The sequence below is a fragment of the Myodes glareolus genome, chromosome 12, assembly GCF_982192425.1.
Source record: "Myodes glareolus chromosome 12, mMyoGla1.1, whole genome shotgun sequence".
NCBI lineage: Eukaryota > Metazoa > Chordata > Mammalia > Rodentia > Cricetidae > Myodes > Myodes glareolus.
Genome location: NC_142037.1, coordinates 34,223,765 through 34,295,853, shown reverse-complemented (window position 1 = coordinate 34,295,853; position 72,089 = coordinate 34,223,765). Strand labels below are relative to the sequence as shown.

Below are 72,089 nucleotides of genomic sequence, written 5' to 3'. Positions count from 1 at the left end.
TATTCAAAAAAGAAAATTTTAAGTCATCTTAAGGCTAGAGACAGCTCAGCATTAAAGATGACTTGTTGGATATGCAGAGGACCTGGGTTCGGTCCCGACCACAGCATAGTAGCTCACAATTATGTAACTCCGGTTCTAGATGATCTGATACCCTAATCTGACTTTAGTTGGCACCAGGCATTAATGTGGTACACAGACATACATGCAGACAGAACACTCATACACATGAAAGAAATACATTTAAAAAAAGATCCTGAAAAACTTGAAAACTTGATTTAAAATGGTTTTATCTGGCTGTATTGATGTCCAGAGAGAATCGTAAGATAAAGATGTTAGATAAAGTGTTTAAAGTTATATGGTCACTGTCCTGAAGCAGAACCCCATCATCTTCAAGTCAGAATTTGACCCCATTTTTTTTTCTTCCCCTCTTTCTGTATAGAGCAACCTGGGTTTTGAAAATGACTAAAGAGCTGCAATTGAGAAGGAGGACATTCTAGGAAATGGGTGAAATGATCCGAGAGCAGTCCCCCGGCCTAGCAAATCTCCTGACAGGAACAGAGTGGGAGTCTCCTTGGAAGGCAGCCCTCACTCTGTCCTGCCTGGCTGGCTAGCAGGGGGAGGGTATTAATCACAGGCCAGTTTCAGTAGCCTCCTGTGTTATGGCTTGCTGTTGATACCAGAGTCAGCGTGTTCCAAAACACCGACTTTTTAAAAAGATTTAATTTTATTATTTTAATTATGTATACGTGTGTATGTATGGGGTGGGGAGATGTGTGCACATGAATGCAAACACCCACAGAGGTCAGATCTGGAACTGGGGTTATAGGCAGTTGAGAGCCACCTGATGTAGGTGTTGAGAGTTGAACTCCGGTCCTCAGGAAGAGCAGTATGTGCTCTTATCCACTAATCTATCACCAGCCCCCGGAATGCTGATTTTGAGATGGGTCCACAGATGGCCTTCAGGGACACAGCACTCCCCACGTGGAAATCTATGAAGCAGCCTGCTATTTTTTAGGTTTGCATTTATATGGGGATAAAGTCCACAGCACTCCTCTCATTTTCTAAGTGTTCTATGAACCAAAAGAGACCTCACGGTTACCCAGACCTCAAGGGAAACTGAGCCCTTTGTAGAACTGAAGTTCAAACTTTCATCTTATGGTTTCTGGTCTCTTGATACTATTTTATCTGGGTCAATGATGCTCTTTTTCTTAACCCCATTCAATTTTGAATTCTCGTTATTATCATAGTTTGCCAACATCCTCCTCAGAGCTCATCTGGAGGAGAAAGAAAAGCCAGTTAAAATTCTGCATTCCCAGCTGAGATAGAGGTGCTCTCCTCCCTAGGTACCCTTCCCTGCAGAGATAAGCAGGAGATCAGCGGCAAACCAACTGCTTCCCACTTGGGTAAAATGTCCTCCATGTCCTTTGTCTCTTTGCCTCTTCTTCTTGAGAACCACGTTAAGCACTGCAAACAGGGTGTGGTCTCTTCCAGTATCTATGCCTCAATCTTATATACAATTGTGAGACAAGAAAGAAGTCTGCTGCTTGTTTTGCACATGTAAAAACATACCTACAAATAAGTCTGTTAAAGTTCTAGGGGAAGAAACAACAGATGGCACTTGGGAATGAGAAGAGTTTAACAAGGCTTCCCTTGTTAAAGCAGAAAGCACAGACAGAGATTAAAGTGACTAAAGTCTCGGCATGAGTTTGATAAAAGTAGGAAAACTTTATGTTTAATAAACTCAATGAGGAAGGAGAAGAGTTCTTTGCAGGAATCCACAGAGAAGGGCGGTGAGAAGTCTCCCATAGAGGTGGAGTCCTCAGTCAAGGAAGCAGTCAGCTTATAGACCTAGCTTGGAAGGTGCAGTGGAAAATCCCCTGGCCACACCCTTGCACCATCTTCCTATCCCTATCAGTGCCTCCCTTGGTCAACCCCTTGAGCCAGGAACAAAGGTCATCGTTTTGGGCCACATGGATCAACTTAGTAGGCAACACAGCAGAATGGAGCAGGTTATTCAGTGGATCTGAGCAAACGGGGTCCTCTGTCTAGGGAGCGTTGTGATTTTAGAGAGATAATCTCAGGTACTGAAAGGAAACACCAGAGGCTTCAAGAGTAGGGAAAACATTGAAGAAGTTAGCAAGTATAGTATTAGCAGGAACTGAGAAAGCAAGGCTAGGATCTCAGCCCCAGGGGAGCAGGGGGAGGGGTAGAACACAGGAAGAGAACTTCCAGTTTCAGAGAAACGTTCCTGATGGAGGGAGGTACTGTGATAAGCAGGGAATCCAACCCTTACCCAGCAGCAGCAGTGATGAGGGGTCCTCCCACTGGACAAGACCCCCTATCAGGAGTGGGGGGTGACACCAGGGGACTCATCACTCTTCAGACCTATCAACTCCGCTCAGAAGCCAACATTCTTTTTCACAGTTCTTCCTAAGGAAGACCAGTTTCTTCCAAACTGTTTGGAAAATCTGTCCTAGCAAAAACGTTATCAATGACTTTATAATACATTGATCTAAGCATAATACAAACTTGATTGTAGATAGCTGATTTATTAGGGAAGTAAATTTGGCCTTGATATCATCTTGATGAGGGATGGTTGAGGACATGTGAGGTCAGATAATTGTAGAGAAATGTTAATGGTCAAATCTCTGAAGTAGGCAGGTAAAATTCTTCTAGCTATTTGCACTACTGAAAATCTGCCTGAAAAGTTGGATGAATATCTTGCTAGAACTTAAATACAACATACAATATAGTAAAAAGCACAATGAAATAAGCACAAATAAAAAAGAAAAGCACAACATACTAAATTTAATATGAACTAATATGGTCATAATCAAAACTAAGAGCATGATTGCATGAAAAGAATTCAGCTAAATATATTTTAATTTTCTTATTTTTTAATAAATTGTCTCTGAAACGATCTTTAGAAAGGTCGGGAATAATTATTCTCAGGGGGTAGCTGAGCTATTAGGCAAAGGCTAGAGTGAGACTTCGTTTTAAAATATTCTGTTTTATGTCATAGGTATACATTACCTATTAAAAACCTGTTCTATATAAATTTTTTTGAATTTCCTCCAAAAGCTAGACAAAGATACGCCATTTATGACCCAAGTTTTCCCAGTTCATCTCAAACCCAGTAAGATGAGCTGCAGGCTTCCATTGTAGAACCAATCTCCCTCCTTCCCAACCTCCTTCTCTCCCTCCCTCCCCTCATTCCATCCTCTTTCTCTTCACTGTTTCCTTCTTGGTTTCTTTCAGCTTGTAATCATTTTTTAATTAGAGGGATGTATCTCCCACCCTTCAGAGCACAGCTTTATAAATAATAATTCACGGACAGCCTGCTCAGTGTGCCTTTCCCTCTCCGTGGAAACTGTCTTTGAGAAATACACCTGTACCCATCTCATGCTCAGTTTCTTGTTTTATACTTAATTTGTTGGGGGGATTTCCGGTGCTGCTGAACACTTTATTTATGTAGGAAATCTCTTCTGTAAACACTTTCCCTAATATCTGATCACGTTGACCTGTTTACTTTTTAGATGTTTGTTCAAGGCTCAGTTTCCCCTCATCGCACTCTTGGAGTGAATGCAGTTGTTGGATGCCGTCATGAGTATTGATAGAGTATGCTCATTTTCACACCCAACACACTTCTGAACGTGGCTGCTGGGAGAATGGTGAGGAAAATATTATGCACATCTTTTCTGGTTTTCATCTTAAGTGATAAAAAGAGGAGCCTGTCCACTTATAAGGAGAGTGTTATATTCATGATATACTCTATATCAATTAATAGTTCAAATAATCAAAACCAGCTGTTGGGGGGGTACATGAATCTCTACATACATGATAATTAGAAATATTTAAATGCAAAAAATTTCTCAGTGAGCAGAAGACTGGAAACTCAAGAAAGGTTGAAGTTTAGGTCCACAGGAGGTCCTGACTCCGACAAGTCAGTTTTGTTGTGTTACAAGGCTCACTCACAATGAGGAGAGTGATCCATTCTCCTCTTACTTCACTAAGTTAAGTCTTAATCACATCTTAAGACACCTTCATAGAAATATGCAGAGGAATATTTGACCAAATATCTGACTACCAAGACTCAGTCCAGTGGATATATGAGACAAAACCACAGTATCATGTGTTTTTTTCCTTAATTTTTTAAAACTCTTCTCTCCATTTTTAATATTCAGTTTAATTTATTTTTTTCTGTTATTGAACCACTTTCAGAAATGGCTTTATTGTTGTTCAATTCAAAATGAATATAATTTATGAAATGTAAATGTCTGTCATCCATACATAACGCTTGCATAAATATCCTATAGTGACAGGAGGCACGTGTAAACAGCTTTGGAGTCAGCAGAGACACAAATCAGAAGGGATAACCCACTCCTCTATCTGAATTCTCTCAGTTTTACTGACTATACCCACCTAGACACACATGACACATACACAGGTAAGAATAGGGTGCAGTACATGTGGAACAAATATTCACACGCTGAGTTTATGATTAAAGGAAGAAGAGTTGGAAGAGAAAAAAAAGAAGTAAGCCAGAAGGCCACAAGTCAAGAGCTCTTGGGTCTCAGAAGAAATGCTGGGAAGAGGCTGTGAGTCTTTTATTAGCAGAAACAACTTAGAGCCTTTCTGTTTCTTGTTCAAATATAGGTCTGCCTGTGGTAAGCTGAAACTATTTAATTCTCAGCTTAGTCAATACATTTCTGCAGAAGAAAGCCATGAGGCTGTGTTACCGGCCTTCAGATACCTGTGTTTGCATAAGCTGATACTTTCTTACTTAGGCTCTAATTCTGTGGTAGGTAAATAAGCCCTCAAGCCCCAGATCACAAAGCCAAGTGCTTAACTATGCCACGTTCCATTGGGTCCCCTGGAGTAAGACATGGCTTCCATCAGTATACTACATTGGTTATATCTCGATAGTGGATCAGCAGAGATGCTCTGTGCATGATCAAGCTGAAACATCACTTACATCTTGGCAGAACGCTGTTACCTAGAGTGAGGACAGATGTTGCTCATCCGCAGAGCTGTGATACTTTTATGCCCCCCTCCATTCTTACATGGTAGAAAGACACAATTAAGCCCAATGTTAAGAGTATGCTGGTGCTTTTGAATCCGGAAGGCCTAACCGCAAGCTGTTCTCCTTCTCCACTCTGTTCCCACAGATGCGGCTCTCTGGTCAAAGAGCTCTCCTTCCTGCTCATTCATGGATGCTGGGATCCAGTTCCGTGCCAACTACAGAACCACTCAAGTAACTCAGTCACAGGACGGGGGCTTCACCTCTCTTTCCGATGACCAAAGCCTTCTTCCCACAGTTCTGATTGTTCAGTGTTTCCAAAGAGGCTGGGTGGCCCTGCATGTCGTATGGTGTCCTCCCTAGAAGGTGAGACTGTGGGACAAGGACTGTGTCGATCCCATCTGCCAGTCTGTAGAATGTCATGTGTTCAGTTGTCTCATCCTCACCAGCAGGACACCTGGGACACAGAAGATGGTAAACGTTATCCTGTACTGTGCAAACTTTTGCTTGCCATCTGACTTAGGGAAAAGAAGGGGTTCAGCTCCCCTGGTTTAGGACATGAAGCAGTTGATCAGAGATCATTTGTCTAAACCAGTGGTTCTCCATCTTCCTAATGCCGAGACCCTTTAATACAGTTTTTCATGTTATGATGATGCCCCCCAACCATAAAATTATTTTTGTTGCTGCTTCATAACTATAATTTTGCCAGTATTATGAATTGTGATGTTAATATGTGATGTGTAGGATATCTGACATGTGTCCCCTGTGAAAAGGTCATTTTACTCTGAAGGGGTTGAGATCCACAGGTTGAGAACCACTGATCTAAACACTTAAGTAATTAATTTTGAAAAGTATCTTTAAGCCCTTAAATAAGGTAAACATACAGAGAACACAACACAGCAATATGTTTCTTGAACTGGAACTCATTTATAAGTCTTGAGAAGTCAACCCAAACTGGGTCAGTCTTCCCATTTCTGGGTGTGGGGGATTATCACAAGTATAATACATTTAACTCTGGTTTGAATGTGAAGTGCCCTCTACAGGCTCATGTGTATGGTAGCAAGTGGGTAGCTTTGCTGTGGAGATTTGGGGGAATTTTAGGACACAGGTACCCAAAGTGGATATTAGAGGGATATAGCCTAGTCCCACTTCCAACCCGAGTTCCCTTTACTACATGAGCTAATAAGATGTGGACAATCCACACCCCAGTCTCTCACTGCCCTGACTACTCCAGTTCCGATGCCTTTCCCACTCGGAAGAACCAGACCCTCTAAACTATGACCTGCAGTAAATATCCCTCCCTTCAGTTGTTCCTGTCAGGGATTTTGTCCCCAGAACAGGAAAAGTAAACCATGAAGACTTTGAATAAGCTTTCTCCAGTTCTCTGGGTCGTTTCTCCAGCAAATTATTTTTTGAGATGGGCACTTGAACGGGGAAGGGCGGGCTAAAGGGGCACTGTATCTGCTGCAGACACTCTGCTCCAGGTCTGCTTTTCAAAGCACAACAAAATGCAGCTTCTTAGGTTGGGCTTGTGGTAGAATGAATCCTCAGCCTCAATTTTTTCTCTATCTTTTTTGGTGTTAGCAGGTTCTAGCGAGAACATCCCAGCTAGTCCTGAAGGACTGTCTCACGCTGACATCCCAGTGAACTGAACCTCCTCAGTGAGGGGACCAAGAGCTGGATAGACCCACTGGTAAGTACCTCAGACTCCTACAGTGCCACATATTCACTGAGGTTTCTGATATCATAAAGCTTTCATAAACATGTCTTGTGGGACTGGAGAGACAGTTCCGCAGTCAAGAGTGCTCATTGTTCTTGCAGGAGGACCTGTGTTGTGCTCTGAACAACTACTTCCAGACACACACAACATCCTTTAACTCCACCCCCAGGACATCTTATGCCCCCTTCTGGCCTAAGTGATCACTGCACACACCTGGCAAACATACACACTTATAAATAATGAATAAGAAAAAAAGAATTAGTGAAATTACAAAAATGTACTCAAAGTGGTATCAGGCATGTATTGAAGGAGGTGGCTTTTCCGGAATCCCTTCCACAAATCACAGTAGACAGGAGCTGCACAGTTGCATGAGATTCAAAGCACCGATGGCCTTTGCATTGAGGGCAAGTTTCATCCCACTGCTTTTAGATCGTCTTGCAGGAATCTTTGTCCAGGTGACCTTTAATTCAGAGAAGTTGGTTTTTGTAGGGAATAATGTAGTCATTGTCCAATATACACGGCTATTGTTCCCTATAAGGTCTTTAGAATCAACTTCTCACTGTATGTATTGTGCAAAATCAGAAACTCACTATTATCTATCGAGATCTAAGACAAAGTAATTCAGGGAAGCATGGAAAGTGATACAGTGAGGAACTGAACTCCGTATTCCCTTTCAAGAGTGTACGTGCTCCTTCTCCTCCAGCTGCAGCATCTACTCCTGAGAACCTTTTGGCTCCTGGGGTGGTGTGAAGAAGATTGCTCCTTTGCTGCACCCTGCAGGGCTGTGGTACTTCTTAATTTGCCCAAAGGATCCACTCTGACAATTTCTTCCTCATTCTCCCCCTCCCTCTTTTATTCATCACTACATTTTTATAAGATGGCAAGTTTAGCATGGTCTGGATCTCTGTTCTGACATCTCACACTGTGACTGTGGAACACATAATCATTGCCCTGAGTTTAGCTAGTTTGTCCTATGTCAGAGAGATGCTGGGGAATGTTGCTTCTGTGTATGTCTTGACTCTTGTGATCTTATATCAGAGATCTGTGTACTGAGCCAAGAAAGCAATAGTTCCCACTCCCCCATGCCTATGGATGATGCATAACTCAATATTCTTGTTTATATAAGAGTTATAGTCACCAAAGTGGGCATATGGAAGAAAACTTCATAAAAATATATGATTAAGGGTTTTTTTTAATTTCTCTTTTTCCTCCTCCTCCTTATCCTCTTCCTCCTCATCCTCATTCTTTAGCTCAGGATGGCTGAGAACTCACGATGAAACACAAACTGACTTCAAACCTCTTTCTGCCTTAAGCTCGTGAGTGCTGGTGTTGCAAGTAGATGGAAACAAATTTAAATGTTTAGTAAATAAGACACTGCTCAGCTCACAAGAGATAATGAGTATTGATCCCAGTCAGGGATGCTGAAGCCTAACTGAAGAAGTACTTCTTTATGTATAAAATAATAGTTCAAGACAGTCCATTCAATATAGGATGTGAAGGTAGAAGTGGCGATGTCTAGGAGAACTAAGAGGTCTCAGAGAGCAGTGGAAAACCCCACCTCCATTGTCCCTGCTGCTACCGGAGGCAAAAAGAGCCCGGGGAAGGTGTATACTGAGTACCCTGCCCTTAAAAGAAACATACTAAGTGGTCCTGAATTGCATCACTTTTCTTTGAAGCTTCTTTGTTTTCTTTGAAGGGAATATTTCTTTTGCCTGCTCTCTCTTTCTCTTGCTCCAAACATATTCTAAGTGTTCAGCTTCCAGAGATTTTTCCCTGATGTTCAAAATGTGATGGCTAATGTGGACAGCAGCAGTTAGGTCACAGTAGGTTCTAAAGAAGCATTCAGTGACAAAACTACGACGTTTTAAAAGTTCCACTCCCCCACACCTAGTTGTTCACTTTTACTGTTTGTACCCTAAGTGCTTATCAAATGCACCCCCTTCCTTCCATCTCCTTTGCCCATAGCCATACTTCTTTCCTTTTGACTTGCAGCTCGTTCCCTCTTCTTGCTGTAGTCCGGCTCCAGCCCTTCTGTACTGATGTGAACTGACTGTTCTTGTGTTCAAAACTTGGATGCTAACTTATGCTTTTCCTTACTCCACTGTGGCGTTTTGTGTTTATCAGATAACTATGTCTCTGCTCTTAATGTGCTCTTCCTCCTGCCATTTACTCTGTGTTCTCCCAAAATTTAACCAACAGAGATGACAAAATATAAAAGAAACATCAACTATTTCTATCAACAGAAAGAGAAGGGGAAAACTAAGCTGGCCATCAAAGCTTACCTACTTATTATCCATTCTGCTTACTTGGCACATCTTCTAGCACGTCACTGGTGAAGTGGAGAATAAAACTCATTTGGATGTTGGTAAAATGCTTTGCTATTAAAAGGCCTTGTAAATGTAGCTAGGCTCTGAGGATTAACCTGAAACTGAAAGCTGGAAACAAGTCTGGCTCAAAGCACGGAGGAAATGGGAAGAGCATTGAATAGCGACTGGCAGCTTGAATGGCTCCTGCATCACCAAGCTTCTCCAGGGTGTTCTTCCAGCACAACCAAGCAGATGCACAAGCTAATTCCGCCACAGTCTTTATTCCCTACAGGGTCAAAGTCCAATGTGAGCCATTCTATTCTTAACAGGAGGCCCTGCCTGCTTCAGGTCTCCATGGCTCCAACAATGCCAAAATAGGACCAATACTAAAATAAGACATTGTACTATGCCCATTTCAGAGTTGCTTACAGTTAATTACTCGCGGATAGCATTATTCTAGCCTCAGGAAGCTCCTCTTGCACAGCTGATGAAGCACTCTGACCTCTATCTATAGCTCTATCCTAGAACTAAAGAAGAGGCCTAACAACAATGCAGAAAAGATAATCACACTCACTTTCTGTAATTCCATGGAAGTCGTCTTGTTTCTCTTACCAGACTGGAAACATCTCAAAAGAGTGATTGGGTCTTTTTATTGTGCCCTCAATTTATGACACAAATTAGGTACAATTAATGTGTAGTAAAATGGATGAAGGAAAAAATAAAATGAGCATAGTATTAAACTAACTCCTAATGACTTATTATCATACCCATAGATTAATGCTTCTTTTTGCAACAGATTGTGATTAATAGAGACCACGGCTGACCAATGCACAGAGGATAAGAAACTGAAGAATTCTTAGCTCTAAATGAGACATTTTTAATCACATCCCATACCTTTGGATACATTTGGGAGGGGTGGAGGAGTGTGTAAGAACCAGAAGTAATGGGTGACTGCAATGAAGCCACGTCCTCAAGACTTAAGACACAGCAGGGTGTGCGTGAACTCATAACGATTGTGACAGCACGTACAACCTCAAGCCAAGACAAATTCCAGCATAGAGGATGGAGGTGAACGGGAAGTCTCACCCCTAGCTGATGAGTCACTTGCAGTTGATAGCTTCTGGGAGAGGGAGCCAGTTTTCTTTGCTTCATGGTAAGTCAGTCACACTCTAGAGGGAAATCACACATCCCAGATGATATGGTCACATCCTGAACTTGATGGGTAAAAACAAAAACAGGACACAAAGTTGGATGAGTTGGGGGAGAGTGGATCTGGGAAGAGTTGGGGGAGGGGTGAATATGGTCAAAACTCATTTTCTGAAATTCTCAAAGAACTAAATAAGAAAGTGAATATAGCCTCTCTGTTGCCTGGAAAAGCTGTAGAGTGTGGGTTGAAGAGACGAGCTCCCTACTAGTAGTAGGCTCTCAACCTCCATCTTGAAATGTTGTCAGTCAGATTTATAATCCTCTTGTGGTTGTGTGGTGCTTTTGTGGTCACTGAAAAACAGTCCTTTTTACTAACATTTCTGTAGCCTCCAAATGTGCTTTGTATTAAGATGGTATATAACCCATTTGTCCCAGCTATGGGCTATGCAGTCACAATTTGTTCTCAGGGTGATTTCTACCCCACAGGGTATCATTAGAAATAAGGGTGTGTGTGTGTGTGTGTGTGTGTGTGTGTGTGTGTGTGTGTGTGTGAGAGAGAGAGAGAGAGAGAGAGAGAGAGAGAGAGAGAGAGAGAGAAAGAGAGAGAGAGAGAGATAACTAAGAAACATGAAGGTGTGTGACTAAGAGCTCAGACAGCCTGGAGTTCAAATTCCACCTCTTCAATTCCTGCCTGAGCATTGTGAGCAAACAGCCTAATCCTCTTAATCGACACAATGAAGGCCGCAGAATCTTACTCTTGTGGATACTTTTATGTTTTTAAATTCCATTTTTCCACAGACAAAATGGAGGTAAAATGGTACTTGACAGACAAATGTGTCTGTAGGACTACTATAACAAGAATAATTATCTAAGAAGGCACCTGAAATTTAATAAGCAACTAAACACGTTCCTTTTTCATTTCAGAGTATGATTTCTGCACATATCCAAGTGACAGGCCCAGAGACTGCTCCTCTTCCGTCCTTAAGTTGACATCCCCATCTTACCCAGGTCGTTAGTGAGGCTGCAAACACCGTGGTGGTCTGAAGGGTCTTGTACTTGTGCTGGCAACATTTTCAGGGAAAGCGGAGTAACTCAGTTGACCAAAGGCTTGCCAGGCATGTGTGAAATCCTGCATTTGATCTATGTAAAACCCTATGTAAAACCCCGAGTGTGAAGGTCCTGTAATCCCAGCCCTCGGGCTAGAGACAGGAGAGTGAAGAGATCAAATTCATTCTGTGCTACATAGTATGTTGGAGCCTAGCCTAGGATTTATGAAGTCCTGTCTTCAAAAACTTCTTATTTCGGGACAGTCAAAGCTTCTTGTGAACATCATTGTGTGAGAGTACAGGGTAGAGTAATTGGAATAAGATATTAGTTATAGATACCTTGTAGACATAAGATGTCACATAGATATTAAAAGGAGTTAGAAAATAGCTATAAAATAAATATATACACAAAGAATATATTCTCCATAACTTTTTATTGATTTAGCTGGAAATGATAAATCTATATATTTAAATATATTATAGATAATGTATACACATAATATGCATGTATATATGTATACAGCATGTGCATATTCCAAATATAATTACATATATGGTATATAACCAGGCATATATATCAAAATATCTGAAGGCAATTACTTCCTTGTGACCTACTGAGCTCTAACAATACACTGAAAACTTGCTATTTTACTCTTGAGTGGGTAAATTCATAGAGAATAAAGAGAGGGAAACAATAGCTGCTAATACAGGAAATTTTAGAGCCAGCCAGGAGGCGGCCAGGACTTCCTCCTGCCATGCCATTGCGGCGGGACCACAGCTCCCAAGTTGTGCAACGCCTTCAGTAAACACTTGCTCATGCGTACACAATGAAGCAGGGAGTTTCATTCTGTCTCCCTTAAGAGGAGGCTGGGGCAGAAGCAGCCTTACAGGTGTGAGCGGAGGCAGGCACTGCTCCTGGGACCGCAGCATGTTGCAATGGAGTCTTCTGGTAGTCTCATTCCTCCTTTCGCCAGTTCCAGGTAGGTGTTAACCCTTCTCTGGGTTCAACATGTCTCTGTTCAACATGTCACAGGACTACATGCTAGCCAGCCGCTCCTAGTCATAGGGTATATAATACATTGGATAGCTGTTTATTCCCTTTGCCAGTTTTTCTAGCCTTTTTGGTTTTAAGCTGTGGTTTGAAGGCTGTGATGGACGTGAAAGAGGGTAAATCGAGGTTTGTGTGAAACATTTATTTTCAGCTGCTACTTTAAAAGAGAAAAGGAATCTCGTATACATTGAAACCATGAATATGATCTTTGAATCAAAACCAAAACAAACAAGCAAACAACAAAAAACCCACAAAGCTATCAAAACCAATTGTGTCAACTTTTAGGTCAAAATTTGAGTGGTCATGCCCATCAAGGATTTGAGAAAGTATCTGCTCTTATAATGGGGGCCAATTCAGCAACTTAAAATACTTTGGACAGCACGTTTTTAGGCTCAGTGGTGATGCATGCAGTTAATTGGCAGGATGCTGTGCTCAGTTTTGTGAGAAAGCATTGTGATGTTGTTGGTGAGGAGGAGTCTCAGTTAGGTGTGTTGATAACCTTCCCTTACAGTGGTTACAGCAGACACCTAAGAATTTAAATGCAGTGAATTCTCCTTCATTCCACGTTCTAGCAAGTAGGTTGTACCATTTTATAAATTTTCATCTTAGGCTCACATGGCTGGGACCTGACAACATATTTCTCTAGTTTTTCTGTGTCTGTGTCTGGAGCTTGAATCTTCATCCTAGCTGGCAAATGTTTTCCTGGATCATGGAATGTTTTCTGGGACCGACCCAGGAATGAATGAATGGTGAACAGAAGTGACAGCACCAAGCACAAAAAGGTTGTCTTCCTCCCTGACCTGCTCTGCACCTTCTTCCTAAAAATGACTTCTCCTTTGTTTCTCAGACTTGTAAAAAGTGTACTTAACACCCTTGAATTTTAGGATACTATTATATCCTTAAATATATGAGCTCTTGACTTAAAATTCCTATTTGGATTAGCAGGAATTGAAGTGTTTGTAGGGATTCCTTCCTCATATTTTCCAAAAAGATTGTCCCCAGTGTTGTTGGGGACACCACTCTAAGTAGGAACAGAACTGCTTGGGAGTCAGCTCTGCTCAAGGGGAGAAAGATTCAGCAGATCCAGTGATAGCCTCACAAGTGATGCATGCATGCTTCTGTCATTTCAGGGACATCTGGTAGAAATTTCCAGAAACAAGGCTGTTTCTGCTCCTCCCACTCTATATCAGAACATGGCAGCAAGAGATGCAAAGTCTTAGAGTCCCCCCCCTAGAAGTGTGACGTCATTCTGGCTGGAAAACCAGTCCTTACTGGGAGCAAGGGTTTTCCAGCCAGAATGCAAGAAACAAAAGATTTGTTTTCTTACCTCTTCCTCTTTATTTCTCCCTCTACATCATCCGTATTCTATGTATGTGCCTTCTGGCCCTATCTTTTACCTGGTTCCACTAAAAATAAAAGAAAAATATGTAAAATTGGGCCAGATGTTTGTAATTAACTTCCCCGTTCCCTGAGAAAAGTGACATGGGATTTCATCATACGAAAAGTAAAAACACATATTTAAAAAGACACGGAAAATGTTTAGGGGAAGAGCAAATCAAAAGACAAATCTCCATCCCGTTTGTCCAGGGAAGCAGTGACTTTAAAAATACATTTATTTTAACTAGCAGTTATTTCTGGCCTTTAAAAAGTGACTGGAAAAGGTAAGCTATTATTCACAACTTAACCTATATAGCCAAATAATAGACTTCATTAGGATATGGACTCTAGTTTCCTCCTATACTCACTTTTCCTGAATAATGCTTACAAGTTCAAGAGTCTGAGTGGGACAGAGAGTCAATGTTATAGCATAAACTTGCATTAAAAGCTTGATGCCTCATTTGAAAAGACAACCCTGGCACATTTTTTAACAGAATTGGAGCAACATGCAGATGTCAATATTATGCACAAATGTCCCCCAAACGAACCCAGATAGAACGGCATTCTAGAATGAGGTCAGCCATGTCAATCTCATTAGTGAGTCTTGCTTAATTTTAAACTAACAAACAGTGAAAATAGTCTGATCCACAACCACAGACTTGCTCCTCTAACTCAAGCCAAACTGGCTGTCTTCTCTCTCTTGATCCAGTTTTGCCAGTCAACACTATTTCAACACATGAGTTCTGTGGGAGAGAGAAAGCAAACAAGCATTCAAACAAATTTAATAGAAACATATTGTGTTACGCCTTGGATTTGTGTAATCCCTGGATGGCAGTTAGTTAGCTCTGTTTGTGCCACTGGCTTCTAAATAATTAACTGGATTTTATTCACCTGGGAGGAGGCTGCCTCATCTCCATCAAATGCAAGGATGCATGAGGCAAACAAGATTTGTGTCTACTCCATTCCTTTCTATGCTGTGGAAATCCCGATACCTCAGATAGCCTATTTCTAGGGTCTTCTAGCTTTCAGGAGAACCGGAGCCTTTTGAGAGAAAACCTATCTGTTTTCTTTAGAGAACGGACTGTGTTGCAAGGGTTTGGAATGAACTGGAAACTTAACTCATTTTATATAGCTAAGCGATGTTGCTAAAGACTTTAAAAAGAAACACTTTTGTTTGTTTGGGTTTCTTCTTGGACGTGCCTCCCCACCGAAGAGTGGGTTGGAAATAAATTTTGTGAGTAGTATACATTGTGTTGAGTCCAAAGTTAAGAACAAGTTGGAAGCTTTTGGTTTCGTGAACTGTTAGGCTTTCAACTAACTGGAAGCGTATGTTCAACGTGTATGGCACCAAAAGGGGCTTGCTGTTAGATGGGGTGACCTAGTTCCCTGTTCACTTTCTCCCCAAAGAGAAGTGGGGCTGCTGTCACATTCTCTCTATAGAAGGGTCATGTGGGGTATTGTCATCACTTTATGACTCAAAGGGAGCTTCAGCTGATTTCCTGTTAGAACTACACTTGTTGGTTGAGCCCAATTGGTTTGATTTTTTGTCATCAAAAAATAATGAAAAGAGTTTATGTATGTGGGTATTTTATCTGCATGCATATTTGCTTGCAGAGGCCAGAAGAAAGTGTTGGGTCTCAGAGACAGTTGTACATCTCCAGGTGGGTGTTAGGAATAGAAACTGCATCCTTAGGAAGAGTAACTTAAACACATGTGCCATTGCTCCATCCCTCCAATATGGCATTTAAAAAAATTAAAAAGTTATTTCTACTTTGTAATTGTGAGTCTGTGAGGGCATCTGAGTGTGTATGTATATGTGTGTGTGTGTGTGTGTGTGTGTGTGTGTGTGTGTGTGTGTGTGCAGAGTGCAGGTATCTGTACAGACCAGGAGAGGTAAGAGGCCCCAGAACTGGAGTTTCAGGCAGTTGTGATAGGAAGTGAATTTGGGGTCCTCTGAAAGGGCAGGAAGTGTTCTTAACTACTGAGCCATCTCCCCAGCTCCATGCCTCCCCTTGTATGGCATTTCAAGAAAAGAATTGTTGTTGCTCAAGTATTAGTGAGAGATGGCTTCATAATCAACATTCCGGGACTAATTGCGACGATTAGACACCATAATACACCAGGCAACACACTGGCACCGTATGGCGTGCTTGTTCTGTGCCAGTGAATTAAAAGAGGCTGCAGGGAATTGTACCCGTGCCATTAGCTCATTTATGGCAAGAGCTGTTTCTTACCTCATGGCATCTCACTGTTCTGAAGTAATCACAGAATTTTAGCAGGCGAGAATGACCATCCCATGTTTTAGAACATTAAAATGTTATTTTTGTGCCCAATACTATTACTTTTTTCAAATTAAAATGAATTGCATATATATTTAATAAAAGTTTGTATTTCATTCCATAGAAATAAAAAGTACAGTGATTACCTCATGACTGCAAGAAATGAGCAACCCAAGAATCTTGTGGACTGGGCTTAGAGATGTAGGTAGAGAAGCCCAGCTTTGGGATTTGGAAGAAGAAGGCTCTTGGATTTGAGGCTAACCTAGTGGGGCGGGGGAAAATGAAGAACAAACAAAAAGACAGAAAAAAAGAAAGAAAGAAAGAAAGAAAGAAAAGAAAAAGAAAAACTTTGTATTACTATAGAAGCATGATAAAGAATTACTTGTCACAGCTGATGAAAATGTATTTTAATGAGCGTGGCCCTTTTGAAGACATTATAGTGGTTTGTGTTTGTTTGTATACTATTATAAACTACTTGAACATGTCTTAATCTTCCCTCACATTCCAGGTAGTTAAAGTTTTCCACATCTAAAATTAAGATATTGTAATTCTGCACATGACTTTAAATGCTTTTATTTATTTACATATTTAAAATTTTTGTGTATAAGGATGTTTTGCTTATATGCATGCCTGTAGTCCACTTGCAGGCCTGGTGGCCAAGGAGGCCAGAAGACGGCATCAGATTTTCTAGACAACAGTTACCCACATTTGTGAGCTGCTTTTCTCCTGTGGGTGCTGAGAATAGAACCTCGGTTCTCTGCCAGAGCAGCCAGAACTCTTAACTGCAGAGCCACCTCTTCAGCCTTAGCTTTGTTTTTGAAAACGTATTCAGTAAACAGTAAGGCATGGAGAGAACGCTTCTTTCCTTCATTATCTTAATTGCTATTTTGACTCTGAGTGCATCCTTAGAGCTTAATGAGGTTTCCTAATCTCCTGGGTTAAATGGTTCTTGTGCGATCAAATGAACTAAAAACATTCCAAACCGACATCGCTAGAATATTTTTTTTTTAAATTTTGCTTCAATTTTCATGAAAATAAAATGAAAAGGAATTAATGCTTATTCGCTGAGAAGTCATTGCGCTAAGCTGTCAAGTGCTATCCTGCTTGGTGAACTCTGTCATCTATGTCTTCTATTGGGTGGGCAACAGTAGTATTGGTTTACATAACCGTAAATGCTTGATCTGGGAGCTAGGTTTGCCCTCAGAGAAACTCCAAAGAATGACACAGAGAAGAAAAGGAAGCTTTTTTCTAGACCCTACTGCAGGCATCCTGCCTCTGTTCTCTGAGCTCCACTGGGTCTTCATTCCAAGTAGGCCTTTAGGCACCAGCAGCAGCCAGAGTGGGACCACTCACATTTCATCCAGAGGTACCCACAGAGAGCTGGGAACACATCATGTGGAGAGCAAAAAGAAAAATTAAAAATCAAGTTAAAAATATGGAAAGCTCTGGATTTCTCTTTAGCAGAGTTTCCAGAAAACGCTTGGTCCTGAGCCTCTGAGATGTGGATTGGTTGTTTGAGGTGACTTTCTATTTTCCTCACGGTGTGAATCTGGCCTCCAACTAGCTCTGCCCAGATCAGTGCCTCTGTTCGGATTCTCTACTTCTCAAATTTTCTTATTTTTCTATGCCAAAAATGAAGGCTTGTCAGGACTGCTCACGATAGCCCTTTCTATGATCCTAGCATCAGAGCTTTTTTCTTACGGGGACTATGTTTTAAATATTACTGTTGAAACTTCAAAGGAACATGTGTTTTGATCAGAAAGGGTGTGCATCTGATTCCATTTTCATAGCAGCGAGGTCCTGGAGCATTTCTACTACATTATCATGGGAGTAACCAGCATCCACGGGGACTGAATGGTGCTTAGCTTGTACTTGTCTCGTTCTCCTGCTGTAGAGTCACTGCCCGGATCCAAAAGGGTAAAAAGAAATGGGAACATTAACAAAAAAATGTTGTCCTCAGAGAGACACTTGGAAATCCCTCCCTGAGAAATACCGAAGGACAGAGATTAAATATTGGGGTGGGGTGGGGAATGGGTTTCTGGTGTTCTCCAGCTTTCCCTGTGTCAGGACACAAACCCCTGGAGGGCTCTGTGTGGCATCACCCATCTTGGTGGCCACTTCTGAACAGCTGCTTCAGGCCCACAGCTTCATCTTCTCTTCCTTCTTTCTCCGCCAGTGAGTGCGGCCAAAGAACTCCCCAAGGCCAAGAATTATGAAGTGGTTTATCCCATAAGACTTCATCCATTGCGTAAAAGAGAGACCAAAGAGCCAGAGCCAAAGGTTAGTACATCTGTGATTGTCTTCTTTCTTGTACATGCAGCTGATGTGTATGTCTGTGCACATATGAATGCATGTGAGAACATGTAGGGGAGGCCATAGTCATGCCTACATTGTCTATCATGGTATCCACTTTGTTGAGAGTCTCTCAATGGACTGGAACACTCTCATTCACAATTAGGCTGGTCAGGGAGGATCTACCTGTCTCCATGTCTTTTTGCTGAAATTAGAAGCATGGACCGTCAATGCCAGGCTTTTTAAAGAGCTGGATTCTGGGCATAGAACTCAAGTCCTAATGCTTACATATGAAGCACTTTACCAACTGAGCCATCTCCCAGGTAACTCTTTTGGTTTTCCAGTGACTCTTGAATACACACACACACACACACACACACACACACTCTTGTTTTTTTATATAGTCATATATGCATATATATTTCTTTGGAGACTAACAGTATTAATTATTATATTAATTTGTTTCCCAAGCTTTTATTTTTCACTACAGCCCAAAGTTCTTCTAACTTCATTTAATACATTAAGATTCTGATAAGTGATATGTGTAGTCAGAGTACAAACTTTGATATTTTATAATAATTTATGCTGTAGTCTTCCAAATAACTATATATGACTTACATGTAGTATTATTTACCTATCTACCATCTACCCACACACATAATTATTGCCTTAAACTAGAATCTAAACCAGAATCAGAAAATAAAACATTGCAAAAGACTATAAATTAACATTTTTGTCTGAAATTTGTACCTTTTCTATGTAGAAAGCGTTAAATTTTGTATAATTCCCCTATTGTAACGAAATAGCACATTGTCAGGCAGCAGTAGCTCAAATTTTTAATTAGTCACAAGAAGAAAGCTAAAACATGATATGCAGATCTGGGCATGGCAGTGTACACTTGTAATTCACTTGTTTGTGAGTTGTGAGTTGGATATCAGCCTGGGCTATATAGTGAGTTGTAGGCCATCCTGAACTATACTTGGAGGGCCTATTTGCAAAGTAAATTATGATGTTCCATTCACCAACAACTTGCTAATTATGTACATTCTGCAACATTTGGTGGGAGTCAAAAACAGAGAGATAGATGGATGTCACTGAACTGAAATCATCTGAAATGCAACTACTCAGGAGTGCATATTCCCCTATCAGAAATTTCTTCATTCAATTTCTTTCAACTCCAATTGATGCCCGTGGAGCTCTTAGGAAAGTCTGTGCACCAGGCTTTTTCCTTTGGGGCCACCAACCAGCTCCCAAATCATGACATGGGGACGTCTTATTAATTATGAATGTTTGTCCTAGCTTAGGTTCATTTCTGCCTAGCTCGTTAATGTAAATTAGCTTGTTTCTGTCTACCTTTCGCCTTGGTTTTCTTTTTTTAAACCTTTCTTCCTTTCTGTATGCCTTACTTCCCTGTTTCCTCTAGTGTCTGTCTGTGTTGTGACTGCCTGTCTTCCTGCCCTTGGAGGAGTGGAGAAAGCTCTCTTTCTCCCTCATTCTCTTCTCCTTCTTTTTTCTTCTTCTCCCTTTCTCTCAAGCCTAGATTTCTCCTCCTGCTTATTCTCTCTGCCCACCAATCCTGCCTGTCCTTTCTCTGCCTAGCTATTGGTGATTCAACTTTTTATCAGTCAAATCAAGTGCCTTAGGTAGGCAAGGTGGAAGCAGCAACACATCTTTTCATAATTAAACAAATGAAGCATAAACAAATATAGAACATCCTTACACCATTAAACAAATGCAGCATAAACAAATACAACACACCTTTACACAGATAAAGTAATATTCTGCATCAAAAACAAATGTAACACATCTTTACCTAGTAATTGCCACAACAAGTCTCTTTCCCAAAATATCTTTAGCAAGAAAATGTCCCACCAACTCTGATGGAATCCATCTGCAGCAGAGTCTTCTTCAAGGAAGTTTTCTTCAAATAACTTTTTTCAATATAAAAAATGTCAGCTACATTTTTTTTCTGAGTGCTTTGAGGAAGTTTGAACATAGGTAAAGTGAGTTTATCACAGCTATGAAATGATTTCCTCATAAATCAAACTTTTATTTGAAATTTATATTTTTGAGAGGAAACCATAGATTAGTCACTGGCTATGGTAGATGGTCAATTAGTTCTAAATTTTTCTATACATATGTGCCATGTGTCTGTGTGTATATATGTGCAAGTGCAGATAGTTACTGTAAAGGTCAAAAGAGGTCATCAGACCCCTTGGAGACGGAGTTACTGGTGCTTGTGAGCCACCCTTCTTAGGTGTTAGAAGCCCAACTGGGGTCCTTTGAAAGAGCAGCAAGTGCTCTTAACAAAGGAACCACTCCTCCAGCTCACAATTTTGATCTTTAGAGTGATTTCACAGAGGGATGTGTATGATGTTGTGTGCTTGGTTTTACTGCAGACACATTGCTTGTCTAGGTTGCCTCTGAACAGCCACACAAGCCTTACATTATTCTGATGTATGGTGACCTAGTGGCAAGGGTGAGTGTGTGTTCATGTTTCATGTTTAGCTTTGCCAATTCTCCTGTTGAAAACTCTGACGTTAAATAATCCTCTGTCTTCAAGTGCATATAATAATGGCGGTGGTACTGTGTGGAAAATGGAAGATTTAACTTGTGCAAAGTGAAGTTGGTTGAAAATAACTACTCTGCCTGTGGTACCCACGGTGTCACATGCATTATGACACATTTTCAAGGGTTTTCTGGTTTCTGTGAGTGGGCTCTTTTCACTTCTTCTTCTTCATGACATCAGCTATTTGAAAGTCAGTGTTGGTGCTGTCTTTTCTCTCCTCCCTAGGGCTTATGTCTGACTCTCTACCCTTTCTTGTGGATTCTTTGCCACTTAAATGTTTACACACACACACACACACACACACACACACACACACACACATTTCTGTGTCTCTTTCTCCCTCTCTCTCAATCATCTCATATATTCTGTAAAGTTATTGTGGTATATTTATGTGCAGACTAACAGAATCATTTCCTGAAATCATACTTCATGGCTTGTCTTACACAATTTAGTTCTTGATTCCAAAATAACGTTCGTTTTACAAATATAGGGTGGTGTGTGCATATCGGATGTATGTGTGCATGTGTCTATGAGAGTAAATGCAACCTTCCCTTCTAGTTTGAAGCTATTTACTTAGGTATTTTAATTTTTATTACATCTATTTATATATTTATTTGTTTAGTGTGTATAAGTGTATATGTACATGTGCATATATACATGAGTGCATATATGTATATGTAAGTACAAATGTGTGTGGGGTGTGCATGGCATGATGCTTCTGTGGAACTCAGAGTGGAAAGGCAGGAGTTGTTTCATGCTTTCGGTCACATGATACTAATGACATAGTTCAGGTTGCTGGGCAACCCTTCACCCACCTACTAAGTTAAAGGCACTTTCTATGTCTTTGGCATGTCCCCACTCCCCCACTCCCTCCCTCATTCCATCCTCTATCCTATGTTCCGGAATATAAATATTTGTTTCCATAAACACTTGGTGATCCAAATAAAACCTTTCCAAGAATATCAAGACTATATATAAAGATATCAGATAAGGGGCCTAGAATGGAACTCAGTGATAGAGCCCTTAGCCAGCATTTCCAAGATTCTGGGGTCAGTTCTCAGCACACACTCACACATGTACACACATGTATACACAGAGCTTATTTGTCTGTTTAGCTGGTGGATTGATCTACTGCACAGGATAGAGACCAGTGGTTCTCGACCTTCCTGGTGCTGTGACCCTAAATCAGTTCCTTTGATTGTGGTGACCCCCAACTATAAAATTATTTTCCTGTCTACTTCCTAGTTACAATGTTGCTACTGTTATGAATTGTAATGTAAATATCTGATATGTGGGCTATCTGATATGTGAACCCCCCTGTAAGAGGGGTCATGACCCACAGGTTGAACACTTCTGGTTTAAATAGACAGCTGATCTCACAGTCCACTGCTAGAGATTAATAAATAGAAATTGCCATTGGTTGATCATAAGTAAATCTTGGTGTGTTTTTGCAGGAAGCATTTGAAACTGAGCTAAGGTACCAAATGACAATCAATGGAAAGGTGGCTGTCCTTTACCTGAAGAAGAACAAGTGAGTATGTGTCCAGCTTCTGCGGTCCTCCCCCGTGACAGGCTACAGTGGGGGAAGTGTGCCGGCAGGGGTTGTCATGAGCTTTAGTGCCTCCAATGCTTGACCCTCCGGCCTTCCCTCCCAAGGAGCCCAAGGAGCCAGCCAATGTGCTTTTCTCTTGAGTCGTAGAAAGGCATTAGGTAAATTAATAGTTTACTAGGCTTTTGAAACTTTATAAGTTGAACCCAACAATAAGGTGCAGGAAGACAGGTTAGATTGTTTTACCAAGGACTGGAGTAGTTCCAGTATAATTTGCTTTAAGTTTTGCTTAAGTTTGTCCGCTTCTGTGCTTGAGAGAGGGCCTCATGTTACTGCCCTTTGGAAAGGACTGGGGCAGAGGGGGGCGGGTAATGCTATGCCTTTGTGCCAAACTCGATGCAGTAACTGCTTTCTGCCACCTTTGACCTCGGTTCTGCTTCTTCTCAAGTTTCTCCTGGGAATAACAACCAAGTCCCCTGTGATGAGGGGCTTTTTCCAAAGCCCTCTGGAATGTCCTAGCCCCTCCCCCGCTCCCTAGCCCTCTGGCCTGACCAATGTGAGCAGTATTTTCCTGTGTAGACTTCTCCAGCACATAGGGGAAGCTGAGAAGTTAACATTTGTCTCCATGGCCTGACCTGGGAAGGCTTGTTCATTTGCTGAACTTTCACAGTTGACATGTGTAACCGTGCTCTTTCTTTTTCTTTCTCCAGCAAGCTCCTGGCACCAGGCTACTCGGAAACATACTATAATTCCAGTGGAAAGGAGGTCACCACAAGCCCACAAATCATGGTAAAACTGCCCCCCAGGTTCCCTACTAATGGAGTGCACCCTGCAGGCTTACCTCCAGTGTCCTTGCCAGGCACGCAGGGCTGGAACTGCTTTTACAGTTTTGGTGTTCTTTTTTCTCCGGTAGCAATAATTACTTAATTGATCTTCTCACATTATTATATTTTCCTAAGAATGATGAAGGATGACCCCAGGAACCTTTTCCAGTTTTCATGGGAGGCAGGCAGTAGAACCTCACATGTTTTAAGAGTTGTTTTCTGCGAGGAACTCTGCAACATGAAGAGATAAGCATGCTTTGTTATCACACCTCCAAATTATGTGGTCTGTCACACTGAAGACTACTTTAGCATTGATGTGGGATTCCCCTCTGTATGCTGTGAATGTGTTTATTATCACTGGTTAAAAAGGAAACTGCTTTGGCCTGTGATAGGGCAGAATAAAGCCAGGCAGGAAAGAGATATATAGAGATAGCAGGTGGAGTCAGGGTTACGCCATGGAGCTGCTGAAGGAGAAGGACTCTGGATCCTTACTGGTAGGCCACAGCCTTGTGGTGATACATAGATAATAGAAAGGGGTCAGCTTAAGATATAAGAGCTAACTAGGAATACACCTAAGCTATTGGCGAAATTGTGTTGTAACTAATAAAGTTTCTGTGTGATTATTCCTGTCTTGGCAGTCAGGAAATGAATGAACAGTCTCCATTTACATAATAGCACCTGACAGGAAAGAAAGACACAGTCTCCTTTTACACAACATCAATTGTAGAACTCCATATTGTCATAAGTAACTCTGCTCTTGATCTGTCCCCTGAGCTCTCCATGTGGCACTTGTTACATGGAACCCATAACTGTGTAGCAAAGCATCTACCTCAGATCTTCTTTTGCTGTTGTGAGCCTTCAAACTTTCTGGGATTATGTAGGCACATTGCTTCCAAGATAGAAGGCTCTGGTGTGGAACAGCCACATGGAGAAATAACTCTGGAACTTTGCTCCAAATAGAATCACAGCCTGTTGTGTAGGTTCATTTTAATCTAGTTTGACTCTTTGGACAAACAACCTGAATAGCCCATAGGTTTAAAAAGGGATGGGGGAGTGGTCACTCCAAATTGGAAAAAGTACAGAGAGTAATACATTTTTATAGAAGGAAAGTAAAAGTTAGATTTTTGGAGACTCAGATTTTAAACTTAGATAACAAAATCCATTTATTCTTTAAATAGTGCTCAGCTATTTTATTATTACTAATATATTATTAGTAATACACTATTACTAATACATTACAATAATATATAGAATGTACTATATAATGTATAATGTTATATAGTACACTATATTTACAGTACTATATATAATACACACACTGCATTATATAAGCATTTAGGGAGTCATTAACTATCATAAATAATTTAATACATAAAATGTTTGTATTTAATTTTTTTAAAAAGTCTCTAACTTAACTACTGTGCAGCAGAAAGCTGTTCCTATTCAAAGATTTCAAATCCCAATGGGATGTGGAGTCTAAAACCTCTGAAAGTCTGAAGACTTTCATCTACAAAATACCTTTCATTCCCCTTAGGTTAACTGTTACTACCAAGGACACATCATAGATGAGGAAGCATCTGAAGCCAGCATCAGCACGTGTGACGGTCTACGGTGAGACTTCAGGAATCTTTCCACATCCCACTGGCATAGAGGTCGTGTCTGAAAAGTCCGAAGAGCCCCAAGTATAACTAATTACATGATGTAGTTAAGTGTGATTCCTAAAGGCCACACGATTTTGAATTTCACACCAACATATCATTTCTTTTTAAGCATGAAAATTATATGACTGAACCACCTTCTGTTTTGTTTTTGTTCTTTTTCTCAATTAAAAGTGAAGGTTTTTTTAGACCCAGTTTTATAGTCAGACTCTGTGAGAGTGTAGGGGCTCCTCTAACCTCTCCTCACATTTATTCATCTCGAGCTTTATTCTTAAGAACATCTGCATCTTTCTGTGCGGTTAGTGACTCCCCATGTACTGGTCTAACCCATCAATACCAAGAACTGACCCATTTACTTTTCCACACTTCTAGTTGGATACCTTAAAGAAGAATTCAAGCTTTAATGTGCTCTAAACTAAGTCAATCAGTTGTCTCATAAGTCATTATTTTCCCAGTGTTCTTGACCTCATGAGTGGAATAATCATTATAACTTAACCAGTCAGGCATCATGAAGTCTTTGAAGAGTCCCTGCCTCCGCTCTCTAGCCTCCATTCCCTTATCAAGCTGCAGTGATTATACCTTCTAGTTACATCCTGTTGGTTCACCACGTCTGTCTCTACTGAAATGTCCTACTTTAACTACCATGCACTACAACCGAACCATCTGAACGAAGCACACACACTTGCTGTCTTGCAGTTTTAGACACTGTATACTCATGCATTTCTACTTCATACTAATTAGATATAGTTACTAAATAACCACATATACTTTTAAAAGTATTTCTCCACATTCATTTTCCTCATTTTGAATATAAGGTTCATGAAGGGAGAGACTGTGGACACCTTTTATTCCCCACTTTTAGTACAGTGCTTAATAGTCTCACTAAATACAATGCAGACCAATTTTAAGCCATTGGAACTCTAGATTAAGTAAGGAGTAAAAACTCCTTAATTAAACTGGAATTGCTTGTAATTTAAACAAAAGCTAGTAGGCCTTAAAAACAATGTAGTGAGCAACCATCCGTAAATCAGCTTCAGTACCAGGGATTGCGAAGACTCTGGAAATCTCCCCTGGCCACAGGCTCACCTGCTTTGTCTGTCCACCCCTACCACCTCCATCTAGTCCTTCTATTTTCTAGTTTATAGACCAAAAAAAAATGAGGCTGCTTAATTAATGATTTCTGGATTCTTGGTAATCAGAACAGGCCTAGAATTTAAATCCCTCATAAGACTCCAAAGCGACTGTCCCTTTCAAACCCCTGTAGTGTAGGAACTGGATGAAAAGCAGGTTCTGTATCAGGAAACCCCCTCCAGAAACAGGAAAGTTGGGTTACTTTGTTACCATAAGATTAAACTTCTTTGGCTTTGGCTAGGAAGTCATGAAGACATTGAAGACACTGTGTCTGTGTAACTGCCAAAGAATACTTTCCTTAAGAAGTCTGGATTCTTATGCTTCTTAGGGGCTACTTCAGTCAAGGAGATGAACGATATTTTATCGAACCTTTGAGATCTGTGAGCCCGGATGAGCACGCCCATGCAGTCTTCAAAGATGACCCCAACGAAGACCAGGCTAACAGCAGCTGTGGTGTGGATGATGCGCGGTGGCAACAAGGGCTGCATGGGAACATGGTCCCACCTGCCACCAGACTGATTGTATGTAGAGTTTGATTGTTACTAGTATTTTAGCTTTGTGTCCTAACCTGCATTCTAATCCTTCCCCTTTCTTCTTCTCATATGCATGTGTGCTGTATGTGCAGTCATATGTGTATACATGACCCTATGTGTGTCTGTAGAGACCCCTGGTTGATGTCAAGTATTTTCCTCAAATGATCCACAACTTCAATATTGAGCCACTGTTTCTTGATGAACCCAGGCTGTGCCATTATTGATCCTCTGCCTAGCTAGGTTGCTCCAGGAATAATCTGTCTCTGCTCTTTCTGTACTTGGATTAAAGGCAGGCTGCCACACCCACGAATCTTTCATAGTGGGTTTAGGGATCTTAATTCCAGCATTCACATTTTCACAGGGAGGGTTATATCTGTTCAGCCACCTTTCCAGCCCTTGGTTCTGATCTTAGCAGTGTGCTTGGTTCACATTTTATAGCCAATAATGAAACTAATAATTTATACTTTTACTAATGGAAAAAGTTGTATGTTGCTAATTCACTTAATATGAATCTGTGCACAACTATTATCATCAACCATATGTGAAGGCTAAAAAGAAACCTGAGCTATGATACAGGACCGCGAGGAGCAGACAGCACTCTCAGTGCCGTCTGAAGCTTGCCACAAAGCACACACATGTAAAGACTTCTTTTGAGGTAGAAATATGGTGGATTTGTGCTCAAAGATATTCAGTGTTCTAGAAATGCAGTAACAAGCAATATAAACATAGGGTATACCTTTAGGAACACAGAATGTCTCTTTTTTGGAGAACAAATTTTAAAAAGATTTACTTATGTATTTTGTGTATAAGAATCAGATCCCATGATAGATGGTTGTGAGTCACACATGGGTTCTTGGAATTGAACTCAGGATTTCTGAAGGAGCAGCCAGTGTTCTTATCTGCTGAACTGTCTCTTCAGCCCCAAAGAATATTCTTTTTTGTATGGAATCCTGTTCTGACCACAGAAGAAGAAACAATCCCAGCTGTTTCCAGCTGTGTGGTGTGCACTAACATGTTCCTGTCCGTTTACTTTCATTGCTTGATGATCTTTTCCAAGTGTTCCCAGAATCTGGGAGTGCTTCTGGGTAAAATTGGAGGCTATTCTCTTTGCTATGGATTGAATCTTCACCAACCTTATCTAGGAACCCAGAAGAATTTGCCCTGGCTACATATTTCTCTCAGTATCATGCTGATTCTGGTTGGCACTAGCTTCTGCTCTTCCATCTTGATTCTTAGGGATCATGTAGAAATGGCCTTGCTTTTCAAAACCACTGCTGTGCTGACTTTCCGGAATATCTTTCTTTCACCCTTCTTCTGGTTGGTCACTTGATATTAGAAGTCCTTGGCAAACTGTTCCCTGTGTTTTGCTTTTTCAGTGAGTTCTTAACGGGTAATCTCATCTTGTCCCACACCTTCTTTCCTTCAGTGGGTCACTGTAGGTCTAGGATATAGCTTAGTTAGTAGAATGCTTTCTATCCATCTCTTCATGTATTTCAGTTCTGCACTGGGCTCCCAGAGAGCAAGCATCCCAAGATCACCATGACAACAACTTGTATCTATCCCTTGTATGTCTTTTCCCATCCTAGCAGAATCTCCTCTCCCCGGCCTAGGTTGAGTGATGCTTCATTATAAAGTGCATCATGTAAAAGCCCCTCGGTGGCTTTCTACTCATCACATTTAGCAGACAGTTCCAACCACTGCTGCTAGTCACAGATGTCTGTCTGAGTCTGTCTAGTATCCCCTACTTTGTATGTCTTCTTCCTATGAATTTTTTATTCCATTATTCTGATGAAAAAGCAACATTTTTTCCTGTTTGATTTTTAAAAACATATTACCGTCAATTAGCCAAAGAGATTGGGATTTTACATTTTTTTCCTTCTCTGGTTTACATTCCAATTATTTTCATTTCTTGGGTTCCTGTTTTTTTGAGTATTCCATATAGTTCAAGTCTTTTAAAACACATCTTTCCACTCTCTATTTTGTAATCATTATCTAATCACCCAACTTCAATCACTCATTGACTCCATTCCACAGCACTAATTACTAATCACTAATTGATGTGTGTGTGTGTGTGTGTGTGTGTGTGTGTGTGCGTGCGCGCGCGCGTGTCAGTACAGGTGCAAGTGTGTGTTTGTCTCTTGTGAGTTACTAAGCTGATGGACTGTGGTGTTAGAGTTAAAACAGCAATATTGCCTGTCGTGATTGTCAGGTACAATCTAACCTCTTCTAAGATGGCACATGCAAAATAAAAGATCCACAGAGAAACTTATTGTCTTAGTCATGGTCTTTCTTTTATTTCAGAAGCTGAATGGTGGGATGGCCCAGGAACCTAAGACATATATTGAATATTATTTGGTCCTGGATAATGGTGAGGTAATTACATTGGATAAACGCATCTCAAAACATTCTCTTGTGCATAACTTAATGTGTGAAGCAGAAATGTCTAGCTCCATTTGGAATTCAGAAATATGAACCATACAGAGAAATCATTCTAAGTCTATGAAATTGATATTTATAATGAAATTGACAGATGTTTCTTCTCAGAAATAAGCAACTGACAAATATATATAAATCTCATTATTGGCCCTATAAATCTCTTTTCTTACTGTCTTTAGAGATCCAAATTTAGTTCCCATTTAAACTCCTTCATCATGTTGTCATTGGTAAAGCAGTTAATTTGCAATGTAGGATTTATGCTCTGGAGGAGGCAGTCATAAGTGCAGAAGCCCTGTGGATGGGCTCTTTGAAGAAAGGCAACCCTTTCTTGGTAATAGATCCCAGAAGATAATTTCTTTTCTAGGAACACATTTTCTAATTGTGAGTTTCTAAACAAGTGCTCTGTGTGTTTAATGCCAAAAAGAAAATGCTTGGATATCAAAACTAAGGGGAAATTACTTAGCCCAGAACCCAAATCTCTGGTCTTATTGCATTAGATACATCTACTATGCATATATTTAAAATGATAAATTGTGCTTTGTACTGATTATGCTCAGTTAGGAAGTCATGAAACTTAAAACACATTTAGAATAAATCCTTCACTCTACTGTGTCACAGTTTTACTTGAGAGAGACTTGGTATGCAGCCAAGTCTGTCCTTACCATGGTTTTCTTGCCTCTATCTCCGACTGTTGAGATGGAAGGTGGACCACCATGCATGGCTAACGTTTTAAGAGCTATATGCTTTCCTGCTATTTCAAGGGAGAAAACATATGTTATTCCCAGAATGTTTTAATTTCCATAAAATGAATTGATTTGCTTTTATCTTTTAAATATTAATAAGTGATAATTACTTATAATCACTGTAAAGTAAGTTAAATTGTCTTTTTTAAATTTTCCAGTTATATTAATTGCTATCAGCTCCCATTTCTATTTCTGTCTTTTCCTTGCTTCTCAGTTTAAGAAGTACAATAAAAATCTTACTGAAATAAGAAAGAGAGTGCTTGAGATGGCCAATTACGTCAACATGGTATGTTATATTTTATTAAATGTAATTTTAACACTTTGTTAAGAGATGACCTTGAATGTTTCTACTAATGAGCATGAATCCAGGATGGGGAGTCAAGTCCCTTGAAGCTAAGGCTGAAAGGAACTCCAAGGAATGATGATGGATTTTGCTATTTCAGTAGGTGTTAATGTTGCTGAAAGGTCAGCTTCCAGCAGGCCAGAGAGAATGAAGAAGAGTATAGTGATGGTGCAACTGTATACACACAGGAGAATTCTGAGGGTCAGAGCTTAATTCTGTAACATGGAGGAGACCTGCTTGTTTGTGTTTTCTGTCCTGCCTGGTAACCCACAGCCAGCAAGCCCTAAAGAAAATCATGCAGAGATCTCTATAAGTTATAAAGCTGATTGGCCCATTAGCTCATGCTACTTATTTGCTCTTGTAGCTTATATGAACCCATTGTTCTTATCTATGCTAGCCACATATTTCAGTACCTTTCTCAGCAGGGCAGCTCACATGCTTCTTCAGAGTCTGGGCAGGAGTGGGAGGAATCAGCTTCCTCCTTCCCAGAATTCTCCTTTTCTCATTGCATCACCTCTACTTCCTGCCTGGCCAATCAGCATTTATTTAAAACATGATTGACAGAATACAGACAATTCTCCCTCACCATAATTCTTCATTATAGTTTTCTTTCTTTAGCTTGTTCTGTTCTTCGCTTCCCCTTTATCCCTTTTATACCACCCAAGACAAAGATTTCCAAGCAAGAAAAGATCACCTCATCACCACAAGCTGCTTATTTTTCAAAAACAGATTAAAATCTTTACATAAGAAGAAATAACATTATAAGCACATGTTACATGTTTTTCTTAGAAGCCTATAAGTAGTTAAATATTTTTTTGGTATTAATTTCCCCAACATAACATCTTCACCCCAAAGCAATGATTCTTTTATTACTGATTAACAGAGTTTTTAACAAGCCAAGTATATGTTGGCCAGTTCTTTTGTACTAACAGACAGCTGTTTGAGGTTTAGTGTAGCAGATTTCTATTGTGTGGTATACCAGATTTCTATTCTTTACTCTAGAGAAACTTTAAACAAGTGGTCAGTTGATCATCAACTTTTCTTTGCACACAATCGGATCATTTAATTTCCTTTCACAGCTTTGTTTTTTCAAAGGTGCATGCTGGGCCCTGTGATTAATGCTCTAAGCTATATGTTCAAGGAACTCAGGCCCAACCTTGGGTAGACATAATACTTTCTTTAATCATTAGCCTATTTTCCACAGGCAGAATTTATGGGTTTATAATGCATGACCCTTCCTTGTTCGTATTTTCCAGCCTCTGCAAATCTTATATCTAGCACGGTGGCTTAGAGCCTATTTGTGCCCTTTTCTATCTCTTACTGGAGCAATTTGCAGAATAACCTAAACCAATTCCCTAGTCATCTTTATTAACTGTTCTAACCACCTATAATTTTTGGATTAACTCCAAAAGTATTTGATACTTTCCAATTAAATCTTAGATCTAACTAATCACCATTGCCCTTATAAAAAGCATTTTCATCATGATTTGCAAGTTAATTGCCCAGAGAGGAGTGGGATTTTCTCAAGAAATAATCATACCATACTAAACACAGTGGGGTCCATTCATTTAGTAATCACACCATGCCACACCCAGCAGGAACCTAGCAGCAGCAAGCAGAAGGAAGCGCAAGAGCAAGGAACACTCTGGAAACAAGCCTCCTGGGACTTTGCCTCTGCAGAACGTACCCACATAGCTTTACTATCCTCTGGACTGTGTTCCATAAACTTCATCGCTGCAGTTCCTCTGACATCCCCACCGGCATATTAATACCACCCTGGGCTTAAGACCAAAAAACAACAAATCAAACCTTATTTAGTAAGAGTTTTTCCCCCAAATCCAGTTAAGAAACTATTTGTCTTAGTTAGAGTTTACTATTGCTGTGAAGAGACACCATGACCACAGTGACTCTTATAAAGAAAACATTTAATTGTGATGGCTCACTTACAGTTCAGAGGTTCATGGCGGGAGCGTGGCGGGGGGGGGGGGGGGGGGGGGGAGGGGAGGGGCATGTACGCCGGCATGGTGCCAGTAGCCAAGTGTCCTGCATCTTGTAGCAACAGGAAGTCAACTATCACACTGAGTGAAACTTAAGACTTCAAAGCCTGTTCCCACAGTGACACACTTCCAACAGCGGGTGTGACTCAGATTAAATGTGTGCCCTCCAGCCTCAAGGTCTGGATTAAAGCTGTGTGTCCTCCAGCCTCCTCCAACAAGACCACACTTCCTCCAACACGGCCACACCTCCTAATAGTGCCATTCCCTATGATCTTATGGCACCAAATAAATTCAAACTAAACCAATACTAATAACCAAACCCCAATAGAAAATTATTCCAGGGAATTAAAAGAAAACAAAAACCAAAGTAGACCCATTAAGTCAAGAACTGTAGTACCTTTCTTACACACATTACCTCATTCACTCTTGAAAACAATCCTCAAAATGTTACTTACATATAATTTCCAGATAAGCATTTTTATCTGGAAAATTATAGCAATGTGCATGGTGATAAAGGACATGACGCTTTTGAAAGATAAAGTGCACTGAAAATATTAAACAGTGATCTCACTCTTATAACCCATTGCTTTGCTATGTATTCTCTTTGGACAGCTTTACAAAAAGCTTAATGCCCATGTAGCCTTAGTTGGAATGGAAATCTGGACCGATGAGGATAAAATAAAGATAACCCCAGATGCCAACACCACCCTGGATAACTTTTCTAGATGGAGAGGAAGTGATCTCCTAAAGCGGAAGCACCATGATGTTGCCCAGTTAATCTCGTATGTATAACTTCTTCTTTGCACTCTACATGGCATGTACCACAGGCTCTCTTGTCAGAGCCTCAGCAATGAAGTGATGTCTTGGAGCATGTGAAAGATATAAGCAGGAAATTGGAAAAGGGAAATTGAAAGTGTTTTTAAAAAATACTCCATTGGATCCTTGATGAATATGATTTACTTTGGGTCTACGTGTTGCCCTTTGAAAAAACAACTTAAAGATAAGGTAGCTATTATTTATCAGAATTCTGTTTTATTGTGTCTACACAAAAGAAGGACAAATTTAGACCATGAAAAGAGGGATATAGACTGTGTTTAGAAGAACTGACTCACTTAAGCCAAGAGTTAGGAGAAAGTTCTAGAATCAAAGTACAATCGACTATTGTATTAAAACCCCACACTGAGACTACTCTGCTGAAGGGGAAAGGCCATTTGAAAACAAGAGCTAAAATAAATACAAGGAATGAAAGTTGCACTGAACTTTGACTTCTGAGATCAAGAACATGCCTCTGCACAGGTGCATAGTTTCAGTGATTTCAGGCAGGAGGGAGCTGCCATCATGGATTTGAAATGGCTAAAGAGTCTGCTTCCACAGGCAACAGGGCATGATATAGAAGTAGGTGGCCTATGTCCTGTAGAATTAATTTATATTTTGTACTGATTATAACAAATCAATTCAGAACTTATGGCTTTAATATAAGCTTAATTCCTTATGTATGTACACACACACACTCACACAATTGGGCTAGTATGGCTAGAACAAACCAGGCTGTATTCCTCTATATACAATCTTTCATGTGGCCAGCATAGACTTCCTCCAGTGTAACTGTCTCATTGCAGTAGGATTTTCATCTGCATTCCATGAAGCCCAGGAGAAACTTGGCTCATTGTGACCTAGCCTCAACGTTTACACAGCACCACAATGGATGTGTGCTCTTAGCCACAATGGATTATGATCTTAATGACAAAGGATGTGTGTTCTTAGCAACAATGAGTGTATGATCTTAACCATAATAGATGTATGCTCTTAGCCACAATAATTATATGATCTTAACCAAAATCTCATACCACAATATCAACCCAAGATAAAGGTGCTCATTGGACTATAAGTGCTACAGGAATTACTCATTGAAGGGCATGGTTAGAGAATAACAAACACAACTCCTTAGCATGGAAGAGTGACTTCTAGATTGAGACACACTTTTGGGTGAAGTCTGTTCCTTAATAAGGAATGTAATGAGTTCCTGAGTTATGACCTTGGTTACTAGAGAACCTAAGCAATTTGAACTTTTCCCAAGTCAGTCAAATTGCTGTATATTTATATACTAGAGAGCAATGGCATAGAGAGGTGAAAATCATAGGCAAGATTTAAATGTGTAGGTAAATTTTAATGGAATGCTGAGAAGATATTTCTTGAATGGATTAGAGCAAACAGAAAAAAAAAGGCACTAGTTCCCTGGGTAGAAGATTTACTGTTCCACTTATAAATTGTAAGTCTTGCCATTTACTAGACAAATTAACAAACTACCTAAATGCAGGTTAGCAAGATAAGAACATTAAAGTCCAAATATGCTCTATTCATGGAGAAGAGAAGCCAAAATAGGTAATTACAGAATAGAAAAAGGTGTTATTTTTGTAAATGTTATCCATGGTGAGAACTGATACCATACAAATGTAGAATCAAGTATCAAATCTTCTATAATATAAACTTAAATTAGTTGCTGATGTGATAAACCAAATATGCCAAAATAAAGAAGTGTAATGTCCAAATCACATGTACTGTTGTAGACCCTACATTGAGGGGGTATTTGTCATGTCCACACATTAGGGTGACATCTGTTGGGATCCAGACTCCACAGGGCTTGCATATTCCAGTATAGGGGCATGTGGATCAGAAATATTAGGTAGGAGGATCAGAGATATGAAAAAAATACAGAGGCATGGAATAGAACCAGAAGGTCTATCCAGTGAATACTGAATGCAACCATGTTTGTTTTCTATATGATTATATACCCCAATCCAAAAAGGGGGGAAGACAGCCAAAGACACAAAGGACAAACAGAACAATTACTTGGTTCAATACTTGAGACATCAAGCCATTATTTCCTGAGTTAAACATCTGGATGTACAGCAACTATGCTTAGACCAAGTATCCTGTAGGCAGCCACTCCCTGGGTCAAAACTTCTGTCATAACCTTGAAGGAGCATGAATAGGCTTGAATTATCTGACCTTTGATAAGGGTAGAGCAGCTCCACCTCTATGGGTCATATTAATATCTAAAACACCAAGTAACCACACCCTAGACCAGGATCTCTTGTTTGTAGTGACACCTTAAGTCAGACTTCTTGTCAATGACTTTGAAAGAGCAAGAGTAGGTATAAGGTCTCTGACCTTCAATCAAGGTGGAGTGGACCCACTTCTGTGGGTCCCCACAACGTGTATAAAATCAGATTAGGTCAAAAGATAAAATATACAGGGAAAGGACAGTGAGGGGAAACTCTCTTACTTTTCTCATCTTTCATGTAGAATCGGTGTTTTCCTTCTTTGAGGCTGCTCAGTGAAAAAAAACACAAGTTGAATAAACTGGGGAGTTGGAGGTTTGACAAGTACTTAAAATTCTGCTAAGGCTCCAAGCCTTGTGCAGATGATAAGGAAGACACTTTCTGTCATCATTGCTAATTAGAAATTGACTCCCAAAGCAAAATTAAATTCACCTAAAACTGTTAGCAAATAAAAGCTAATTTTATTTTAATTGTCTTAATTTACTTTGTTTGATTTTATTTAAAATAAATTTAATTTAAATTCAAACAAAATATAAAATTTAGCTTACAACCAAAAGATTAGATACAGGGGAACATTTGTTCGGACCAAAGGGAAAATAACACAACAACAACAAAACCCCCACAAAAACCAAAAACCAAGCTAAGCAAACAAAAACCAGTTTCTTTTCTTGACAAGGAATAAATTATAAATTGACAAGGGAAACGCTAAAAAATTTAATAGTCATGAACACATAGTAAACATTGAATGTTCTTACATCTAAATGCTTGAATTTCAAGTTCTATGGCAGACAGTATTAGAAAAAGTCCTTTTTGTGATTTCAAAACCCCAAGAAAATACTTAAATGATGGATGGCAATTTAAGTTGCTCCAGTACTTGTTTAGAGTTCTAAATAAATTGTTTATAAAAATACAGGTTCCTCATTTTTACATGCATTCTTTTCTTCCTTACAGCTCAAGAGACTTTTCTGGATCCACAGTGGGCCTCGCTTTCATGTCTTCAATGTGTTCCCCTTATCATTCTGTTGGCGTCATTCAGGTCTGTTTGAAAATAAAATATTGGTTCTATGCATCTCCCTAACTTTCCTACCCTGTCTATGGAGTTAGGGATGTCCTAATGCTGTTTCTGGGTAAATACAGTGACTGAAAGGCAAACATTGACTTAACCTTGCATTTTGGGATAAATCTGATGTATTCATAAAGTATTGTCATCATTCACAATGCTAATACATCTTCAGGATCCCTGCTCTAGACTCAAGGGTAGTATCAATCTACAGTTTGATTTTTATTATAGTGTGATTATTAAAGGCTTGGTTGTTATAGTGAATTTGACCATATTCAAGGACTTGGAATATATTTCAACTCTGATTTTCTGCACTGTTGGGTAGACTTGCTACCGTTTCTGCCAAAATATTTATCACAATACACCAGTAAAACTGTGTGGTACTGTAGTTTTCTTTCTCTTTCTTTCTTTCTTTCTTTCTTTCTTTCTTTCTTTCTTTCTTCCTTCCTTCCTTCCTTCCTTCCTTCCTTCCTTCCTTCCTTTCTTTTTTTTTTGATTTTTGAGACAGGGTTTCTCTGTAGTTTTTGGTGCCTGTCCTGGAACTAGTTCTTATAGACCAGGCTGGCCTCGAACTCACAGAGATCCGCTTGCCTCTGCCTCCCGAGTGCTGGGATTAAAGGCGTGTGCTACCACGCCTTTAGTTTTCTTTTAGAAAGAGTTTTGAAGTCAAATTTTATTGGTTCAGTCAACTTTGGGACTGTCCAGATTATCTTTATTTGAGCAACCTTGGTAGTTTCATCTTTCAGGGGAAAAGATGTCCATTGACTGACTATATTCCTTACAATCTTTTCTATATGGAGCTAACTTACAAGCATATCCTCTTATAATATTAATTGTCAGTACCTTTTCTTTTTCTGTTGTGATCAGTTTCAATCGGTGTTTGTCAATTTCTTTGCTCTATGCAAAAAAATCATTGATACTTCAATGGTTTTTCCTCTAAACATCATTGGTTTCTGGGCTTGTCTTACTAATTCTCTTTCCTTTTCTTATATTGCATTTAATTTGTTCTTCTTTAATTCAATCACTGCCTCGATGTATATTGTTTTAGCTGCATCGGTACATTGAGTTTTTTTCACCTTAAATAATTCATAATTTTCCTTTTAGACTTTACTCTTATATTTCCTATGAGTGTTATGTAAAATTTGTTATTTTTATGCACTGGAGTGCAGTCCGTAGAATTTTGATTTTTGATATTTGTCTTTAGTTAATGGCTCCATTTGAACTGATGTGAAAGTATCTTTTGTGAATGTCCTATAGTTGTTAATAACATCCAGGTAATTTTAGTGTTGTTGAGATTTGTTCAGTCTTAATGAAAAGTAGGCATTGAAATACTTAAACATAGTTACTGGGGTTTGTTCTTTTTGTCTTCCAACTGAATGATTTTGCTTCATTCAGCAAAATCCCATGATTCATTCAAAATCATGGGTTTTGAAGCTCTGTGGTCAGGTGTTTACATCAGTGTAATCACTGTCTCCCCGAAGAGCTGACTTTTATTATCTCACAATCCTCACAAATGTTCATTCTCTAAGTGCTGATTGTTTTGCTGTCCACTTTGTATAATGCTGAAAAGGTTGCACCAACATTTGTTTGAATAATAAATACCTTTTCTTACTTGTGTGTTTTTGGTGTGTGTGTGTGTGTGTGTGTGTGTGTGAGAGAGAGAGAGAGAGAGAGAGAGAGAGAGAGAGAGGAGAGGGGGGGTCTTCAGCTGAACTCAACACCAAGGGTATGCCATGATGAGAAGTACATGTCATTCTCCCCTGTTATTACCCTTAGGATCACAGTAACTACCATCTTCGAGTTGCAGGGACAATGGCCCATGAAATGGGGCACAACCTCGGTATGATCCATGACTACCTGAGTTGCAAGTGTCCATCTGAAGTCTGTGTAATGGAGCAGTCACTAAGGTGAGGGTGTTGGGGACACGCTGTGTGTCCCTGGTTTGGATGTACTATGGTTGGTGCTCTCCTCAAGGTAATAGTCAACAACTTGTTCAAGACTTCATGTCTTAGAATTGGAAGAATTTTAACAGAATCAGGAAGTCTACATTTGTTGTCAAATTTTCCATAAACTCGGAAAAAGTGATTATAGGAACAAAGTTTTTGAAGAAAAATCTGATGTCCTTCAACAACAGAAGAGTAAATAAAGATGTGGCACATTTACATAATAGAGTATTTCTCAGTTGTTAAAAAATGACATCATCAAATTTTCAGGCAAATCGATGGAACTGGAAAATATCAGCCTGTGCAAAGTAACCCAGACCTATAAAGACAAATATGATCTGCCATCATCAGAGAAGGTTCTTGCCGCAGATGGGAACAGAGGCCAACATTATACAGAGACTGAGAAACTTTGGTCTTAAACATTCAGTCTTAAATGGGATGTCTCCTCCATTCCATTCCCCATTTCAGAACCCAGGGAACATTGTAGAAAATGGGGCAGAAAAGTGTTAGAACAAGAGGGGATGGAGGACACCAAGAAAAAACCCTCGTAAATCAACCAGAGCAAAACTCATATGAACTCACAGAGACTGAGGCAACATTCATAGGGTCTACAAAGGTCTGCACCAGGCCCTCTGTGTATATGTTGTACCTTCCAATTTAGTGTTTTTGTGCATTCCTGAGTGTACAAACAATTGGGTCTTTGATTCATGTGCCTTCTCTTGGGCTCTTTTCCTTCTGTTGGTTTATCCTGTCCAACTTCAATGTGGTAGTTTTTACTTTGTCATATTATATTTTATTTTGTTATATTCTAGTATTAAATCCTGGAAACCTGTTATTTTCTAATGAGAAACAGAAAGTGAGTGGGTCTGGGTGGGAGGGGCATTGGGGAGGACCTGGGAAGAGGAGAGAGAGGGGAACCTTGAGCAGGATATATTATGTGAGGAAAAAAGTCTATTTTCAATAAAAGAAAAAAAAATAAGGAACTTCTTAGAGGAAAAAAATGGGGAAAATATTTATATCCCTATCATTCTGGAATATTTCAGGCAATATTATCTAATTCTCTATTTGTCTATCTATCTGTCTGTCTGTCTACCTACCGATCTATGCATATGTGTATTTATATATGAATATACATACATGCACACACAGACACATATATATGTATATATTTCCTCTTTTCTGTTCAAATCTTTCTGCCAACTCTATTATTAATTTTTTTTTATACTCCTTCCCCTAAAAGAACCTGGATTCCCTCCAGGTACACATGTAGTATCATTCCTCCCAGATATTATTGCATGTTTAAGGCTCACCTTCATTTATAAAATGAAGAGAATATCAATGGTACTTACCTAAGGGAATATGATTTGTGCATAAAATCGGACTGTTTTCCATAATGATCCAGGAACGAGAGAGATGACATGAGCTGGCCAAGAAGCATTTTTGTTTTCACTAACAGTGGTCAGCATGCTATACTTTGAGAATGGTCACATTTACCCACTAGGCGGAAATATTTATGTCCACACAAGTGGGTGGCTTTAGAAATCTAGATGTTTGCACGACTTAGTACTTGGTCAGTGCATTAGATTTGATCTCTGCAGATACTTGTCAGTGTCATTGTTTCTAACACCAGCCGTTACTTCCCACAATTAAAGCATGGTGGTACTGCTCTTTCTCTTTCTTTATCTACATAGGTTCCATATGCCCACAGACTTCAGTTCCTGCAGCCATGTCAACTACGGGCAGTTTCTGGAAGAGAAATTATCTCACTGCCTCTATAACACCCCATTGCCTTCCGATATCATATCCATCCCAGTGTGTGGGAACCAATTACTAGAGATGAATGAGGAATGTGACTGTGGCTCCCCCCAGGTACTTCTAGCCCTTTCTAAAACCACCTAGTTCATTTATCAGTTGCTGAGAACATAAAGTGGACATGACTATATCATAAAACTGGGTTGGTAGGTATTCTCCAGGCTAGTCTGCCAAGGAGTGTGTGGATCTTAATATATCTTTATTTTTCCCACTAGATCCCTTTCCATCCTGATTTTGTAGCACCCCTCACCAATGTCTTCATCCCTAGAATCCTGGTTGAAATTCTTCAGGTAGCTCAAACAGCTGTGGATCAGTGAGCACCACCTTGGGGGCAGCCCGACAGCAGTGTTAGAGAGGGAATCATTTGCTTCCCCATGCTCACAGGCCTGGCCAGAGCAAGAGTCAGTATCTAGACCTAGGTCTTACTTTTTGACTCTCACACCCACATCACATGTCTCAGATCTGTCAAGACCCAGAACTTGTTGGCATCACAATCCAAACCCCACCCTACTCTCATCTTATTCACAGGTGGGCCAAAATTCTAAATAGGGATCTACTCTATCCCCATTCCCTTTTAGCACTTAACAGGAGTAACGCATGATTTCCTCTGGGGACTGGCATTGCAATGACTTCAGAATAAGATTAAAGATTTATTCCTTCTATCCTCAAGGTTAATCTTCCTCTGATGATGGTTTTACTTAAATTTAGGGAAGCAGTTTTAACTTGAAAAGCATTGTAACTCTTGAAGTCTCACTCTTCAGTAGGAGTCTTGACAGGTACAGGGAAATTGCCTTAGGTTCTAGGTTCTCCAACACCTGTAGAAAAAGGGTTTGGATCTCTCAAAAGCAAAAAGCAAGAGCCAAAGAAAGTATGATGCTTTCGTGGATGTCCAACCATTTGGCATTGCAATATGATGTCACTTATTGATATCCTGAGTTACATTAGAAGTTATTCTGGGACAAGTACTAGAATTGAATTAATGGCCAAAGTATGTATGTTGATGACTAGTTTAATAATATTTAATATCTATATTGAAAATGGAATTAAATTTAAGATGAGATAGAACCACAACTAATGAGTAGGATTATTTAAGTTGGATTTTCCTTAAAAAAAAGTTGCTTTTTCTTTTGTCTCCTTCATACTTTATCAAGAAAAATAGAACTTATGAATAGTCCTATTAAAGACTTGTGGGTAATGTATTTGTTCAAAAGAATAGAAAGCATATATCCACTAAAACATATGGAGAGTGGATGGGGGTGGAGGAAGGTAAGATGAGAAGAGGGTAGGGAGGGGGCAACTGTAGTTGGTACGTAAAATGAATAAAAAATATGTAAGTAAAAGTCAGATACACACGATCCACCAGTCACTCGGACTCTTTCTAATGTCTGGGCATAACTCTCTTTCACAATAGGAAATTTTTAAATGTAGCCGAGTACTGTGTACATGTAGCAAACAAGCTATCTATCGAATTGTCCTGAAATAATATATCACTTTGGTCTGACTGATGTTTTCTAGGAATGTGCCAACAGATGCTGTGATGCAGAGAGCTGTAAAATCAAAGCAGGTTTCCAGTGTGCCCTGGGGGAGTGCTGTGAGAAGTGCCAGGTAAGGGTCATCTGTGCCGCTTTTGTAATCATGATCCTTTTTCTGTACTAATGCTTCAGGGACTATGTTAAGTCGCACAGGCACAGCAATGGTTTTCTCCCTAGAAAATAATGACTCAATCACTCATTGGGAATTTTCCCAGTTCAACCAGTCTCTCAATAATGCAAAGGAGATATTGTCTCATCTTTCTTTTGATTGAAAGGAGTCTTAGAGCAGAAAATGTGAAAAAAATAGCATGTCTCCTGTTTGTAACAGACAGTATAATCCATGAGGGCATTATAACAAGTGAATGAAAATAGACTCAGAGAGCCAAAGGCTGTGTGATCTCTTGTATATGCAAACTCTAAAAAAAGCTGACTGTCGGACTCAGCATGTGATTCAGCTGGCAGAGTGCTTGCCTAGCATGCATGAAGCCCTGGGTTCAATCCCCAATGCAGCATGACCCAGGCATGGTCATTCGTGCCTTTAATCTCAGCATTCAAAAGGTAGAGGAAGCAGGATCAGAAGTTCAGAATTATCATTGGTTACACAAAGGAGTCAAGGCCAGCCTGGAATACATGGATCACACACACACACACACACACACACACACACACACACACACACACACACATTGAAATGTCACATTGTTCATCTTGAATTTATACAGTATAATTTTTGAGAAATACAAAACATGGTCATTATTGAGTACAAAAATCAACATGAACAAATGTGACCAGCTCCAAGGCTATTGGGAGTTTCCCCTTCTGCTTTGTCTTCATGGGTTCCTACAACTTTAAGGTTTTCCCTAGAAGGCATAATATCAACGAATAGGACCTACTTGTACTGATGGATTTGTTAGGAAAGTGTTTTGAACTTCTTATATCTTAAATCAGCACCCAAATTCAAAACCACATTATTTAAATCTAAATTCAAGGGCTCACCCTCACTATATAGAAGAGAAAATGAGCAGAAATCTATACTGAGGAGACCAGAGAACAGGTCACATGAAAGCGGTATTTCTGATGACTGGGAAACAGAAAGGAATTGATTTTAGGTTTAGGTTTAGACATCAAAAGAAAGAATGACTAATTGATAAGAGAGGAAGGAGAAGTGACTTGGTGTGGTTTGGTATAAGAGAACCAGGTTGATTGGAGCAATGGGAATTACATTCAGGTCGGTAACCTCTGACTACAGTTTTGGTCTGGCCCTGTAACTGGTATTAAAACAGTTGACAGTTGTTTGGTTCATGAGATGAACAGTGCCTACTCACACAGCTGGCAAAGCATAAGCCTCCTCTGATTTGCTGAAGTGGCAGAGGAGTTTGTTTTTTAATCAAGGTTTCTCTGTGGAAGTAAGGGCAAAATTTACAGTACCATTGCAACAGAGTTCATGTTACAAGAGCATCCTTGGTTATTTCTTTCTTCACAATGCAACATTCCATAGCAAGAGTTGACAAGAAATACCCAAATCTAGAATGAAAGGAATTGAGGAAACTTGGTGCCTGGGAAAGTCTTGAGGTATGCGAATCTGGCACTTGGAAAGTTGTCCTCTTTCCAGCAGAAGGTTCACTTAACCAGCAAATCCTGAAGTTGCCAACTTAAAACTCATAAATCATGACAAAAAGAAGCATTCAACAAAATGAGAGTTGCAACTCTCTGCTCTCCATCTGAGACATTGCCTGGCATGCTTCTTATTTTACTATATGCTTCTCTAGTGTTTGTATTGTAAATTCAAAATACTAATTGTTCAAAGGCTCGGGGTATTGGTCAACATCAACACTAATGACACAACAAGGATGTAATGCAAAAATAAATTACAATAATAAAAGTATGTCATGGCCCAGAAGACCAAATGGATTTGTTTGTGTTACTCTTGGGTGTCAGTGTTTGCAAGGAGCAGGGTGACACATATTTTCTATTTTTCTTTTCTTGCAGCTTAAAAACGCTGGGGTTGTGTGCAGAGCAGCAAAAGATGAGTGCGATCTGCCTGAAATGTGTGATGGTAAATCCAGTCACTGCCCAGTCGACAGATTCAGAGTCAATGGCTTTCCTTGCCAAAATGGGCACGGCTATTGCTTGAGGGGCAACTGTCCCACCCTGCAGCAGCAGTGCATGGAGATGTGGGGCCCAGGTAAGACACTGTATTCGTTACGTTCCTTACTACTGTGACAATAAAGCAAAGAAGAATACTTAAGGAAAGGATGGTTGATTTTTGACTCTTAGTTCCAGTGGACATTCTTCATGGTGGGGAATCGCAGGCTGCAGGAATATGAGACAGTTGGTTACACTGTATCCCCAGTTGGTTACACCGTATCCCCAGTTGGTTACACTGTATCCCCAGTGGGTACACTGTATCCCCAGTTGGTTATACTGTATCCCCAGTTGGTTACACCATATCCCCAGTTGGGAAACAGAAGAAGAATGCCTATGCTCCCTTTAGTTTTTTTTTTCTTTTTATACAGTCTAGGGCTACAGGTCATGGGATAATGTCATTCACCATGGACTTTCCCTCCTTAGTTAAGCATTTCTGGAAACAGCTTCAGAGATATACCCAGAAGTGTGTTTCCATGGTGAATCTAACACATATCAGGATGGCAGTAAATATTAGTATCACTGTGGCAAGTTCTTCTCCATGTCTACCTCATCTCAGTGATGATGTTTGGCCTTGGCCAAAGGACCAAGCTACCCATTCTTCCAAGAAACGGTGTCACTTCTCAAAATCAGAATAAAGGGTATTTTAAATTTTTAATTGGAGAGTTTTATACACAAGTAAACTGTATTTGCATCAATCTCACCCCTTTCCTTAGCTCCTCCCTTCCCCAGCTTGCTCTCAGACTCATGACCTCTTTCTTCTTTTACAATTATTATTGCTAATGCACACACACACACACACACACACACACACACACACACACCACTGACTCTATTTAATGTTGTTCATACATACACATGTGTTTAGAGCTGGCCATTTGGGATGGTACCCAGGGTGTTCATTCACAAAGAAAACTGATTCTCCCTCCCTGTCTCCCTCCCTCTCTCCCTCCCTCCCTCTCCAACCATTGGTTCCTGAAATTTTTTATCTAGGGACATGGCCTAGTGGGTTCTCCTATTCCTTTTGTGTGTTGAATGGTGTGATTATTATACAGCTCTTGTTTAGACAAGGGCATTATTGATATTTCATGGGGTCATATCTAGAAGATGCTATGTTGCAGCTGACATCTTTGTCCTCTGGCTCTTACAGTCTTTCGACTCTCTTTTCCATTATGTTCCCAGAGCCTGAGATGTGCTAACTATGGATATGTATAACATAGTCATGTATTCCCTGCATTTTGATCATATTTGGGTCCCTTTAGTAGCCTCTGTATACTGCAAAAAAATAAACTTTAAAAAGCTTCATTGATAAGGGGGTAAGAGCTACAGTTGTTTATGGGCATAAGGATAAATTTTTAAAATAAAAGTAGATTAGGAAAAGTGGTAAAAGTGATTTCTCCTTTAGTGTCTATGACCTCTCCAGCCATGGATTATTGGTAGTACCAGGCATGAATTTCCTCGTATTGAACTAACAATTAAATCTATCTAGATATCTGTTAGTTAACTCCAACTTATAAGTGCCACTATTGCACCACTGGGGAAATCTTGTTGGGCTGTCATTGTTGTAGTCTGTAACATGAGGGGGGCTGTTTGTTGGGGTTTTTTTGTCCTGCCAGGTCCCCCAGCTGTTCAGTCCCAGAGAAAAAATCACTCAAAGGACTCCGTAAGTTATAATGCTGATTGGTCCATTAGGTCAGACTTCTTACTGGCTAACTCTCACATCTTGATTAACCCATTTTTCTGATCTATGTTAGCCATGTGGCTCAGTACCGTTTTCAGTGGAGCAGCTCACATCCTGCTGCTTCGGTGATCTGGGCAGGAGTGGGAAGAATCACTTTCTCCTCCCCAGAATTCTCCTGTTCTCCTTGCATCATTTCCACTTCCTGTCTGGTTTTCCCGCCTACACCTCCTGCCTGGCCAATCAGCGTTTATTTAAAACATGATTGACAGAATACGGAAAATTCTCCTGCACCAGTAATCAAAGGCACAACAACTGTGCAAAATTAGTCTCCCTTGGCAGCATGCAAGGTATCTTCGGATACTTCTGAGAAAAGGATTTTAGATTATAGACACACATGTTGTATAATCTAACTTAAAATGTGGTGTGTGTGTGTGTGTGTGTGTATGTGTGTTGTGTCACAATGAGTGATAACACTTGCCCCCAGAAGCCACAGACTATCTAACAAACACACTACTGACAGGCAATGCACTCCATCATAGACAACCTCCCCTTTAAATATCACATGCTTTTCTGCTACCCTTGGTTGTCTCTCAGAAATTGAAGGTAAGACATTTTGCTGAGGACACAACGCACTCCAGATCCAGGAAAGTAGAAGAATTAAGCTAGATGAGGGCATATTTGTAAGATCAAAAATTAAAAGATAGCAAATAAAAAGGCTGCTCTGGTGAAATTTTACTTTTAGATTGACATTTTTTGTTTTAATATCTTTCTGACCATACAGTGTTTGAGACAGATTTTCAAAAGTCATTTTAATCTCAGATTTGAGTTCATCTGTGCACACAGACGTGACAGTGGTGCTGGTAAATAGGCCAGGAGCTCAAGTGGGAAACAAGTAAATGAAGACCCATGGGAGGCAGAAGAGCAGTGAGGGAACACTAGAACATTACAAAGACCATTTTTGTTCACTGAAAGTTTAGTGGCCTCACTAAGGACATCATAACGCAGGCTTTAAAATAAAATGCACTGATGAAGGCTCTATGATGATTGGCCTTCCCCTGTAATCAGATTGGTGACTACCCTAACTGTCCTCATAGAGCCTTCATCAGTAAATGATAGAAGTAGATGCAGAAATCTACAGCTAAGCACTGGGCCAAGTTCATGGTGTAGAGTTGGAAGGGAAGGTGGATGAATTATATGAGAAAGAGGAGGAGGTCAAGATCATGATGGGGAAACCAGAGGGATAGCTGACCTGGGCTTGTGAGAACTCAAGGACTCTGGACAGACAGCTGGGGAGCCAGCATGGGACTGATCTAAACCTCTGCATCTGGGTGACAGCTGTGTAGTTTGGGCCTTTGTGGGGTCCCTAGCAGTGGGACCAGGACCTGTCCCTGTTGCATGAGCTGGTTCTTTAGAACCTATTCTCCCTGGTGGGATACTTTGTAGCCTTGATAGAAGAGGGTGGAGCTTGGTCCTGCCTCGACTTGATATGCCATGCTTTGCTGATTCCCATGGGAGGCTTACTCTATATGAATAGAGATGAGAGGGAGTAGATGGCGGTGGATAGAAGGGAGGCAGAGGGAGGGAAGAGGAGGAGAAGACAGAGAAGAAACTGGGTGGTGTGTAAAATAAATTTAAAAAATGATGAATAATAAAAAATAAAATAACATGTGATGTAATGATATCTGTAAACATTAAGCCCAAATTAAAACTGTATGCAAAAGCTTGATTATAAATTCAACTTTCTAATTGGAGTGTACAAGTATACTCACTTCTGTGAGAAGTCTATAAAAATGTTGAACTCCTGGAAGGAAATAACAAACTGCTTATGAGGGTGTAGGGAGCCACCGGTTAAAGATTACAAAACTCTACAAAATGAAAGAAAAACAACATTTAAGAAGGAAACATTTATTTGTACTTCCTGGATGACATGTGCATACTGCTATGTCTGGGATTGTCGAAGCCTGCATGCTTCCAGAGTCCTACTTAAATGACACAGGGAATATTTATTGAAAAAGAGATGAAGCTACATATTCTTAATACAATTTTAATAATGTTATTGCATGCTAGAAACTTCTCATAATTTCTGAAAATAAACTTCAATCAAAACTGAGACTAGAAAAAATATCTACAAAATACTCAGAAAATCAAGATCTTCCAAAGAATCCTACATAAGCCCCTTTCTACCTGGCAAGGACAGATTAATAAGCAATCTGAGAAGTAATGCCTCTAAGCCATTGAGAGGTGCTCAGTGTGCTGGAGACTGGTCTCAGCAATTCTGCTCATACTTCCTGGGTGCTGGGATTCTAAACTAAAGGAATCAAAAAAAAACTGGTCCTGCTGGCTATTCTCGGGTATTCTTGACTAGCTTCCTCAGATGACAAAAAGTTGAGGAAAGAAAATCCCACATGCTTAAGTGAAGCTCAACATGTCCCCTTTATTACCTAGCTATGCATGAGTGTAATCATGTTGAGATTGACTTCTGTCTGACTCCATCCCAAGTCTTGTCTGACTCGATTCCAAGTCTTGTTATCTCCTCATTTAAGGACCTAGTACATTTTCTCCACAGTTTATTTTTTTTCAGTTCCTGACTTTAGTTGAGGTCAAAATTATCCGTAGAATTGATATTAAAGATATTTATTAGGTATTGGATAGAGAAGACCATTAAATTGATCATTCAAAGGTAGTCACCATAAAATACTAGAAAAGCAGATTTGTCTTCAAATTCCAAGTTTTTTGATTTGTACAAGATCATATTTATTTTAAATTAACCTGAAAAAGGTTGTAAGATGCATTCACAAGAAAAATCACACTTTGGAGTTCAAGATATTCCTGCAAATCAAACCTCCAAGTACAGGAAATGTGATGATGCTCTAAGTAGGCACTTCGTTATAGCGAGGAAATGAAAATATCCAACCAACATGAACTAAAGCCGACTTCACTCCACAGCCCTATAAAGAGCATTAATCAACATAAGTTAACTTTTGACCTTCTGCAATTATGAGTCAGGAAAGACTGGCTGCAGGTGTTAGGAAAGATGGCACAGAATGTTCACCTACTCCTGCACACTGCTGGGAAAATGTGGATTGGTAAAACGTTTACAGAGATGAAGATTTGGAAAACTAGACACACAACCGAAGGCACTGCTGTGACCTCCTTTCCCTTAGCAGATGAACTCTGAAATATTTATCAATGAAAAATTTTCCTCCAATACTGTTTTTACGGTGATGAGTATTTGAAGAGAAATTTAAAATCCATGAATAAAGATGGATCAAACAAATGATAGTGCATTAATCTAACACTGGTCCTGTTTCTTCTTTTTTTCTAAGATTTATTTATTTATTTAATGCACATGAGTGCTTTATCTGCATGACTCCAGGAGAGAGGATCAGATCCCACTATAGATGGTCGTGAGGCACCGAGGAGTCAGTGCTCTTAACCACTGAGCCTTCTCTCCAGCCCTGTGTTTCTCTTGTACTGTAGAATGTTTAAACCTAGGGAAAGCACAGTGTTACTGGTTTGGGTAAGGTATCTGTGAAGGTACTTGATGGTGGATGCATGAATGATACTTTCAAAAATATTAGAATTCATAACTCAGAAGTTAGGGATTTTGGTTATGATGTTACCCTTATTTGTACATGAAATTACTTGTTCCAGAATATATCTATATTGTTATAATAAGGTATTAATATGTTACTAAGACCCAAATAATCCAAGAAATACATTCATAAATGTTTTTATCACCTTGAATAAGTAAAACATGAAATTCGTTAAAAAATGTTTCAAGTTTATAAATCAACATCATATTTATTTCTTGAAAAATAGAGGAAACTCTTCCTAAGTTTTTGCTTGTTTTACTTTGTTAATTGTCCCTCAGAGGCTTATATCCAGCTTGCTAGAGTTTAAGAATTGTTGATCATTGAGTGGGGTAACAAGTCAGGGGCTGAGGTTGTGGCTTGGGGAGAGGTGGGTGAAGTTGGCATCTTATCTTCCTGTGTGACTTGGGGTGAGTCTCCATTTCCTTATTGATAACCTACTGAGAACAGCAGTAAGAACCCACACACTACTGAACGGGCCTTACTCTGTTCTCAGTGGCCACCCTGTTCTCAGTGGCTTACACATATCAGCTTATTTAATTATTTCATCAAACCTATGAGTTATGGACTACATCACATCACATCACACACCCTCATTTTATAGAGGAGCAAGCTCAGTGGTTAAGTTCAAAGTAGGTCAAGTAGTAGCTAAGTTGTGCTTAAAGCCTGAACTCTTAACTGCTGAGCTTTGTGCCCCGTCTGATGGCCATCTGAGGTTGATTCCATGGGAAGTGGAGGGAGAGCTTCTTGGCACTGTGCTTGGCACACAGGAGGCACTTGGTTAAACATAACTGCTAGCTGTTGTGGCTGCATTTTGTAGTTGATTATTAATGCTTGTGGGCCTCTACTATAATGACGCAATGACAACAGCTCTCTGGCAAACTCTTTTATTTGGATGAAATTTTTTTCCATTTTTTAATTTTTATTGAGCTCTACATTTTTCTCTGCTCCCCTCCCTGCCTCTCCCCTCCCCTTTCAACCCTCCCCCAAGGTCGCCATGCTCCCAATTTACTCAGGAGAGCTTGTCTTTTTCTACTTTCTACTTCCCATGTACATTAGGTCTATGTAAGTCTCTCTTAGTGTCCGCATTGTTGTATAAGTTCACTGGGATTGTGATTTGTAGGCTGGTTTCCTTTGCTTTATGTTTAAAAACCACCTACAAGTGGATGCATGTGATAACTGTCTTTCTGTGTCTGGGTTACCTCACTCGAAATAATGTTTTCTAGCTTGTGGATGAAATTTTTTTAACCCTCAGCAACTCATACAGATTTTCTCAAATATCCAAATTATTAACAGAATATTTAAAAGATCATTTTAAATTCCACTTAACTCCTCCGATATTAAATTATTGAGGCTTGTGTCTGCAAATTCTCAATAGAGGTTTGCCCAAATAACACAAACCTATAGCCCTGACCTCAAAAGGCTGAATACTACGTGCTCCAAAATACAAAATTAACTTGAATGTCAGCATTTACCTATGACCCTCATGTAACAGGCTAAAGCTCAGACACTCTAAAAATGAGTAAAATGATGGCAACTGTGTGTTTAAAGTATGCATGAAACAGTAAATGAATTTTACGTTTGGGGTGGGTCCTATTCTGTAGCTTCCTCAAGGTATATATGAAAATACCTTTAAGTATAAAAAATTGCAATCCAGAATATTTCCAAACTCAAGAATTTTGGATAAGGGCTATTCAGTCTGCACTCTTAATGCTAACTTTATATTTTGGTTATATTATATGGAGTCACATTCTTACCTATTTTTTCTTCACGTGTGTCATGTTCATCTGCACCTGATTCCAGGAACCAAGGTGGCAGATCAGTCATGTTACCAGCACAATGAAGGTGGCTCAAAGTACGGATACTGTCGCATAGAGAATGGCTCGCACGTGCCCTGCAAAGCAAAGTAAGTGGCCATATTGTTTGAATCTTTTCCCCACAGTCTTCACTGGGAAAATGGCACATTTTCTCCTACATATCCTGGCCAATTCTAGTTCAAGAGAAAATGATGTCTGATTGAGAGATAGTTCAAAAGTTAAGAGCACTTGTGGCTATCACAGAAGACCTGGGTTTAATTCTAGCACCTACATGGAGGCTTCCAACCACCTGTGGCTACAGTTCCAGGGGAACCAAGGCCCTTTTCTGACTTCCTTGTTCAAATGGTACATATACATACATACTTGCAGACCAAGTGGTCTCTCTCTCTCTCTCTCTCTCTCTCTCTCTCTCTCTCACACACACACACACACACACACACACATACACACACATACACATACACTTAAAATAAATATATCTAGAAAAATATCTTAAAAGATACTTTTTTAATCAGGCGTTTTTCATTATGAGTTTCTGGGTAGAAATGTTTATCTACCCAAAGAAACAACCATTATATATATATATATATATATATATATATATATATATATATATAATATTATATAATATTATATATTATATATAATGTCATGTCAAATATATATAAAATTTGACATGACATTTGCATGAGAAAGACTATACTATGATATATAGCTAACAAGTCACCTGAAGTGCTAATTTTAATTTCAGTATTGATATCCTGAAAGAAAGGTAAAAAAATATGCCAGATAAACTTGAGATTTTATATATACATATGTGTGTGTGTGTGTGTGTGTGTGTGTTCTTCCACTTTAAGTTCAAATTCAACTCAAATATTTTGTTTTTCAATTCAATTTTAATTATAGGCATTAAGGTGTGTTTGTGTATGTGTATGCTACATTTGTGCAGGTGCCCCCTGAGGCCAGGAGAGGGCATCATATCCCCTGAAGTCGGAGTTACAAGGGTGCTTCTGGAAACAGAACTCTCATACTGTGAAAGAGCAGCCCTAGTTGGTTTTCTATTAACAAATAAGTGTCTCTCCTGCCCCCTAAGGTGTTTAATAGTGGATCAAATGTTTCATGCCTGGTCCACATTTGGTAGTCAGAATTTGTAACAAAAAGTTGCACAGCAGGAGCATCTTTCAAAGCTTTCCTACTGTGCACTGACATTGCTAGATAATTAATATTAACAAATTAGTTGGGATGTAGAGACCTATTGAGGTGATCTGGGCCTAAAGGGCAAACTTTGTCATGTGACTTTTCCTTTATAGGAACGCAGAGCAGATTCTAAAATGAAACAGCTATAAAAAAGGCCATACACAGGCTCAGCAAAGCAGTCCATAGGGTGGGAAGAGAGTAGGGCTGGTTCATCCCTCCTTTATAGCCTGCAAGTATCCTCTTTGCCTTGATAGCTGTGTTAACAGAAGATGAGTATAATTAAGATGCTCAGACATTTTGTCTTCTTCCAGACACCGTCTTGTCACTTAATAGTCATGGCTTGTGTTGGGCAGTTACCTCCACCACTGCCTGTGCCCAGCACCATCCTTACAGGCTTATCATGAATCAGCCTCTGACTATTGAAGAACACCCATGTGGAGTCTGAAGAAGCTGGGACTTCCTAAGTTTACCAACCCTATTTTCTCCAACCACAGGCAGTAACAGAAAAGCCCGTCCTCTCCCGTCTAGACAACTTGCTCATAGACATTCTCCAAATTTCGCATAAAGCACTTAACTGCGACCATATTGGCTTTGGCTATCTTGAATTTTCTGGTGGTCAGTGGATGGCTTCCCTGAGTGTTGAACAGTTTAGCCTGCAGATTCAGAGGGAGAGCTCTGAGGGCCACACGGACTGCTTGGATTTGTCAAGAGATCTCTGGCTCTGTGTAGGCCACTCTGTTGTGGAAAACTGAGTCTTTTATCGAGTTTATCTGAGGGAAGTAAAAAAGTACAAATAAATGACTGTCTAGGCCCCCATGTGAAGTCAGGGACCTGCCCTCTGTGTATCCTCTAGCTCCGTCCGCAAGCTCTTCCCTCAGTCAGTGGTTGCGTCACCATCTCCACCTATCACATCCAGCCCCAGTTCGCTTTCTATTTCTGTGATGAAACACTGACCCAAAGCTGCCTTTGTTTTTTTTGTTTTTATTTATTTATTTATTATTAAAATATAAAAGTTTCCATTTTCGCCCCTCCTCCCAACACCCTTCCACTCCCCCCACTCCCTCTCCTCTTCCCTCTCTATCCCTAAGAGCAGTCAGGGTTTCCTGCCCTGTGGGTAGTTCAAGTTCCTCCCCGCTCCCTCCAGGACCAGGAAGGTGAGTATCCAAACAGACTGGATCTCCAAAAATCCAGAATATGCAGAGGAAACAAGTCCCAGAGTCATTGTCAATGGCTTTTTAGAAAGACTTCGGGCCAGCCACATTCAGGGAATCCAGCCTCCGCCAGCGAATCTGGTTGGATCAAGCGCTCCTTCAGTCCCAGTCAACTGGCATTGAACTCTCATTAGATCATTCCCCTTGTATCAGTGGGTGATCGTTCCCCTTGCGGTTCTGATTTTCTTTTTCATGTTCTTCCTCCTTCTGCTCCTCCTTTGGACCTTGGGGGGCTCAGTCCGGTGCTCCAATATGGGTCTCCGTCTGCATCGCCATCCATCGCCAGATGAAGGTTCCCTCTGATCTTGCCCTCCCTGCTCACGTTCTTCTTCCTTCTGCTTCTCGCTTGGACCTAGGGAGTTAAGTCCAGTGTTCCAACGTGGGTCCCCATCCCTATCTCCATCCATTGCCAGATGAAGGATCTATGGTGATAAGCAAAATATTCATCAGTATGGTTATGGGCCAAGGCCAGTTCAGGCACCCTCTCCTCTGTCCAGAGAACAATCTGGGAATCTCTCCTTAGACCTGGGATCCTATTTACAGTCAAGTCTCTAGTAAACCCTAAACTGATTTCCATAGTTGAGATATATTCTTCCCTGAACCCATATCTATCCTTCCTCCCTCCCCCCCTCCCAGTCCCCCGAGCATTCCCCATTCCTCCCGGCTCCCTTCTCTCTAACCCTCTCCCCTTCCAACTACCCTCCCAACCCCCCATACACCCGTGGTTACCTGGAACTCTTGTCTATTTCCAATCTCCAGGAGGAAAACTACCTGAATTTTCTTCAGGTTCACCTTCTTATTTAGCTTCTCTAGGATCACGAATAATAGGCTCAAAGACCTTTAATTATGGCTAGAATCCACTTATGAGTGAATACATACCTTATTCCTCTTTTTGGGTCTGGCTTACCTGACTCAGTAAAGCGTTTTCTTTTTCTTTTTTTTTCTTTTTCTTTTTATTTATTTATTTATTTATTTATTTGACTTACACTTCCAGGATACAGTCCATCACTGAGGGAAGTCAGAGCAGGAACTGCAGGCAGGAGCCTGGAAGCAGAAGCTGATGCAGAGGCCATGGGGGTGTTTTAATTACTGTTTCCACTCCACATGACTTGCTCAGTTTGCTTCCTTACACACCCCACTACTCCCTGCCTGGACAGGGATCCTCCAGCATCAATAATTAATCCATTAATTAACCAGACATGCCCATAAACCAGGCTGATGGGGACAATTCATTCATTAAGATATTCTCTTCCTAGGTGACTGCAGTTTGTGTCAAGTTGATAAAAACCAACACACTTTCCATCATCTAAACTGAGGGAAAAAAATGCCCAGAAATGGGGCGTGCTCCCTTATTCAAAGCTACCTTCTAGAATTTAGGCCTAAGATTCTGCCCCCACCCCTATTAGCCACAACTTAGACAATTGGCAAAAATTAGCTGTAAAGGGATCTGTATTTGAGAAGCAACACATTTTGCTAATATCTGAGGGCCCTATTAGTGCAGAATAAGGACATTGTACATAGGTACAACCAGAAGTCACTGCTATTAGGGAAATGTTATTTTTTAAATATTGATAAGCAAAAGCTGGTTTGCTTTTGTATAAGACTGAAATTTGAATCTTGGGATAAAGTTTTTGATTTTGTTGTTGTTGCTGTTGTTTGTAGAGATGCCATGTGTGGGAAGTTGTTCTGTGAAGGTGGGTCACGTAATCTGCCATGGAAAGGACTTACAGTATCTTTTCTGACATGTAAATTATTTGCTCCTGAAGACACCAGTCAAGGAATTGGCATGGTGGCTAACGGAACCAAGTGCGGACAAAACAAGGCAAGTTGAAATTGTGCTTCCACAATTCATTATCCCACACCCACACGCATACCTGGATTTTAGCTCAGTACCGTTTATTACAACTTCTGTTATCACAGTACACACACTGCTAGGACGATATAGGATGTAGAGGAACAGAGGAAAATATAACAGAGGCTGAAATAATTAGGACAATTACTATCTCACACAGTGGTAAGTTCAGAGAAACAACAGCCTGCATGGTAAACCCAGTGATGTAATGCCACCACCAAGGACCGAAAGTGTCTCTCCTTGCCGCCTGCCATCTCCAGTATGCTGCCCTGCACGTTCATACAGAGTGCTCACCATCCAACACTGCAGGAGCACATGCCTGTCCCTTGTGCACCTTTTCTTAACAAAAGGAAATTTTACTGAGGCATAGTTATGACCACTGACGTGTCGTGGGTTTTCATTGTTCAAAGTTTTACCACCCAATCGCTTGCAGTGTACCTAATAAAGGACAGGGAAGGACCATGGTGGCTGATGTTTATTTAAACTCACTCACAGGACACAGGAAAGCTTTTATCATACGAGAAAGCACTTATATACCCACTGTATTAATAAAGTCAGGTGTCCACAACCATCTTCTTTGTGTGCCAAACAATTTAGATTAGTAATGAACCTTGAACTCTATTTCAATACATTTGAATATTTACGGTTGAAAGTTTCCCATTTGCTTTTGACAGAGCATTTTATTCAAAGACAATCATACAAGAAATCTAAATGTGAGAAAAGAATGAGAACAGAGCCACAGCCAACACCTGTGACCACCTGCTATCTTCCACAGAGTTTCATGCTCACGTGTTTGTGCCTCTGATTTGTGCATACCTGCACCCATCTCTCTGATAGTGTTTAATTAGTGCCCGCGATATGTTTTTATCATGTTATCAAACTTGGTAAATATTTTAGTATTTATATCTTTCATTTTTAGTTTTTGAGAATTTCAGACATGTATGCAGTGAAATATGATCAGATACACCTCCATTTCTCCCTCCAACTCTCCCAGTATCCTCTCCAACACTTCCCCTTATGACTTCATTGTTATTCCCCCGCCTTCATCATCTTACTCCTCCTTCTCCTTTTAATAGCTCACTAAGTACTATTAGTGTTGCTTATAGGTGCAAGGATAGGGGGCCATATAATACACTGGAACATGAAATCCACCAGTTGTCACACACTCATAGAAAAACAACTCTCTCTTCTCCAGAACTGTCAATTGCCAATAGCTCCCTGATAAAAGATTGGGACTGAAGTTCATCTACTACATCCATGCAGGAATGTTGGTTGGATTGATCTTATGTAGACCTTATGCAGGAAACTGAAACAACTCTAGCACTCCTGGGCATAAACACAAAGGAAAGTTGTATCCTGCTATAGAGATACTTAAATACCCATGCTAATTATCACTCTCTACACAATAGTTAGAAAATGGAACCTAGGTGTTCATGAACAGAGCTGCAAGATCTATATAAAATGGAATATTCGTGGCAAGGAAAATTGAAAGCACCAGACTTGCACATAAATTGGGAGAAATGAAATAAATTATTGTGAGTGAAGTAATTCAGGCTCATAATGGCAAACTTTGTTCATTCCTGTGCTTCAAAACTGGCAGGTGCCCAGTCAATGGCAGTGCCTCTCATAATAACACAGAGAAGAAGAAGTATGGCATTTACTTTGTTCTCACAGTAGTTATTGTAGTAGCATCATGTGTAATGGGATCACAGCACTGCCTTCCAGATGTTCATTACATCAGTGCTTAGTTCTGTGCTCAGTAATAGCGCCAAATGAGAGGAGCTGATAGGTGAGAAGAACTACCTATCAGGAAGGAAGCAAAGGTCATCTTAAAGATGGCTTTCTAAATATTTTACTATATACTAAAAATGATAGTTTGTTCTATCTGAAAACCTGCTAGAGTTTGCCTAATAAAATGTTGAGTTTGGTTGCTGTTAATTCAGTGGTTAGCAGCTCTTGCTGCTATTTCAGAGTTCCCCAAACCCATATAGCTCCTAACTGCATAAAACTGCAATTCTAGGGGACCTCAAACTCCTTTCTGGCCCCTGCAGCCACCAGCATACATATGACATTCACTCACAGACACATAGATCAGGATAATAGTAAGAAATCTTAAGTAGACACAGCAGGCCATCTGCACATATGAACTCAGAGCTGTTGTGACAGCTTGAACAAGACCAGTGTAAGCTCAACCAGACACAATCCTAACAAACCGTGGGGAGGTGGGCACAAAGCTCCACCTCTCGCTGACCTATGATTGGCATCTGATGGCTAATGGAAGAGACAATTTTCTCTAAAATTATACCCCCTGGAAAGCTGATGACACTCTTGTGGAAGGCCCCACATTCAAGAACATTTTGGACAACATAAATTGATTCTGATTTTTTGTTTTAAAGATATCATAGGGCTGGGTTGGGCCTGGACTTGAAAAAAGTTGGGGGAGGAAATACAATCAGAACAGGTTGGAAATTCTCAAGGAACAGGGAACTAATAAAAATTCTTTTATGAAGATGCGTTTGATGATAGAGAATTGGTAAGAATTTTAAGACTTCATTCCAGTCAGTCATCGACAGAGGTGGAAGCGCTAGAAGCGCTGCATTGAGTTCATGTTTCCACGTCGTTTCAGGTGTGCATTAATGCAGAGTGTGTGGACATGGAGAAGACATACAAGTCAACCAACTGCTCCTTGAAGTGCAAGGGGCATGCAGTAAGTCTGGAACGCAGCTATCCCCAGTTTGATAAGCCTTATGCCATTTCAGTTCTGTTGCGATAAAGCTGAACTCATACACTCGGTGCTCAGCGACCACAGCTATCATGTTTGTCTGACACTCGGGAGTATATAGCATGGGCCACTGCTTCCCAGAGGCCATTAGTGAAATCTTTGCTTGTCATTAATACTTCACCGCAGGGGTCCTTCTCATGTCAAAATCAACTTCATTGTGAAAGAATGGGGCCTTGGATGGTACTCTAAGTCTCATGGTGACACAGCATCCTTCTTCCACTAGGTGTGTGACCATGAGCTGCAGTGTCAATGCAAGGAAGGATGGGCCCCTCCTGACTGTGAGGATTCTGCCACAGTCTTCCGTAGGTAACTCTGCATCTCTGGCCTGAAAACCTGTCCCCTTCGGCCAAGCTCCTCCCCTGTGTTTGTATTAGTCACTTTCCTGCTGCTGTGATAAAAATGCCCAACAAAAGTGACGTGAGAAGAGGTAGGCTTGTTTGAGGATGCCATCTATTATGGTGAGAAGTCCTGGTAGCAGGGAAGCATGAGGCAGCTGGTTACATTGCTTCCAGAATCAGGAAACAGAAAGATGACTGCTGGTGGCCACCTCTCTGCCTCTTCTTTTTAAAAAAATATTATTTTATTAAAATCTGTTTCATAGAATGTATTTTGAATATATATTTTCCCCTTTCCTAACTTCTCCCAGATTCTCTCTACATTCCTTCTCAGACAGCTTCATGTTGTTTCCCTCTCTCTCAAATAAAAGATCAAAACTGAAAAAAAAATTGAAAAACAACAATAAGACAAAAAATACCAAAACAAAACAAAAACTGCTCAGAAACACATGGAGTCCATCTTGTGTTGGCCATCTACTCTCGGACATGGGACTTGTCCTGAAGTGTGATTAATATACCCAGTGAGATCCCACTTGAGAAAACAGACTTTGGCTTTCCTAGTGCTTATCAATTGTAGATAATTTTATGTTTAGGGGTGGGATGTTATGGCTACTTCCTCTTCTTTCCTCTGGGAGCATGCCTGGTTTGAACCTGTGCAGGTCCTGTACATGCTCTCACAGTCTCTCTGAGTTCACCTGTATCAGTCCTGTTGTGTCTAGATGGTTCCAATTCCTTGAGGTTATCCATCACCTCTGGCTCTTACAGTCATTTTGCATCCTCTTCTGCATAGATCCCTTAGCCTCGAGGGGGGTGATTCATAAAGACATCTCATTTAGTACTGATCTCTGCCTCTGGCCCAAGGAATGGTTCCACCAACATTTAGGGTAGATCTTCCTACCTCATTTAATCTGGAAACTTACTCACAGATACTCCTGGAGTTTGTCTTCTGGATGATCCTAGTTCCTTCAACTTGACAGTATTGTCTTTTACCCAGGGGTATAGGGTTCATTGTCTTTTATCTTACCTCATCGAATTTCTGTTCTGTAGCTTTTGAACATATGCTATTTACCCCCAAATTTTCTTTAGCAATATTTAAATCATATTTTTTTAACACCCTTACATTGTCAAACTTCATACAAAAAGGTAACTTCAAACTTTTCGTTTGTGATATTATTTTACTATATCTTGGGGTTTTTTTTTTTTTGCTTGCTTTATGTTTTACCTACTTTCACAATGTTACACAATTGTTAGATAATATTAACTCATGGGGCTCTTTGAGAACATGACTTGGATTATGGTGGTAGGTCTAGATTCTGCTTTCTGAGGTATTTTCCTTTATTTTGAGGTATGCTGTCCTATCATTCAAATGCTGCCTATAGGTGGGCTGCCTTATTCACCCACATACTGCTGACAGATGCTCTCCAGCTCATACACATGCTGCCCACATTTCGTTTGACTCTTTTTCTTTGGCATGTGTGATCGTTGTTAGACCAGCTGACTCAAACTGGTCCAGTGGGTCTTCCTTACACTTGGGGAGTCTGTTGCTCCTACTGGCATTTCTTTGGGTAGAGATAAGTAGGAGGCAGGACACCCTATAGGTCGTCAAGGAAAGAATGAGCCTCGTGGGAACCTTGACTTTCAGTTGTCATCGTGAAGAACATCGTGAAGAAGCTTAGAGAGAAGTCTTTATGAATTCCCTTCTTTTTTTTCTTGAGCACCCTCCTTGAACTCCTTTTTCTTTGCATGGTTTGGGGTGGGTGTCTGGAGTCGGATTCAGGCACCTTTGGGTACTCCTGTACCAAGTGCCAATGTCTCTAGATAGAGATTCCTGGAATTTTGTCCCAGGGTTCATGAAACTATATCATTCTGTGTTGGATAGATAGATAGATAGATAGATAGATAGATAGATAGATAGATAGATAGATAGATAGAGATTCTGTGTTATATATACATATATATATGTATATAATTCTGTGATATGTATATAATTCTGATCGGTACCACAGAGGATGGAAATGGAGATGTGATATGGTTAGTATGGGCCTGAACGAACTGTTTGTCCCGAGTTCAAATACATTTTAGGCATTTCAAGCAAAAGAATAACATTTAATTTTAATATTGATGCTTCAGCTTACTCCTTTTGTTTACCCGACTCCTTTACTTCCTATCTTCCTGAATATTCTAACCTCCATTACCTTTTCACATTATAAGATGTTATTATATGATATATTATTAACTGAATTTATCATGCTTGGGGTGGGGTTGCAGGATAATTCATAACAGAGTCACAAAGTCAACTACTTAATTAGAAAGTGCTTCGATGATTCCAGTTTTTGCTAAAATAACCTTAAAGTGTGATTTTTCTCTTTTTGAAGACTTTATTTTCATTCATCTACTCAACTGTGGAAGTTCTGAACTCTTACTGGGTTGGTGAAAGTTCCACATAAAATTTTGACATTATCCCCATTGATCCATTCCATAAAGCTCGGACGAAATACTGACCCCCAGTGGATCACCCAACCAGTCCACAAGCGCAGAGAGCTGGGTGGGCTGACATCTGCAGGCTGCAAGAGTTATAGTGCTGGGAAGGGGCCACACGGTCCACCATTCAGTGGGGGGTTCTTGTCATTCAGCTTGGAGAAGACACAACATTCTCTGGCTCCACTGTCACCATTAATATAAGCAATGCTTGTAGTGAAATTCATGCCCAATAAATAATTTAAGAACACAAACTTATGAGTAATCTTTCAGGAAGTTTGCATTCATTCAGCTTTCTAGATTGGATTTGAGAATGTTTATGTCCAAATATCTCTATTTATATAGAGTTAAATAGAAATGTTTTCAAGGGATCCACAGAAATAAGATTAGGTTTTTAAATCAGGTCTACCTTCATAACTATATTGGAATATACACTGCCTTATTTTGTCCTGTTTAACTGACAGAGAAAAACATAAGAGTATATGTACTTATGAAATACCATATGGTATTTTGATACATGTTTACATTATGTAATGTTGAGGTCAATTTAAACACAACTGCTTCTTCAAACATTTATCATTTCTTTTATTTTGGCTGAGATAATTCTGTTTTATTTTATAATCTGCTATTGCTTTTTTCTGGTTTAGATTGAAATAATTAAAATTTACTTGGTGAAGTCTGTAAAGTCATACCACATACATGTTTTTCTACTGAATCATCTCATGTGCAGAAGTAGGAAGCAGTGTGCTTTGCAGACATAAACGTGCCATTATTTTTCCAGCCCGATGTACAGTATTTAAGAGTTAGACATATATTAGGCAAATAACTGTTTTTAATTGGACTCTCATCCCAGTAAAGTCAGGGTCAGCCTTATCTCTGGACAGACTCTAGTTCTTCCATAAACACAGTTGTCATGTTACAACTTCACTACCTAGGGACTTATTATAGACTCTAGAAACATGAGTAGAACTAACTTCTTCTACACATCAAAAGGGCCATAATATGTGCATAAAAAAGTAAACATGCTGCATACATACATTATCAGATAAACTACAGTGAAGAACATCCATCATTTCCCTATGGTAGAAGGCCCTTGTAAATTCTTCTTCCAGATCTTTCAACTGTGCAGTGAATTTCTATCTATGCTACCCTGTGTATATAATACAGCAGAGTTCATTTGAAGCTGACTATTACGTATCCCACGAACCCTTCTCTGGGTCTCCCCACCAGTGCCCTACCACCATCTGCTTCCTAACATGTAGGAAAATGGGATTTTCCTAGTTGTTATTTAGTTAATACTTAGGACAACAATTAAATGGTAATCAAAGAATATATTATGTGGAATGTGTTCTGAAATTAATTTAAGCTAACTTTATGGCTTAGCACATAGTCATGTGTGCAGGTTTTCTGTGTATGAACAGAAAACACAGTAACATGAAGTTTACACTTGTGTCCGCCTGTGTCTACATGTGTTCTGTGTGCCAAGTTGCTCATATATAATCCCAGCTACTAGTTTGTTTTCTTTGTTCTACCAGTTACCGTGTAGAAGTCTTAAAAAGAGCCACTCTGAAGATGTATTTCAGGGGTGGTGAGATGGTGCAGCAGTGAGGAACACTTGCTGCTTTTACGGAGGATGCTGGCTTGATTCCCAGCACTAGCTCAAGCTCTAGGGGATTCGTCATCCTCTTCTGCCTCATTCACAGGGTGCACACGCATACATGCAATTAAACACTCACACAGAAATAACAATAAATAGACCTTTGACTTAATTTTGATATTATAACTTGGTACTGTCAGTGACTATCTGATTAGAAGTCACGGTATTATTCACATGCATATTTAGAATAGTCATGTATCCTTAGTGGATTAACACAGACTTCATTGTGAGCTGATGCTGTGTGTGTGTCTCTATTGCCGCTTGCCTTTTAAAGTCTACAGTTCCTGGAGACAGGGACGACTGAAGCATAATTCTGCATCTGTTTGTATTGCTATAATATCTTCACATTTACATTCATCCTTATAATATCCTCACATTTACATTCATCTTTTTTAATCCTCTTGAAACTTGAATATTATGCATTTAAATTATGAAGTTAAGAAAATTATGCATTTAAAAAATTTTTGCTATCTCACATACCTTTGGGTTTGGATTTATTTTTCAAAATTTATTCGGAGAGCAAATTACTAAAGTGCTGGGACACAAATCATAGTTATATGGAGCAGTTTCTATGTGTCTTGTCTTATCTAAGCTTCTTCTTTTTGCTCTTTTTTATTTAATTTTGTGTTGTATTATAAGCCAGTTGGCCATTTTGTTCACCATTTTGCTCTTTTTATGAATTTGGAGGGCGTGAATTTTTTCATTCTTATATTAGTTGTCCTAAAATTTTCCACATCTCTTTACTTGTTTAACAAGATTTTATTTGAGTGATTATAGATACATAGCAACACTGAGCACAGTGTTCAGGGGTTCTCTTGCACCGCTGCACCCCCACTGTAGCGTGGTGCATTAGTTACAGCCAATAAACATATATTGAGATATTATTGTCATCCAAAGCACAGCTCCTACCAGGCTTTGCTCTTTATTCATTTGCTCTTTCTCATTCCCCGTGTTTCTAAGCATTCCTCCTCTTCTTCTTCCTGCTTCTCATTTTTGGTTGTCAGTCCTCGAGACGGCATCTAGGATCTCGTACATGCTAGGCAAGCACTCTCCCACCAAGTTACATCTGAACCTTCTTTCTGGGATCATTTTCCTCTTCCTCTCAATCTTTCCTTAAATTATATTTTTGTTAGTATGTTGAAAATCCCATACAAAGTATTCCAACAGTATTTACCCCTCTCTCCCACTCCTCCAAGATTTAACCCTCTTACCTTCCCTATCCATCCAACTTCTAGGCATTGACATCATCTTCTTCTGCTCTTCTTCCTCTTCTAGTTCACTGTTGGGAGTGGAGGTAGGGCTGCCCTGGAGTGTGCTGACCTACTAGGGGTCATGCCATTAAAGAAACTGACTCTCTTTCATGTATATTTTTCTAAATTCTTACTACCTCATTAATATCTACAAAAAAATCTGTGTTTTAGAACTTTCATGGATTTAGAAGTTTTGTAAAAACTTTATGCTGATCAAGCCCTCCATGGCTAGCAATAGATGAAACTAGGTTTGCTGTTCAATTATTTCTATCTTCAACTGCCCACTTACTGTTTGTTAATAATACTATTTTTTTCTTTTACCTCAAGCCACAACTTTGTCCTTTCAGATTTAGCGTGCTTGTAAGCACTAACAGTATTCTAAGTACTCTGATCTGATGTTTTTTAAAATGCGTATTATTCTGACATTAGTTCTAATGTGTCCACTCTTCCCCATTCTGAAGCTAAGCCATGTCTAGCAGAAATGCCACAGCATTTGGTTTTTCTTTGATTTCCTTGAGCAAGAATTTTATGGAAGCTGAAAAGAATTAGTTATTTGAACAAATGCCATTTTCTTATCTTGAATTCTACTTTCTGGGGTGTCTACCTTTATCTGCGTGTTTTGTCTTCACACTTGTCAGCTTTTCTTGTATTTTTGGAACTGTCAGTCTTGCTGTTGGACTACGTACTAAGAGCAGCGGCTCCCCTGCTCTTCAGATGTGTGTGTTTTCTGGTTTCTGTTGACTTCAGACGATTAGAAGAGAAACGAACCCTTGAGATTGCCAAGGACCAAGGCTGAATGTATTACTTAGACTAGGGAGTAAAAACAAAGACAATGCATGAACTATGTCCTATCATTTTTTACTCATTCCTCTGCTCTTTCTTTGCCGAGGGGGCAATACCATCTCATTCTTGTTTCATCCCAAGGCTGGATTTAAAATACATTTTCCCGCTCTGCCACCCTCCTTATTCCATGTCCCCCTGTAGTCTCCCAGCTTCACTCTCCTATTGCTGCCGCCAATCTTCTTCCCTTCAAAGAATTTGCAGTGAGAAGTTATTTAACTCACTTCCTATGGAAGATCTCCTATGGACTTTTACTTGCCTTTTAGCACCATGATCATGATCAACACCATTTGCATTTTACCAACTCTGTTAGATTTCTTTCCCCTTTCTTTCTTGTTTTTTTTTTTCAGAATACTTGATAAAAGTGTCTTAATGCAGGAAGGGCTTGCTTTGGTTTACAGTTTTGCGGGTACAGTCCATTACGGTGGGGAAGATATAGTAATGGGAGAGCAGAGAGCTGATAGGTCACATGGTACCTGCAGTTCAGGAAGCAGAGAGAGATGAATGCAGTACCCAGAGGTCTTTGGCTCATTCCCCTCTTCAGTGCAGACTGGGATGTCAGTCTATGTCCAGGTGGGTCTTCCCTCCTCCCCTTCCACAGATGGGATGACAGTTAATTAGCAAATATAACTTTCCAGGAAGACAGGTTCATTTTGTAAAAGTTAGAAATAATTTGCAGCAAATAAAATAGTCAGGCCAGATGCAATGGCATTCCATTGTAAGGTTGGAGGATCATGGCAAGTTTGAGACCAGCCTGGGATACACAATGAGTTCAAGGCCAACCTAGCCTACATGGCCATATTCTTTTTGAAAATGAAAGGAAAGAAGAAAGGGAGGGAGGGAAAGATGGAGAAAAGAAGGAAGAGAGAAAAGCAGGAAGAGAAGGAAGGAATAAAAAAGGAAGGAAGGAAGGAAGGAAGGAAGGAAAGAAGGAAGGAAGGAAGGAAGAAGGAAGGAAGGAAGAAGGAAGGAAGGAAGGATAAAAAGAGGCAAACTGGAGTGAGACAAGCTTCTTGGTCCTCAGTAGGGTTTCTGTGCCCTCTGTTGTAGATTTCTCCATCGTGGTTGGTGTGCTCTTCCCTCTGGCAGTCATATTCGTGGTGGTTGCTATAGTGATCCGGCATCAAAGTGCCAGAAGGAATCAGAAGAGAGTTCAGAGGTAAGCCTTCATGTGCTTTGGAGACCCTTTAACCTCTACATCATTTGACATTGGATTCTATGATTTAATCCTTTTGGTTTAATTTTATTTTACTTCATATATTAAGAGAACCACACAGGTATGTTTTTCATGGACCAGAGACTGGGTGTCTCTTCGACTGGGCAATCTTTTGCAGCCAGATACATTTTTTTTTCTCCTTGGAGTGGCTATTTTTGTAATTAATAACAGCAGTGACATTGGGCCTCATTGTTAAATATTTTGCATTTATTATTAGAATAGAAGAGAGCATGTCAATTGTCTGACAGTTGTCTGGTAGACACTGTGCTGAGGATTTCCTATCATCTCTTTTAACCGTCGAGAAGACTTCATGAAACGGCTGCAATATTCTCACTCTGTGAACAAAATGTGACTTCTATGTCTCTTAAGATAATGAAATTCGCTTTTAATAAATGTAGGGGAGACAGGAAGGTTAACAAAGGCCTCTGCATCCTTCAAAAGTGAGAATTGAGGCTTGATTGGCATGCAGATCCTTTCTCTTACAAACCATCTTAACAAGATTATTTCCCATCACTTTCCGAGACTGAATTATTTTGGTGGAACTTATTTCATGCAAAATGACTCTTAGGGAAATACTTAAGGAGTTAAAAATGATCAAAATGTCATGATTTAGATAAAAGTTGGCTTAATATCATCATCTTTTGGATCAGGGTTCTGCCAAGAAACAAGTTATTATCCACAGGATAATAATGGTGGATAACTTGCAACTAAAGACTGAGGGATGTTCTGGAAGCACACAGAACCCTGGTAGTGGAGCAGGGCACAGTGGGCAAAGGAAGTGGTTCATCCTCTGTTGAGTTTTTCTGGAATGCTGAAGATGCTGCTCAATTCACAGGACATGTTTTTACTTATAGGCCACTGCCCACCAAGAATGCCAAGCTGCACAAACAGAAGTGTAAATCCCCAAAGGCAAAGACAGTTCGACTCCAGGAGGTGAATTCAAGTTTGAACTGGTTTTCTTTTTGTGACACCTGATGTTGTAATTTACCCCTTTCTTATATTATTCCGACTGTATGTCTGTCATTTGTGCAGAGCAGTGCCTAGAAATCTACCCCACATCAGCAGACAGTAAGGACAGTGAACTCTGTGCCCACAACAGTCAGCTTTCCATAGTGTCTCGTTAACACACAAAAGAATTTTCAAAACAGCCCTTGCAGAAAGGGCTTGTGAAACTCAAAGAGAATAGAGGGGAGAAATGTTAACAGCTTCTCCCTCCCTCCCTTCTCCCTTCCCTCCCTTTCCCTCTTCTTCACCTCTTCTGCCCTCCCCTCCAGCTTACTCTCCCTCTGTCCACTTTGACTCTAAGTTCAGTATTACTTCTGGTAAACTCCTCTCTACATAAAGTGTATATTTGTATGATCAATCATGTAGCATGTAACATGCATGACACTTACAGCTCTTACCATGTCTTAGATGTTTAGGACTTTGAGCTGAAATAGATCAATAGCGCAGCATCAGTGGTGATGCTCGTTACAGAAGTTATCTCTGGAAGTCCTGGAGAAATCCTCCTATAATGCTACAGCTGGGCTCCTGGGATCTCTCCTGTCTTATTTATTTCTAAGTTTCAGCTTCGCTCTTATCATATAGGCTGGGAAAGGGTAACTTCTCTGCTGACTGTACTTCAGCACCTGTTGGTTTCATTGTAAAGTTTGATTTCTTCGTTTTAGATGAATCAGATGAAGAAGCTCCATGTATCTGAAGAAGCTCCGCCCACTGAGGAGAATGAGTCTTCACCCAATGTTGTGAGTTAGCAGCTTCTCTTCTCTATCCTCCAGCCCACCCTCAAGGAAATGCTCCTGAAAGACATAACCCATAGGGCTCAACTGTTGATTCTGAAGAATGTTGAGATTTGTGTGCACATTAATGTAAAATATAAATTCTTCTGCAAAACTTTAAAATGCAAAATGTGGGAATATATGCCTCTACATTTTTATTTCTGAGTTTATCCCTTAAATTAAGAGCATAGAAGTGGAAGTTGATAATGCAGAATACTCATGTCTTAACTGGGGTTTCTGTTGCTGAGTTAAAACATCATGAAGAAAAAGAAGTTGGAGGAAAGGATTTATTTAAGCTTATAGCTTATATGTTCATCACTGGGGAAAGCCAGGGCAGGAACTGGAGCAGAAGCCATAGAGGGATGCTGCTATTCAGATTGCTTTCTCTGACTTGCTCAGCCTGATGTCTTATACAACTCAAGACTATCTGCTCATGAATGGCACCACCCACAGTGGGTTGGACCCTCCTCCTCCCTCATTAATCATTAATCAAGATGATAGTCCACAGATCTACATACAGCCCAATTCCAAAGAAGCAGTTCTTGTTTGAGATTTTCTTCTTCCCAGATACATCTAGTTTTGTATGAAGTTGGCAAAAACCAGTCAGTGCAATTCATTTGCTTCACAGAACCCATTTTTAGTCTAGGTTGATGCAGTTAAAAATATCATAGACTACATAAGTTAAACATTTATTTATGTTCATTCTTGAGACTGGGAATTCTAAGATTGAAGATCTGGAATTTCCTGCTGTCTGGTGAGAACTGATTCCTGGTCCATCAGTTGAGGATTATGGAAAGGAAATGAGGGTAGGGGAGAAAGACTAGGGAAAGGAGAGATACAAATATCTTTTTGAATCTTCATTGATCCAATTCTAAGAACTCCATCTCCAAGAGGTGAATGCCCCCAAACCTAACCATCACACCGGAGATTATGGCATCAACATATGATTTGTGTGGATGTAAAAATTAAGTTCACACTAACCAGCCTCATCACATAGCCATGGACCCTGTGCTTATGTCTGGATCATAACTAAAGGAAAGTGTCACACTTATGGGCTTAGTATTCTTCACATGGTTAAGTTTCCAAAGTCTCTGTTCTTAAGAATGAGTTAAACATTTTCAGTGTGCACACACATTTTGAAGAGCCTATTCTGAGCTGACTTTCCCTTTTTATCTTCTTCCTAGCTATCCACAAAGCCAAATTTCCCACCACCACCAATTCCTGTTTCCTCGTAAGTATCAGATGGATTTTCTGCCAACTGGCTCTAATCCACAGTCTCTTTGCCAATGCTCCCAAGGCTCACCTAACATCACCACAGCACATTTGCTCTGGAGAACCTGGAAAGGCAAGGTCTCCTTCCATAATGATTTCACAAGGCTACTGAATCTTTATGATGACACAGTAGTCCTTTCAGTTCATGACTGTTGAGAAATAATGGATAAATTTATTGAACAAGGTAAATGTCTTCCAAGGAATTGCTTCTGGATGCTCATTATAGAGGACATAAAATTAGATGTTTATGAAGTGATTGTTATTTCTTTAAGAAGTAGAGGTTGAAACATAGATCCATGGAGGTAAGTGTTCTTTAAGCAAAAGGCAGAATCCAGCTACTCATGAGTAGTTCTCATGCCTAACTCTCTGTTGTGTATAAAAGAGAAAGAATCAAAGTTCCTTTTGTCAGGATGTTTCACAGCATTAGCGAGCAAACAAGTCACACATGCCTGGTGTGCCTAATTCCTCAAATACTATTAGTGTCAAAGTGTGCAGTACTAATGAGAATTCATTGTGGTGTCCATATAAATGGAGCTGGTGAAGCAGAAGGCCATGTATTTGACCTTGTTCTTGGAACTGGCCCCAGACACTTGGGTAGCACCGAAGTGAGTAGTGAGGTGGTAGGCAGTAATTCCATGAAGGAGCTAAGCTTGGCTGAGAGGGGGAAACATGCCATCTCTACTAACTGACTTATTTTTCTGTTGTGTCCTAGTAGCACCAAATCATTTTCCTATTTTCAAAATAAACTCACTTCTTCACCCACTTAAGAGATAAATAATGAATTTATGATTATCTCTTTTCACCCCTAGTGCCAAGGAGCAAAGCCCCTACCATGTCTTCTATGGTGTTTACTCTGGGGCAGGGACTGACATAAGTGTCTCAATGATGAGGTTTTTTTTTCAATAACCAAGAAAAGGGAGACTGAAAAATGCACATCTACGTAGCTGTGGTGACCCAATTCCTTATTTTCTCATACTAGTGAACAAGAACACAAGAACTGTATGAGTGGATGCAGCATTCCACAGAAACGCTTGCCTAGACCCTTAACTCTCCCTGCAACTCCTCATCTTAGGAATCTATTAGCCATGGTCTTTTTTCCTATTTCTGTAACTCCTTCCACCTCTGTCCTCCTTCTGCTAACTGTCCACAGGGAAATTTAAGTCCAAGAGGGAGAGTTGTCTCTATTTGCACCCTGACCTTGTGCTGTTCCTAGGTCTTCATGGCTGATGTATTAAATAATTTATAATGTAGAGAGCAGGGTTTCAAGGAATTCTTTTAATTTTCTTATTAGCTTCACATTACATCTCTCTATGGACTTTGCTGAATTTTTAGGACGCTTTGATCACCTAAGAGGTTTTTCTTTCTTTAAGGGACTCAAGCGCAAAAGTCTGAAGCAACAGCTAAGCCAGGGTTGATGATCGCATGATCAGATTGGAAGCCTGGATGTTTTGGATGGAGATGTGTCCACTTCCTTATTACTATTGCTCTTGGCACTCAGAGGTCAACACTGCCTAGTTTATGCTGTATTTTGAAGAGATTAAAACTTTCAAGAAAGACACACTTTTGAGAACCTTTGTCCTCATACTCATAGGAAGAGGGCTAAGGAAATCTATAAACTATAAAACTGCAATTAGTTGATCCCTACCCCTTGGTTAACTATGATGGTGACTGCTTAAATATTTTTGACGACCTGGATTTCCTTCCGCCTTCGGAAGGGATTGATGCACCCTCTAATGAAAACACACAGCAATACAAATAAAACAGAATAAAATCATAAGAATCTGGGGGGGATGCATTCATTATTAAACATGTAACAATGTCTTGGTTCTATCTACTTGTCAAATTAGAACATCAATTTAAGATTAGAATTATGTAAGCAGCTCCTCTTCTATATGTCTTTGATATCCTTTATTCTGAAGTTTTTATTAACCTTGCCATTTGGGGAGTTTCCTACAATAGAGTAAAATATTTTTATGAACTAACTTAGTCACCAATTATTTGTGTGCTGACTGCTGGCATGACAAAAGTGAGCTTCCCTTTTAAAACAGAGAATGTTCAGTTAAAGAAATGAACACAAACCAGAAGTTGCAAACTGGTGACCTACGGGCAGGGTTTGCATCGCAGATGTGTTTTATTTGCTCCAAATCAAAGATCCTGGCCACACAGCACTATTTTTTAAAAAAAAAAAGATTGTTTTGAGTTTATAAGAAATAATTTTTAAATGGTAAGATCTTGCATAAACACCCAGATTCCTGGATTGTAACAAAAAATCAGATGGGTCTGTCAACAACAGAATCACACTTCCCATAACATCTTCAGCTTCATTGACAGATGGTAAAATGAACATGGTTGGCTGGGTACCAAACACTCCCCTGTCTTATTTTAAGAACCCTGATTTTACATAGCTGTCCATTTTTTTTAGAACAGTCGATGTAACTCCATACACATTATGTTACCCACTCACGACAATCAGAATGTCCTTGCCTCTGATTTGTTAAGTGAATGAGTTACTCCCCCCTTTGCCCTGTGAGATGAGGGAGGAGGTTATGTTGGAAAACTTCTGAGGAATGTTTCCCCATCCATCCTTTCTTCTGGCTGCTGGCATCTGGTCCTGCTGCAGCTGTGGTGGGATCTGAAGACAAGGATGGTGTGGACAAGATAGAGCAGAAAGATAAACAGAATGCAGCTGAACTTCCTAAGATGTTATTGAACTTCCTAAGATGTTATTGAACTGGTAGATTAACAACTGTTGAACTGGCTCCACTTTTTGCTGGGACATTTTGTCCAATCAATAAATTTTCCTTGTTGTGCAAAACATGTCGAGTTGAGTTTTCTCTCATGTGAAGTTGCAGTCGCTCTTAAGAGTGAAGTAGCTTTGCCATTACCAAGATGCATGCTCTCCTACTGTCACGGGCACATTTCCCTTTATTATATCTGTGCTGTTACATTTATTGCCAGCATCACTTGTCCCTGCCACTCCCTTCACTCTATATCTGAAGAGCACAGTTCAACATCCAGTAATTTTAGATACCACCTGCCAAACAATTCTCACTGGAACCCTTCTTTCCATGTAGGAGTTTCTTAAATATGGAGCTGCTTAAGTATGGTTGAATCTTGGGGATGAGACTATAAACTTAGAACACCTTATTCTAACCTGAAAATACATCTCTATTTCCTATGAAGTCTTAATTTGATTGTGAGTAACCTTTATGCCCTGACCCTGCTGTTTCTGTTTGTTTATTTGCTTGTTTCCTTGAATTAATAACTCTTCCCAGTCACAGATTTACTTCATCCTATCAAACAATGGCATTTATTTGCTACGGATGTGTGTGCTCATCAGAGAACAAATTGCCAGAGTTAGCTGTCTCCATCCACCATCCACCATCCACCATGTGGGTCCTTCACCGACTGAGTCATTTTTGCTGACTCCCACATTATGTAGTGAGTGCATTGTAATGTGATATGTGTGTGTTTGTGTGTATGTGTGTGTCCACACACCCATGCCTGCGTGCATGTGGAGGTCAGAGGACAATTTAGTAAAGTCAGGTCTTTCTAGTCA

At 40.0% G+C, this 72,089-nt stretch overlaps 1 protein-coding gene across 1 annotated transcript; it reads left to right on the top strand.

Annotated features, from left to right (window-relative positions):
- The first annotated feature begins 12,031 nt into the window (after positions 1-12,031).
- On the top strand, positions 12,032-68,489 carry Adam28 (ADAM metallopeptidase domain 28). The gene is made up of 22 exons (XM_087912192.1): positions 12,032-12,218; positions 18,122-18,225; positions 22,261-22,337; positions 23,066-23,144; positions 24,714-24,790; positions 26,297-26,489; positions 28,803-28,874; positions 29,895-29,966; positions 32,633-32,802; positions 36,034-36,118; positions 37,919-38,049; positions 39,777-39,954; positions 41,413-41,502; positions 43,419-43,614; positions 50,652-50,754; positions 54,736-54,895; positions 57,552-57,632; positions 57,931-58,013; positions 65,318-65,426; positions 66,338-66,416; positions 67,151-67,225; positions 68,443-68,489. The coding sequence occupies exons 1-20, from the start codon at positions 12,167-12,169 to the stop codon at positions 66,380-66,382; spliced, it is 2,157 nt and encodes a 718-aa protein (XP_087768318.1). The 5' UTR covers positions 12,032-12,166; the 3' UTR covers positions 66,383-66,416; positions 67,151-67,225; positions 68,443-68,489.
- The last annotated feature ends 3,600 nt before the right edge of the window (positions 68,490-72,089 follow it).

What these genes read in the sequence shown, in the direction of transcription:
- Adam28 (XM_087912192.1), top strand. Translation starts at nt 12,167, where the DNA reads ATGTTGCAATGGAGTCTTCTGGTAGTCTCATTCCTCCTTTCGCCAGTT. An exon ending in TGGCCAATTACGTCAACATG is followed by an intron (nt 29,967 to 32,632) that starts GTATGTTATATT and finishes CTCTTTGGACAG; the next exon opens with CTTTACAAAAAGCTTAATGC. An exon ending in GATGTTGCCCAGTTAATCTC is followed by an intron (nt 32,803 to 36,033) that starts GTATGTATAACT and finishes TCTTCCTTACAG; the next exon opens with CTCAAGAGACTTTTCTGGAT.